Below are 72,089 nucleotides of genomic sequence, written 5' to 3' on the forward strand. Positions count from 1 at the left end.
GATATTTCCTCTCAGAGATCTCATTTTCTCATACCAATTTGTAATGTTCTCCTCCATGTTTGAGTCTTCTTTCTCTCCCTCTATGAATAATTCTCTCCTTCAAAAGTTTGATAGTTCTCTTCCCTCCCCCCTGTTCTCTCTAAATTTCTCTCCTTGTGATCGAGTGTCCTCCTTTTTGAATGCCTCCTTATTTTTATTGGTCAACATTCCTACCCCCTTCCTTTACTGTTGTGTCCTTGTTGTTGCATCCCTTCATAAATTTTGTCCTCTTTTGCTTGTTGTCTTTTCTCAAGAAAGCATGGGCTTGAGTACTTTTCCTCAACCTATTTAATGTCAGGAACCAATCCCTTTACTGCATGCACCAACCATAATTTAATGGTTGTCATGAAGTTCAGGTTTCTCCTTTTCAAAAGAAACCATAACATCTCAAGCAGTCATTCTCCATCCCTAGCTCTGGAATCTATGTCCCATGGCTCAGTCCCCTTTTTTTTCTGTTATTTCAAACATTTCAAAATATTTACATCCTTTTTAGAATGTGTCTCATACCATAACCTTGGGTGGGGATGTCACATGTGCCTTCAACCATTATAAGTCAACTTTGTGTTGAATACGAGAAGACAAGAAATCCACTCAATGATGAAACTGCAACACAATTGGCATTCCACTTTCTTGATGTCACTTATCACCAAATAAAACAACTATTTAACTGATGGGTGAAGCAATCGAAGAAATCATTGGTTGCTCGATCAATTATAAGTATGTCATAATTTTAAATGGTATATAATTATTATTTAACTTTACAGTGTCAGGGCTCATGTTGATGTGTTTAACTATTAATATCTCTTTAAATATAAGTAATCATATTGTAAGATCAAGGCTGATAACCAAATATGAGGAGGACGCTTATCGTGAATCACATCTCTTTGGAAAGCACAAGGGAAAAAATAAGGTTCAAACAAAAATAAATAAAACAACTTTCCCTCGAGTGGTGAGTGTGACTTTAACAAAATCAATAAATCTTTAGATTTGTAAAATACTAAATTAATGGAGTGTAAATCTACAACATAGCGTGTAAATCAGTGACTCTGTAAATTTCTAGAATATTAAAAAAAAACGGAGTATAAATTTGTAAAAAGAGAGTGCAAATCTATGATCTTTCTGAATTTGCAATTTTGATGTTTTTTATGTTACACATCATTGTACTTTTAGTAAAGTACATATTTCACATGCACTTTGGCATGGTAAATGTTGTTTATTTCAGGCACTGTGCCAGGTTAGTGTGATTAGACTGATGATACACATCAAATGAGCAGGGCAACTAATGTTGCAGTTGCAAAACACCATGAAACACAAGAAATGTGTGGAGCATAAAATAACATATTACAATAGAACTAGATCTTCGCAGAGCTTTTAAGACAAAAATACAGATAATGGCATTCAATTGTGAATAAGTACAGAAAACACACAAGTATATAAAATTGACACAAAAGTTCTTCAAATATTCTCTATTACTTCAGATCTTCCGTATATAAACTTCCAAGATTCCGCGCACACAGCTGCAGGAGCCCATGCACTCAATTGCAGACTGACCAAGGTCTTCGCACACTTAGCTACAGGAGCCTTCCCCTTCGCCAAAAAATACAAAAAATATCGTACCTTTACAAACTTAAAACATATCAAATCTTACTTATCTCTCCCTTAGGCTTGCTAAGCAACCCTTTTATATACTTTATCCCATTACAATACCATGGTCCACAAACCATGGGTGGATCTCAAAACAATACAAAAACTAAGGGGCTTTGACCTTCCTAAAGCCCCTTGACTCCTAGTGACCTACACTACTCGTGCTTCGCTCCTTAAAATGTGGAGACTTTACAATATCTTAGTCAAAAATTGACCCAGGGGACCCTGTCCCAATAGGCCCCCAACAAAAATATGTGACTCGTCCTCGAGTCACTCTGTTGCTACGCTCTGGATATTTTCTTTCAAGCTGGTGAACGAAGAATTCACTGGGTAAAGTGCCTCCGTGCATTGTATTGTTTCCTGTCAAACTTCTTCGACCAACTTTTCCGTAGTCGGTCCTTCTGTCACTAGGCCGATGCTTTGCTGCATCGGATGCATACTCTTGAGTGTGCATTCCACAGCCGGTGAGAGCTTCCATGCTTCTTCTGCCCACGGCTGCATCCATATAGTGATAATCTACATCTTCTTCTGCAACTCCTTGATCTATCCTTGCAGAGATGTCACCTCTTTCAACCGGGCAAACCGTTGCATAGGATCTAAGGTGTGCATCGTTGCCTTTATCTAGTCATACTGCAGCTTCTTATCCCAGATGGATACTTCAATATTTTTCACATGTGGGTCCTCCTGCAGTGAGGCCCATAGTTCCAACGTTTCTTCGAATAGTTGACTACAGTCCTTGATTGCAACGTCGAGCTTTTCCTTATCTGTTTGGATAGATGCCACACGCTGCTCTTGGATATCCGGTGGCATGGTGGGATACAACTTCAATTGAAGCTCAGTGATTTGCATCTACAGATCGAAGAAAACTTTATCCACATGTGCCTTTGATTATCTAAATGCATCTGCCAGTTGCTGCACTTTTTCTTCAGAAGCAGCCTTAGACTGAATTTGGAGCTCGGGAAGTTCACTGCATACTCGGGAAATGACATGCTCGAGTTATGCCCTTCTCGTAGCTACCTCATCATGATCCTATAGAGATTTTTTATTTTCATCGCACATCTGTTGATTGGTGATCTGCACATCCTTGATCACCATGAGAGCTCATTTCTCTCGCACCTTAAGCTCATCTGCTACACCCTAGTGTAGCTCATGCAATGTGTATAGGGGGAGCATTGCGAGGTTAATACTCACATTCTTAGGCATTTGGGTGCTCTCCCACTCTACGACATCATTCAGGTGTAAGGATCCATTAGGTAGGGGTACAACCTAGAGCTCTGAAGTGAGTACCAACTGCACACTACCCGATGTCAAGGTTTCTCACTCGCTTGAGACTGGCTTGCTTGAACCACACTCGCTTGAACTTGGATCGCCTGACATTGCAATTCTTTGAGGTCCTCCTGGATCTTCATCAAAATAGACTAGTAATTTTCTTCAATGTGGCCCCAGATATCTTCCGTCGCAGACTTGACAGTATCTCCAATTTCATCAAGGTCCCCCTCAGTGAAGACCATGGCCCCTGCACCGATGGACTTACTGGATTTGTGCTTCTTGCATTCACCTCCCGCACTTGGCTTTTGACTCTGTTTGACAATAAAGGGAGAATCAACGTCCTTTGGGTCTACATAGGGGTCTTCACTATCCTGATCAAGTTCTTATATATGTTTCTCTTGTTCTTGCTCACACTCTGGTTCCTGTGCGCATTCTTTTCTAGGTCGATGGTCACCATTTTATTTTCCTTCCGCGGAATCATTTTTTGGCTTGAGGGGGCTTGGACCTAGGTTTAGAGTTAGTTGTGCTAACCAACAAAACCCTACACTACCGGCACTTTTGGCAGCAACCCGCTTAGCGCAGGCTGTAGTCTCACTCGAGGTAGTATTGGGGGATGCTATAACCAGGTTTCTGCATCCATAAGGCTATGTGATGTGGGGTTAGGGCATTTCTTCAATTTCAGGCCTGATATGACCTTCGCAAACCCTTATCCATGAAATCCCCAAACTTAAAGTGATTTTCAGTTAAAAAGAGTTATGAACTTTGTGTAAACGTCTAATCTTGCATAAAATAATGTATTACAGTACAACTAGATCTTCACGGAGCATTTAAGACAAAAATTTGGATAATGACATTCAAATGCGCATAAGTACAGAAAACACACAAGTATATAAATTGGACACATAATTTATTCAAATATTATATGAGGGGCCTGCGCACTCAGTTGTGGACCTACTAAGGTCTCTACACACTCAGCTGGAGGATTCTTGCCCTTAGCCAAAAATACAGAAAAAACCATACCTTTACAGACTCAAAACATATCAAATCTTACTTATCTATCCCTTAGACTTGCTAAGGCACCCTGTTGACCACTACATGTCAACGACCCGTAGTAGTACACCCCATTTTTTTTGCAAAAAGGGATAATGCCTGATCGATGTTTTCGTGTCGTCCAACTATCATCATCAACTTAAGTATCATTTTATAATGTAAACCCATTTTGCATGTATATGATGTAAAGAATCTCAGCAGATCCATGTCGTGTATGTAATTACCTAAGTAAACCTACTTTTCTGGTGACGATTGGTGAGCTCCAGTATTGCAGCAATAATGCTGCAACTCCTAGGGCTTCCTTCTTTACTTTTATAAAGCTAGTAGTTCATAACAAACTTGGAAGCGACGGTGCTGTATGCACAAGTACTAGCTCTTACTGCAGGCTGTCACTTGATTAGTTGGCGCAAGTTTGCTAGGAGCTTAAGCCAACTTCTATGAGTTCTCAAAAGAATCTTTACTGTGATGGAATAAGGCTAACTCTACAGGGGCTATTCTACTTGTAGAAAGAGAAGGGAAACTGAAATGAAACGTAAACCCTAGCAAACCCTAACAAACCCTAGTTTACCCACTAGCCCTACTTTTGCAAGAAAAGAGATGGAAACCACTGAAATGGGTGCCATTGACTACTGAAAAGATAAATTTCATTTATTCAAGCTACTTCTAAAGAGAAATGAGAAGAAATCATCTTTTTGTAATTTTGAGTATTTTTATGTGGAATTATTATGCTTGTGATTTGACTGGTTGTGACTGTGCAGAGGGTTGGTAGCAAAGGAAGATGGAGTTGGCTCTTGCAGAAGATGAGAAAGGTGTGGAGAGGTCCTAAGAAGTCCCTAGTACCCTTCTGAAGACTTCCATTGCGATAAAACTTCGAGAAATCACTCACAGGAAATTCTACAAGAGGCTGCAAGGGATCTACAGGAGGTTCTACAAGAGGAACTACAGGAGGAGGCTGAAAGTGGTTTTTGGGGGTTTGAAGGTGGAAAAAGGATGGGAAAAGGGAAATGAAGGCTGGATGAAGGTGTTGAGGGGTCTAGAACTTGTTAAGGAAGATCAAGAATGAATGAGATGGTTGGATTTTTTTAAAGGGCAAGAAAGAAACTTTGTGAAAAAACGCAGAAATTAGGGCAGATTGGTGAAATGTGGCGAATGAGTGGGGAAATCTAGGAGAAGTGAGTTTGTGCTACCTGTTTAATGGAGGGATGGTGAGCTGAGATGTCCTACAATAGATATGCACATTCACTTAGTAAAACTGACCATAGAAAGAACTAAAGACAGAGTTTTGTCTAACTTAACCTAATTTCTGACCTAAAACCGGAGAAATGTTGAACAATATCTTATGAACAGAAAAGCATGCATGAAAACCATGGTAAATTAATAAGAAACGATCTAAGCATGTGAATCCAAACTAATATCAACTTCTCCAACTCAAAATATCACACTAGCAGTTGCATTGGAAGAGCAAAAACTGTGTTTTTGGGGGCAACAGTAGTGCCCTGATCTCAAATCATGGTCCAAAGGAGGGAGAGAGGAGATCAAGACCTGCTATTGGCCTTTTTGGATCTTATTTTTTCACTGCAGCAACCTACTTGCACAACTGATACAAAAAAAACTATGCTAACCTTCAAAAGCAACCTAATTTAACAAAGCAAAATGAACCTAAACAATAGAAATTATCTCATGAATAAAAGTAAAAGCATATAAGTACACAAAGGAGGTGTTGGGCAGCTTGGGTTGGGCCCTAAACCAAGAGCTTCAGCCCTCTAAAAAAGATCATTGCTGGCTCAAAACTTGGTTCATCTTCATTATCAAAAATAGCAGTTACATCACATAAACTGTTCTCAAAAAGAGCTCGAAAATGAGCTAAGTACAAGGCTGCACAAAAGTGCGAAAATATACTAAGAACTGGCTAACCTACTGAGGCTCGAAGCCTTATTATTTATACAAGTGGGGACTCCCAACAATCCTCCTAAAATTAAGGAACTCGACTTCTTAGAACTGAAGATAACAGCAGTCCTACTTGACTTGCTTGGCTGCCCCTTGGAATCATCAATGTGGGCCTTTGTACTCCGAGCTGTTGATGGAGGATTCGAGGAAAGGGATTATTAATGAAGGGGACACCCCTCCTACAAGTCCTCATCCCTCCTCGAGTTTGGCTACCATTTATCTCATAGATTCCTGGTCCTTGTCCAAAATTGTCCAAAAAACCTGCAATAAACACTCATTAGACTACATGGCAAAGTGACCAACCCAATCCACTCTATTGACATAAATATATTCAAAAACATGCACAAAACTACTGAGAATGGTGGATTAAATTGAAATAAGAGGCAGAATGAGCCCATATAGTTACCCATTTCTGGGGCTCATCATCACCCCCCTGCTGAATGGGTTGCTCATCCTCTGAGCAACTAATCTAGTTCTTCATCTTTAATAGCTCTAACAGATTCCCTGACATCCCAAGCCTCTGATGTGATGTCTTCCTCTCTGTCATGGAAACCTGCTTTCCTATCCACTTCCTCCCATTGTTTCTGTTCTTCCTCCTCCTTAACTCCTTCCAACAGTCCTAGCAGCAGTGGAGGACTGAGTTTAAGACCAATCCAGTTGGATTTCAAATTTTTCATTGACTGCTTATATAGGGGCACCCTCCTAATGGCTTCCCTCATTCTGGTTGGGGAGTGATACTCCCTAATCCTTAGGCTATGTGACAATATATTCCACCTTCTCATGCAGGCATGAAGGCAGTCATCACCAAATAATCTCTTCATATCTTCAAAATGAGCAATAGCCTGTGCTTTCTTGTCAACATAGTCAAGAAAAACTTGAGGATTGGCTGCCAGGTGTTGGTGGGAATAAATGAGAGCCAAGGGTTCTGCCCTTATCATCAGGGGCTCACTTAGCTCCTTTGCCATGATTTTCTGAATTTCCACTGTTCTCTTTTCTTCATGGCTCAACCAAGAAGCCATAGCCATGAGCTGTAAATATCCCAATGCAACATTTGGATCCCATAAATTCATGTCAGAAAGTGCCATGGTGTGTAGGTAAAATTCAGCTAGCTTTGCTTTATCCTTGGTTGAACTATTATCACATAAATGCATAAATTGGCCATAATCTTGAAATGGCATTGTGCCCCTCTGGGCCAGTGTGTTAATCTGGAATTGGAGCCACTGATATTTGAGATACAGTGCATATGATCTAGCTAGCTATCTGCATTGCAAGGCCTCCATTGCCCAACTGGCCATGCAGGGCATCTAGGCTTCCTTTTCCTGCAACTGCCTTCTCAAAATCAGCACTTCAGTTTCTGCCTGAGATTCTTTTTCTTGTTGTTGTTCCATCAGTGTCTCACTATCTGTCTGTGGGTCTTCTTGTTGTTGTTGTTTCTCTGCTGCCTCAATATCTGCCCGGGTTCCCTCTTTTTGTTATTGTCCTTCCAAAATTGGTAGCTTATTTTCTCCTTGAGGTCCCCTTTCTTGTAGCTGCTTTTTCAACAATTCATTTTCTTCTGTAGTTGAGCTCTTCTGATGCTCTCCATGTGCCTTACCATGCCCAATTCTCTGCTCATCTCTCTCAAGTTGTTTTCCATGTGCCCTATATCTTCGACCCCTTTAGATTTGGCAATCTGCATCTAGGTGTGGGTCCTGACTCTTTCCTTTTCTAGTTCGAAGAAAAGAGGCACTACAAATTTTTGTGGGATGATCTTCCCACCTTCTAGAAGATTATAGTAGGAGCCTAAATTAGGCTGAGGGCTTGGCTCAGGTATTTCTTTTGCCTTACCTGCCTCTTGGGACTGTTTCTCTGCCCTCCTTTCCAGTTTTTCAGTTTCTTTGAGCTTGGCCAGTGTCTCCTGTAGAGAGGTTTGTGCCTCCTATAGGACTGCTTTAGAGTCCATCAATTTGATCCTTTCCTTCTAGGTGGAGGTCTTCGGACTCCCTCTCTCATAGGTGATAGAGATTTTGGAGGGATATTCCTCCCTTGTTATAGTAGGTGCATCCTCAATGATAGTGGGTTCTTTTGATGGTGGCTGGGGCTTGCTCACCTTAATCCTAGTTCTCCTCCGGGCTTTGAAATACATAGATGTCTGTATTTTTCTTTTCCCCTTTTGCTTAGCTGGAGTGCTCAATGCAGCAAGAACATATGCTACTTCCCTTGCTAGTGTCTCAACGGACACTTCTTCTTCTTGTTGTTCTTCTTCACCCTCTGCAGTTTTGCCGGTGTCTGCTGCTTCTACTTTTGTTTCCATTGTCTCTAGTGGTGTTTTCTCCTTTTCTTGCTAAGTCTCTGCCTTTCCTGTGGCAGTCTTTTTCTGAGCTTTCTTGGGCTTCTTCTTCTCAGCTTTTGTCCTCTTCCTCTTCTCTACTTTTGATGCTGTTTTCTTTTCTGCCTTAGGTTCAACTGTGGTTTTGTCCGGTTTCTCCTCTTCTTTCTGTTTTTCCTCTTTTTCTTCTTCTATTTGAATATTTTGTGCTTCCTCATGAATTTCCTTCTCAAGTTCCTCTTTCTGCTCCTCCTCTTCACTGCTAGATGGGCTAAGGTCATCAGTAAGAGTTTTGATGTCATCTTCTCTAGACATGTTCCTAAAAATTTCCCAAGCTATAAGGATGGTGTATGTGTGTAGGGCATCCTCTACCAATAATTTGATGAGCCCATGGTGGGCCAGTTGGTCTGTAACCCCTGCATTCAACTTGATGCCACATTCTATCAAATATTGGAGGAGGAAATATGGGAGACTGGGTTTCCTAGCTGCAGGTAGGTCCATCCCATATCTCAATTCATGCAATAAACTGAAGTGATAACCATAGACTATACTGTATCTCCCTTCATAGGAGATATATTTCATGATTTGGTAGCTGACCTCACCCCATGGAGGAGGTATATTTGTCCTTTTGACCCCATTCTTATCCTCTACAAGATGTTCATCAGGCTAAAAAATGTCTTTTTAGCAACTTGTCCTAATGGTTTCTCTTCTTTGCTCTAAGGGAGCCCAAGTGGAAGACTTGTGATTCTGCTAATAAATTCTGGTGTAAGCTCTATGGTCAAACCCTTGAAACTGACTGTAGCATGGGTTTCTGAATGTGGCCTTAAGGACATTAAAAATTCCTCTATCATCTCCTCATCATATCCATGAATTCTCTCAAAGAAAGGCATCCAGTTTGCCCTGGTGAAGAGGGCTACCACTTCTGGGTGTTCATGCAATTTGTTGGAGTTCAAAGGCTCCTTTCTCATAAAACCTCTGGTCATGGTGTTTAGTGACTACTGGAAATGTTCAGGTGAGGAGGAAGGCAACAAACTTTAAAAACCGGAAACAGAGGAATAGCTGAGGTTTGTTTTTCTGAAACCAGAGAGGGAATTTCTCGGGTTCTTCTTCCAATTTGCAATTTTTCCTCCCTTTAATCCCTGTTCTCAACTTGGATGTACTTCTCGAGCTTTTTGGAGGAACTCAATATTTTGACAGAACAAAGAATATATAAAACAAATTTTTTTCTTCACAGAGTAGACAAACTTGCAAATTCGGTTTTTTCACAGGGTTGATTTCTATGGTTGAATCCCTTTTTTTTTTACAGGAGAATACAGGAAAGGAAAAAAAAGACAGATTTTTGAGTGCAGAGAAGAAAATGGAGAAACTGTATGGAATTCAGGAAAACATAGGAAGACTTTTGAGATCTCTTTCCTTTCCTTTTTCAACCCAATACTTTGCTTCTAATCCCACCACCTTGTATAGATATATCACATGCAGAGTGGGTTTCTGAGCCTACCTATTTTCAAGCTCGAATTTGGCAAAAATTCCGAGTTTTTCCTCTGTAGAGCTACTCTCTGGCCTTCCTGTAGAAAGGCTCCTGTAGACGGTGTTCCTGCTTCTGTAGAATGTAATAGTGCTCCTGTAGAGCCCGATAAGTGGGAGGGTTTTGAAAAACTGGCAAAAAATGACTGGTTCGATGTTCTGAAGGTGGTAGGTGAGTTGCTGCAGTCGAGAACTCATCGATGCAAATGAAAACAAAAGGTGGTGGAGGCTTAGACCGCACTGTACTTAAGCTGATGGTGTAATCTGCGATGACGAGGTGAGGTGGCAGGATGGGTACGTTATCCCCATCCGAACCATTGGCCCTACTCCAGTGTCATTATGGTTTTTCATGTCGCCTGCCCATCATCACTTCCATCATTCCCGTTACACCGCCACCACTACTGGTTCTGAGTTTCTTCTTCCCGAGTTGACGGGCCACACGTGCTGACTGCCTCTGCTGATATGCTGTTTGAATTGGACGAGGCCCATTTGAACTGAACGAGGGTGGCCAGTTAGCTGGCCACTGATTCCGTTTAATCATGACCATCCCAACAGTTCATGCAGTTCCTAAATAATATTCATTCAATAGAGAACGGGTTTAGCCACTTACCTGTTAGTCGCTGTTGTGCTCTGTGTTAGACTCAGTCTTGTCAGTCTTCTGTCAGAGTGGAATTCAACAAGGTTCATTTCTCATCATTTGCAATCATCAAATACCAGTTTGGTGAAAAAGGGTCATTTTAATCCTTGAATCCAGGGTTTTGTTTCCAGAAGTGTGAAATAACGCTTGCAGGCCAAAGGGAGTTTCAATAAGGTTTCACTTCAAAATTCACATTATTAATAATGCTGAAGGACATTTCTTCTTTAAAACTATGTTTTAAAGAAGAAATTATTAAGTTCATTTAATGCATGATTGATAAGGTTTTACAGTTCTTCAGGCAGCCCTGCCCATCTTACTAGGTTCAACAGCTCCAACACCTGCAGGAAATCAATCAAGAAAAAGTCATCATTTCCAAGCCAAAAGTCAGAGGAAATGAGAAATTAGAGTTTTTGTCCAAGTTGTCAAAGTGCCAAGACTCTACAACTTTACAAAGTGAATTTTCCAAAATCAAAGTCATCAAGATATTTTCATTGATTAAAAGGCCATTTGCACCCAAAGACCTCATTGAAGGGTTAAAGGACATTTTTTTTTTGTTTGGAGGCCGAATTGTACTGACAGTCAACGCACGGCGCACATGGGCCATGTGACGCACTGGGCGCTTTTGCACAGTGCAAATATACACTGGCGCGACGCACTCACCAGGCGCGGCGCACTGGCTATGCCGCGCGACGCACAGGCTAGACAATCAAAATTTCTATTGTTTCTCTGCAAATGGAGGAAGACGCCGTTGTTATCTTGCACCAGAGCGCTTTTAAGAACCAGGAAGTGAGGCTCAGATTGCTGCAGCTGCTTCTCATTTTCTAATAAGGCCAAAAAAGTTCCATTTGGTCCATCTCAAGTTCTGGGGTCACAAACTCCTGGGTATCAATAGAATAGTAACGACAATCCAGAACGTGCAGCAAACAAGTCCTCTTTTGTCAACAAACCTTCTTCTTCTCTGAATGAAGATAAATCGGAAGAATCTGAAGGCAGTGAAGAATGGGAGGAGGTCGAGACCTATGACATGGTTAGTGTAGCATCAGAATCTATGAAGAGTTTGGATGTTAATGAATCAAGTTTAGGAAATGCTGGAGGCAATTTTGAGTCGATAGCAGAGAAGTTAGAGTGGGATGCCAGTTGCTGCTTCATATGTGATTTCAGGCCAGATGGGACCATTGAGAGTTGTGTAGAGCATATGCACAAGATGCATGGATTTTTGTTCCTGATGCTGAATATTTGAAAGATCATCGTGGATTACTAAGCTATCTTGGCCTCAAGGTGACTGATGATTTTATGTGTTGGTATTGAAATGAGAAATGAAAATCATTTCCAAGTCTAGAAGCTGTTAGGAAGCATATGATTTCTAAAAACCACTGCAAATTACACTATGGAGATGGAGATGAAATCTGTGAGATGTCTTGGATGTGATATGCCTTTGCCTAACTCTGAATGGAGGAATACATTGGAAGGCATGTCTGATTTGGTTAGAGTGAAAATTTCTAACGAGAAACCAAAGAAAAAGGATGGCCTCTTCAAATCTGCACAGTCAATTTCTATTAGTGAAGACAATGATGAAATGTCGTCCACTCCAACATCTAGCCTAGCATATGAGAATGATACATCTGACATTTTTAGTCTGAGAACTGAGATTGATGGTTTCAATGAGATCTACAGGAAAAATGGTTTCCACCTTCAATCTGCACAACAAAGTCTTATTTGTGAAGGAAATGATTTGATCTTGTCTAAACCATTATGTAAACCTTCATTTTGGAATAAAGACATTGAAAGATCAACCAATTTTGTCAATATAGAAAGATTAAATGATAATATGAGAGTTAAATATTTCCATTATATGCTTTTGCCTATATCTGACTTGAGGAAAAGCCTGGAAGGCACAATTGATATAGTTAGAGTGAAAAACCTCAGTGAGAAATCAAAGAAAAGGGACAGTCTCCAATCTGTGCAGTCAGTTTCTATTAGCAAAGCAAATAATGACATGCTGACTTCAACATCATCTAAACTTGTATATGAGAATGATATCTCTGATGTGGTCGGTCTGAAAAGTGAGAGTGATGGGTTCAATGAGAGCTCAAGGAACAGTGATTGCCACCCTCAATCTGCACAACATGTTCTTATTTATGAAGGAGATGATTTCATTGTGTCTACACCATCATGTAAACCTTCATTTCAGAATGAAGACATTGAAAGATTGCCCGATTTGGTCGATACAGAAAGATCAAATGACAATTTGAGAGAAAATTATTGCCACCTTCACTCTGTGAAGCAAATTTTTGGCAGTGAAAGAGATGGCAGTTTGTTGATCTACAGAATTTGTCGTTCAGAAGTTCTAGAAGCCAAAAGGTGCTTGGAGAACAAAAACGAGTCTATGCTCACTAAAATGGACAGATGCACAATGGTTTCAGAAGAGAATATCCGTCTTCAGAAAACAATAGGGGAATTGGAAATGTCGGTGGAATCTCTAAAGATGAAGAATATTGAAACCAAAGACAATCGTATGCAGAAGTCGATGTCAGAACGTCAACCTCCGTCGAGAATACCACTTGTTCCTGCAGCGAATGGAAAGCCAAAACGAAATGTCTCAGTGAATGAATCTCCCAAATCAAATGGTGTTGCTGTTGTTCATGAAAACTAAAAATGAAGAATCAGCTGTTACATCTGAAAAGCGAACACTACGAAAACCAGCTGTTCCAAAACGAAATGGTGCGCCGAATGTAAATCCAAAAACAAATCCACCTCCAAATGGTGTTGGGGTTCATGAAAACGAAAAACCAATGGCTACACCTGAAAAACGAACAAACATTACAGAAGAGGGAGGGTGCACAGCCAAAGCCAGCTCCAAAAGCGGTAGCAGAAAGGCGACCACAAAATGTGGCTCGGGCTCCTCAAAACCCTAAATCAACACGATGAGCACTTTGGTTATGGGATCTACGCTACAGGTGTTGCTTCTTGAAATTTCAAGCCTTTTATTGTTTCTTATTTGGTAATCATCTGGAAAGGAGAATCCCCTCGAGCCTTGGGAAAGGTAATAATCTCATATATATAGACCTGTCGATGAATAATTTAATGGGCAGTATACCAAGGAATTTGGGCAGTTATCAAATGCTGGAGGCGGTGATGGGGCAACTACAGCTGGCTTACTATACAGGAGACAATCAAAGAGTGTCGGTTCATATTTCAGGGCCTAGAAATGTGGTATTTTAAGATCCTTCAAAGTTATGCTGTTCGGAATACTGTTGGTATAAAGATGAGACCAAAATATAGTGCGTGGATCACATGCAGTATTTGTCACATTTATGTCAGTCAACAATTCGAGCGTGAATTCCTCACATAATAAGAAAGATGATACAATATCATTGAAGGAGCAACTTGTTGTATATTATATTCAAAGAGCTTTAGAGGCATATCCATGCCTGACTCCTTTTGAAGGCCTAAGTTCGGGAGTGCAGGTCTTAGTACGGTACCTTCCTGCAGAAAGTCCAGCTATAATTTTTTACATAAGTAGCTTAGTGCAAAAGAGTCACGGTCTATATAATGCCAATTCCACATCTAATATTGGCCATGATGCTGAAGTTGAGGGAGAAATAGAGCGTGCCAAAAATTTGCAAGGGCTTCTTCTTCATCTTATTTTTTGGGTCGATATACAGGTTCGGATGATGCTGTAAGGAAGCCCATTTTGGTTCCATGGTTGCAATATTTATCACTAATATGTTCTCAGCTCAATTCAGGTACTAGTAAGAGTAAAGAAACTAAAGAAAGGTCAACTACCATCAAAGATATAGATGTGCAATTAAAATCTGACAAGGATAAATGTGGTGGTTTGAGTTTGAACCCAACCCGTTAGAAGCGTTTGGTGCAGCTTTCCAGACTATAGGATTCAGACCTTACAGATGCCTATAGATTTATATTCACACATCATCTTTTCATGAAGAATTTGATCTTGATGGAAGATTGACATTGGCTTTGGTGCCTATTCAGCGATGCAAAGAGTGATGCAAGTATATTTGTTGTTCTTGTGAAATTGACCTGGTCACATGGCATTTGGCATTTTAATATGTAGCTTCAAACTTGGTAATAAGAGGAGCAGCTGTACATGTGATTACCAAAAGACTGATTTTTGGCAGCTCTGTAGGTTTTCACAGGAAATTTAATAATGAGCAATTTCATCTCGGTGCTTCATATATTTATTCAAATACTAATAATTACTGAGTGAGAAGAACATATGGCAAGGTAGTTTTCTTGTATTTGGTTTGCTGAATTTTTCCACAAATTTGACATTTATCTGAGAAAAGAGGAATTACTGTGGTTTTTTAAAGGATATTTTTATAGTATGTCAAACTAATTGTAAGTACAGTGTTCATTCTAATAGCTGTTCAAAGGAGGATGAATCACAGTCGAAGGAAGTGTCAAATGATAATTCTTTGATGACACAGGTCAACAACCTAAGACAGGAGCTAAAAATGTTAGCATCGTCAAGGTCAATTACAGTTGTCACAGGGAATTCTCAGTCAGGTGCAACAACATATGTTGTGCCTTTTATTTTGATTGGAGTTGCAGGTTATGGATACATTTGGTGGAAGGGGTGGAAGCTTTCCGATATGATGTTTGCTACAAGACGTAGCCTATCAGAGGCATGTACAAGTGTTGGCAAACAACTTGAACAAGTTTCGACATTTATCACGGCAGTAAAACGACACCTATCTTCAAGAATTGATCGTGTTGATAATGGTTTGGATCAATGTGCAGAGTTGAATGTTGTCACTAAAAATGAGGTTTATGAGATTCGTGGAGACTTAAAACATATTGGCTTTGATGTCGAATCTGTTCAACGTGCTGTCCAAGGCTTGGAGTTCCAAATTGGTCGGATAGAAGGGAAGCAGAATCTTACAAACCAAGGTGTATATCACTTATGTCAATTTGTGCATAAGTTGGAGGAAAGGAAACATACAGAGCCTCTTCAGGTATCCTCCAGCTCTAAGCCAGCTTTAGAGAATTCAAGGGCAGTGTCTAACGCTTTTTCAGGTCATCAGGCATCATCCTCTAGCTCTACTCTAGCCATTGAGCCAGCGCCATCTGCATTGGGTTCTGGTTCATCTATGAAGGGGTCTTCCTCCAGTCCTAGATCTTCAGAACAGAGAGTGCCGACAACACGCTCTGGTTCTGGTCTGAAGGAGGTACAGGGTATATCTGAGGCAGCTGAAGCTTGTAGTCCAGGCATTTATGAGAAAACAGAATGCCAGGATAAATTGAAAGGGAACACCTCTAATTCAAATATTTCTGGATGGAAATTTCCAGGGTTAAATGCAACATTTTTGCAGAGATCCCGTAGTGCAACATGTTCTTTTAACAAGGGATTATCACCTCAGCCTCGACAGGCCTAGCCTTCTGCATATTACTTTCCTGTGCATCCAATTTTGTAGATTGGTACTTGAAGTTTTAGCTTATGTAAAGAATCATCATGAGTTGATGGGCCTGTCAGCTTCACATATAACTTCTGAAAATAGGACACTTCGCCTAGCTTTTTATTTCAGAGAGGATCCGAATACTTGAGCAATGGAAATTCAATGTGTAATAAGTTACTTTCTCTAAGAGCAGGAAGTAAGCATGAGAGAAAGCAGCACACAGAATAGGAGCTGAAGGTGAAGAGCCAGAAACCGTAAAGCCAAATCAAAGCGAAATATCTACCACAGCAGAAAGATAGGAAATGATGGTCTATTTTTAACTTCAGTTACAACTCAGGATGGTCTATGCCATAGATGTCATTGGTTATCAACAGATTTGAAACAAAAATTGTAACACTGCTTTGTCCCCAGCATAGATGGATAGCTCGTTCCTATCTTCGTCGATTTTTTTTCTAGCTCCCTACTTTTCATCGATTTGTTTTCCCTCAGATTAAATCTATTTATTGTATGAAAACTATGCGTAAGGGGTTCTAAGTTCTGAGAAAAAGGTGTGGGAAGAAAAAATCCAACACTATCACTGTACAATTTTGACAGAGAAATAATTAAATGGTGTAGCTCTGATTTATAATATCCTTGTGGTATGAGTTTTGGCAATGTGTTTTTCTCTCTGTTTCATATGTATCATGTGTTGTTTTGCAGTCCATTCACGATCGTTTCCAGCTGAATACTTTAAAGTGAGAAAGGTAGAATCCAGTCATTTCTCTGCCTTGAGGAAGTGTTCAGTCTTTATGTGTTTTCTTCTCCCTGGAAAGGATTTATACATTAAATTCCCTTTTCAACTCTCTTAAACAGTCTTTTCACCCCATTTAATTTCAATTCGATTGCTAAAACCTCATGCTTATCTCGCCTTATGAAATACCCTGTGCCTTTGGTTAAATCTCTGTTCATGCTGTCCTTGTCCCATACAGCCCAGCAACTTAGTCCTTAAATCAAATATCCCTCATTCAAATTCATTTACTAGCCTAAAATCAGTTATCATTTAAGTCATCTCGGACTCTATTGATCATTTTATCGAGATAGACCCAGAGAGAGCCCTCTCCTGTCCTCGTAGGGCTAGCTACGAGGCTGAGCTTGGTTTGATGTTGCCTCGAGTTTTGCCTTTTTCAGCCTGAGGCAGATTCGAGCGCTAACATAGTGGCGACCATACTGGGGAACGAAATGGTTTACTTGTAGATTGTTTTGCCCCAGTACATATCTCAAGTTCAGAGCTGATTGTTGATGGTGAACAACGATCAGACATAAGAAGACGGCTGAAATCATTCACCTGGCGACTCCATTCACTGAAGAATCCATGCAATCAGTCCTTCATGGTGACTCCACTGCAGAGGGATCAGTAACTTTGAGATTTCTTAAGATGGATCAGATTGCAAGAAGATACACTCCCATGAGCCGAGATCACATCCCAGGTTTTCCAAATAAAATGCCCAAGGTAGATCGGCCAAAGAATTTTCCTGTGTTCAGAAATGTGGAAGGTAATGACGCTGCTCTTCGTCTGGTGAAATTTCACATTCATGTGCATAAATTAAAGATCAATTTTCCTGAGGACTGTTTGATGAAAATGTTTATGGCTACTCTGGAGGATGAAGCTCGGTCTTGGTATGAAAGCTTGCCACCTGCTTCCATTTATTGTCTAAAGGATTTTCATTCAATATTCTTTGAGAAGTATAAAGAATTTTATCCATCATTAAATTTAGTTTAGGATTATTGCAAGCATGCTTATGGTTTTATTAAGAGCCTTGAAAAATACTATGAGGATGATAATTTTATGGACAAAGAAATCATGGAAGCATTGTATGAAAATCCGTTCCAGCAGCCTACAGAACTCTTAGAGGAAAATTTGTAGCAGGATCAAAATCAACAAGTTAAAGATTTCCATATGACTGAAAATGATGGAAAAAGAAGTCCTATTCCAGTTCTGGTTGAAATAAATGAGGGTACGCAGGAACATGATGTTCCAATCTCCGAAAATGATGATGATAAACCAGATCGAGAGACGGATGGTGATGAGGAAAAATATGTTGTTCCGGATCTCATAGAAGAGAATTGCATTCTTGAGGCTGCCTCAAATGAAGAAGGCAGAGTTACAAGCCTAACTGCCCTCATCTCATCAGAACACAGCCTTCCTACCAAGGTAATCCAGTCAATTCATGAACAGCAAGAGGATACCTTCGTTCAAGTAAGTGAAAAGGTTCCTTTGGATGAATCTTTAGTAGATGGTAGAAATGTCATTTGTGCGCTTCAAGAATCATATGAAGTTTCTCTTCTTATGATTAATGGAAGTAATAAGGAACATGAAAACTTGGCTGTCATATCATATGAAAATGACCTACATTACATTCACGCCCCAGAAGATCAAAACATTCAGGATTTCCATTCAGATTCTTCTTCATATGTTTCATGTGTTGAAATGTTTTTCCGAGAAGATATCTGCTCATCTACCTGTTCAGAGTTTTTTAAAGCCTAGGAGCATACTCTCACTGAAGTACATGATGAAGGAAGATCAGAATTTGAAACAAAGGACACCTTGTTTTTTCAGCAGGAGATGGCAATAACAAAAATTCATGGTTTTCATGATCCAATGGCAAATCTTCATGTTTTTCAAGATCCTTTGGCAAGTTTGTTGAAGCCAGCAATGACAGTGATTATTGGAGTGTTCAGTGATGAAGGGGATCGGGGTCAATTAGCTTTTTGGATGCCTAGTGATCAGTTTGTATTGTTGACCAACAGATCTGATAGGAAGAATCAGTCAAGAAGCCATCTTCTTGATTGGTTGCATTGGCATTTTGATATAGTTTGATCACATATTATCTTGTAAGAAACACGGGTGGCCAGGTAATGCCACCCAACTTTAAGTTTTAAGTTCAGGTCTTAGAGTTTTTGAGTACAGTTTGTCGAGTTAGTTTTTCAGTCATTTCAGATTTACAATCGAGTCGGTTTGAGTCCAGTTTCAGTCAATAAACGTGTCAAAGTCTGTGTTGGTTGTCAAAATAATGATTCCATAGCCCACTAGACGAAGGCATTGTCTGCTCACCCAAATATCTGCAGTTCTTGGCACCTCCACAGATCGACAGCTGCCATCCCAATTGGAGCCAATGTTAGACTCAGTCTTGTCAGTCTTCTGTCAGAGTCGAATTCACCAAGGTTCATTTCTCGTCATTTGCAGTCATCAAATACCAGTTTGGTCAAAAAGGGTCATTTTAATCCTTGAATCTAGGGTTTTGTTTCCAGAAGTCTGAAATAATGCTTGCAGGCCAAAGGGAGTTTCAATAGGTTTCACTTCAAAATTCACATTATTAATAATGCTGAAGGACATTTCTTCTTTAAAACTCTTTTTTAAAGAAGAAATTATTAAGTTCGTTTAATGCATGATTGATAAGGTTTTATAGTTCTTCATGCAGCCCTGCCCATCTTGCTAGGTTCAGCAGCTCCAACACCTGCAGGAAATCAATCAAGAAAAAGTCATCATTTCAAAGCCAAAAGTCAGAGGAAACGAGAAATCAGAGTTTGTGTCCAAGTTGTCAAAGTGCCAAGACTCTACAACTTTACAAAGTGAATTTGCCAAAATCAAAGTCATTGAGATATTTTCATTGATTAAAAGGCCATTTGCACCCAAAGACCTCATTGAAGGGTTAAAGGACATTTTTTTTTTGTTTGGAGGCCGAATTGTGCTGACAGTCAACGCGCGGCGCACATGGGCCGCGCGGCGCACATGGGCCGCGCGGCGCACATGGGCTGCGCGGCCCACATGGGCCGCGCGGCGCACTGGGCGCTTTTGCACAGTGCAAATATACACTGGCGCGACGCACTCACCAGGCGTGGCGCACTGGCTATGCCGTGCGACGCATAGGCTAGACAATCAAAATTTCTATTGTTTCTCTGCAAATGGAGGAAGATGCCATTGTTATCTTGCACCAGAGCGCTTTTAAGAACCAGAAGTGAGGCTCAGATTGCTGTAGCTGCTTCTCGTTTTCTAATAAGGCCAACAAAGTTCCATTTGGTCCATCTCAAGTTCCGGGGTCACAAACTCCTGGGTATCAAAAGAATAGTAACGACAATCTAGAACGTGCAGCAAACAAGTCCTCTTTTGTCAGCAAACCTTCTTCTTGTCTAAATGAAGATAAATCAGAAGAATTTGAAGGTGGTAAAGAATGGGAGGAGGTCGAGACCTATGGCATGGTTAGTGTAGCATCAGAATCTATGAAGAGTTTGGATGTTAATGAATCAAGTTCAGGAAATGCTGGAGGCAGTTTTGAGTCGATAACAGAGAAGTTAGAGTGGGATGCCAGTTGCTGCTTCATATGTGATTTCAGGCCAGATGGGACCATTGAGAGTTGTGTAGAGCATATGCACAAGATGCATGGATTTTTGTTCCTGATGCTGAATATTTGAAAGATCTCTGTGGATTACTAAGCTATCTTGGCCTCAAGGTGACCGACGATTTTATGTGTTGGTATTGCAATGAGAAACGAAAACCATTTCCAAGTCTAGAAGCTGTTAGGAAGCATATGATTTCTAAAAACCACTGCAAATTACACTATGGAGATGGAGATGAAATCTGTGAGATGTATTAGATGTGATATGACTTTGCCTAACTCTGAATGGAGGAATACACTAGAAGACATATCTGATTTGGTTAGAGTGAAAATTTCTAACGAGAAACCAAAGAAAAAGGATGGCCTCTTCAAATCTGCACAGTCATTTCTATTAGTGAAGACAATGATGAAATGTCGACTTCTCCAACATCTAGCCTAGCATATGAGAATGATACATCTGACATTTTTAGTCTGAGAACTGAGATTGATGGTTTCAATGAGATCTGCAAGAAAAATGGTTTCCACCTTCAATCTGCACAACAGAGTCTTATTTGTGAAGGAAATGATTTGATCTTGTCTAAACCATCATGTAAACCTTCATTTTGGAATGAAGACATTGAAAGATCAACCAATTTTGTCAATATAGAAAGATCAAATGATAATCTGAGAGTTAAATATTGCCATGATATGCTTTTGCCTATATCTGACTTGAGGAAAAGCCTGGAAGGCACAGTTGATATAGTTAGAGTGAAAAACCTCAGTGAGAAATCAAAGAAAAAGGATGGTCTCCAATCTGTGCAGTCAGTTTCTATTAGCAAAGTAAATGATGACATGCTGACTTCTCCATCATCTAAAATTGTATATGAGAATGATATCTCTGATGTGGTCGGTCTGAAAAGTGAGAGTGATGGGTTCAATGAGAGCTTAAGGAACAGTGATTGCCACCCTCAATCTGCACAACATATTCTTATTTATGAAGGAGATGATTTCATCGTGTCTACACCATCATGTAAACCTTCATTTCAGAATGAAGAAATTGAAAGATTGCCCGATTTGGTCGATACAGAAAGATCAAATGACAATCTGAGAGAAAATTATTGCCACCTTCACTCTGTGAAGCAAAGTTTTGGCAGTGAAAGAGATGGCAGTTTGTTGATCTACAGAATTTTTCGTTCAGAAGTTCTAGAGGCCAAAAGGTGCCTGGAGAACAAAAATGAGTCTATGCTCACTGAAATGGACAGATGTGTTAGCGTTCGAATATGCCTCAGGCTGAGGAAGGAAAAACTCGAGGCCACATCAAACCACGCTCAGCCTCGTAGCTAGCCCTACGAGGACAGGAGAGGGCTCTCTCCGGGTCTATCTCGGCAGACAAGTTTTCAAAGGGGCTGAGATGACCGATAAAGAATACTGATTTTAGGCTAGTAAAGAGATATGAAAAGGGGTTTTAATGAATGATTGGGTTTTCTGGGCTGCATGGGGCAAAGAACAGCTTGAACAGGGAAATGTAATCAAAAACACAGATTATCTCTTGAGGCAAGGTAGGCAAGAAATTTAACAATTAAATTGAGATAAATGGAATGGCGAGACTTATGAGAAGTCGACAAGGGCATAGAAGATGGATCCTTGTCAAACAGAAGAAAACATTAAATATGAACACTTCCTCAAGATAGAGCAAATAAATTGAATTCTGCCTTTCTCACTTAAAAGTATTCAACAGAAATGATTATGAAATGAAACAGTAAACATAACAAGGAACGTATGAGACAGAGAAGCAACATATGTCAAATGTCATACCACAGGAATCTCAGAAGTCAGAGCTGTATTTTTTTTTTATTGAATCCCTGTCAAAACTGTACAATGAAACTCTGTTTTTCTCCACGCACCACTCTCAGAACTCTTCTTACTCTGATAATCCGCCGGCATATCATGCAAATCTTGAGGAAGAGCGAGAGGAGCAAACCGAGCAGCCATTGCTCTAGGCGGATTTGGTCTGGGAGTAGTTGGTGGAGTAGATGTAACCAAAGTATGAGGAGTATGAGGAGGTGTATGTGGAGGAGAAGCGACGTGAGATGAGGAAGGAGAATTCACTGCGGACTGTTGATATGTGATTATAGGTTGCAGGGGAATAGTGGGAATGAAAGGCGGTTCGGTGGGATTTTTTGAAGCGGAAGCCGTGACAGCAGATCCAATATTCTCAGATGCAGCTTCTAGGAAATCAACAAGATTTGCAGCTTGAATGTCACTCTGAAGGTGCCTCAAGATAAAATTTTCAATTAATTTATTATGTTTTTCAACTTTAAGAGCTGCAGCAAAGTCAGGATTTGGAACGAGAGAATCAAGTGCACTTTCGGATTGAGTTTTAAACAGTGACAATTCAAATTTTTCGTCAAAGTCAAGTTCTTCAAGATACTCAAAAATTGCAGGACATGAATGAGATTTAACCAAGGGAGTCACTGAGCTTTCTTGACGGAGGATTTTTCGAATCAAGTTTGGATTTTCGTAAATAGGAGGTGGATCTGGATCAGGATTTAATCTCGTGTATCTTCTAGAAGCCAGTGTGGAATTGTTCGGAACAATCAAAGGGACACAATAAATTTCAGCCTATCAATTTGCTAGACTCAACCATCCAAGGTCTAGAACAAATAAGTGTACTGGGGTAAATACAAATGAAGTGCTACATTCACAAGCTCACCGGAGATTGACTGAAACAACGTTTATCTACTTTCGCTTATGCATAGCAAAAGCGTTTCAAAGGCTACTTGTCATAACTTCAGACTCCGTCTAAGACTCATGAAACAAACACATCAACCAGCGAACTATTTATCCCTAGTATGGTTGCCACTATGTTAGCATTCGAATTTGCCTCAGGCTGAGGAAGGCAAAACTCGAGGCCACATCAAACCACGCTCAGCCTTGTAGCTAGCCCTACGAGGACAGGAGAGGGCTCTCTCTGGTCAATCTCGGCAAAAGATAATCAAAGAGGCTCGAGATGATTGAATTGATGACTAATTTTAGGCTAGGTATGAAGTACAAGGATTATGGAATTTATTTTTTGAAATTTTGTTGAATTCAAGGGAAAGGCAATTTTGGGTGCGGGGATGAGGCACAACTTTTGCAGAGGTCTACTTGGGGCAAGATAAGTGATTGTTTTGATGCCTTTAAAGTGATTGAACAAATAGACCTGACAGGTGGGGAGCTAAGGAGAACAAGGAAGTCTCAAGGATTCTCCTTAAACTAAAGAAAACATGGAAAATTAAACAAACTTAAAGGCAGAGCACAACAAATTTATGGATTCTACCTTAACACTTCATTTGTTCAATTGTAGAAGATTAAATAAGGAAAGTGGTACACATACACAACTTACAAGTACTGAGAGAAAAACACCATCAACACATAAGGCCACATGAATCCCAAATAGTGCTGCAAAACCCTGGTCTATCCTTTGCCAAAATTGCAGATAAAATATGTACAATAGTGTATCAAGCTATTCCCAAGAGTCCAACCCTGAAAATGACTAAGAAAATACATAATATAGGCAAGCTAACACATTCCCTTGCCTCTAGGGGTCGAGCTCATCATCCTAGGAGCTGTTTCAACCAATTCTAAACAAAGCACTACAATCTAGGCAGTCAAAACAACTTGCCTCTATAAGCTAGGAAACCAATTCATTCATTAAATTTTTGCTATTTTATGAATGAATCATCTAGAATAGGTAAATAAGTGTCAAGTCAACATAAATTTCCATTAATTACATCAAGGAGGGTGAAAAATCCCATCACAAGTCAAAACTGGTCAAACTGGCTTCGTTTCCTGAGCTGAAGATGAAAATTTTGCAAAAAATCCTGATGCGTAGCGCGCCTTTCCACCTGCTTTTGGGGCACTTCCCGGCATCCAAATTGAGCTCAGGTTGGCTTGTTGGAAATCCCTAGATGTATAATTTCCAACCCAAGTGGAATTTTCCAATTTGATGTCCATTTGCCCCTCCAAAAGTGCATTCTCCCAAGGCTGCTACCTGTGTGTCCAAAAAGGGGCAGTGAGGTCATTTTTGCATGTTTTTTGACCTTTTAGGGACCCAAACCTTGATGAAATGCCTTGGTAGTAGCTGAGTAGGTGTATTGCATCATGAAAAATCCAAAAATGAAAACCTTTCGTGATTTGGACCTCCCAATCTTATGGGTAGCGCGCGGCGCGCTACGCGTTGAGCCCAAAAACCTGTTTTTTTACACAAAAATTTCAAAATTGACAAAATTTTCCCCAAACTTGTTGAAATTTGGGCTGGGGGTCCCCAATCAAGTACTATGCTCAGTCAAAGAGGCTTCGACCAAAATCTGAAGACGATCAAGCTCCTTTTGTCTTTTTTTCTTCTTGACGATTTTCCTCAATTTTGCCTTAAGGCTCCTAATTCGTGCCTTGCAAACTAGGTTCTGGACCTTGTAGTGGAAAGCCATGTGTCTCAGCAATGCTTTGTCCCTATCGGCCCTATTTAGCAGTCTCTTTGACCTCATATTACTCATCTCACTTTGTAGAGTGCCTAGCAAACTTTTCTGCCCCCTTCGATTCAAGGGGCTTGACTGAGATATCACTTTGATTTGAAGGTTGATAATTAATCTGTTTTGGAATACCTGGCCTAAAGGCTGTCCTTGAAAGATGAGTGTGCCTGTTGTGTGAATTGAGAAAGAAATTGGTTATTACTTTGTGACTGCCCCTGACTAGCTAACTCTACATGTGAACCAGATGGAGATTGCATTTGATTGCCTGATTGTGTTTGCATTAAGCTTTGCTTTCGTGCCTCAAACTGATTTCTTAGCTGTACATGCAACTGATTCGTAGCTGAAGGTGCCTTTGTCAACAATGGACCATTGCTTTGAAGAACATAGGATGGTGTTTGATTAAAATTGATTTCCTTGCTTCATTGGCAAAGACAGCCTTGATGTCATTTTTGGATATGGGGAATAAGGGGTTTAAGGAATAGGATTTAGATTTTGGGATAATGATTAGGGTTTAGGAATGTGTAGCTAGGGTTTGAGAATTCAAGAGAAAAATGGAATAAGGGAGTGGTGAGGGAATAAAGGATGGACTTGGTAACAAAACAACAGTTTGAAACCCTAGGCAGCAATTTGCTTTGAGAAATTTCAAAGGTAGGGTTTGCTTTCTTTTGAATACTCACCATACACAAACACCATCAAACCACCATCAGATTTGGATGAAAAGCAATAATCAGAGGGTTAACCTACTTGAACAAGTGATGATCCACAGGTTTCGGGTGATTTGGAGCAAGTTTGTGAAGTTGTTGATGGTTCGGCGCATTGAACTAGGCGCGCGGCGCATCAGACAGCAAAACACAGTGCAAAAATACACTGGCGCGACGCATCAGGAAGGCGCGGTGCATATAGCCCTGTGCATAGCGCCTTTTTACAGGAGACTTTTGGAGGCCTTCCCGGTGTTGAAATTGGGCGCAGGATAGCTCTTTGGAAAGGTATTTGAGTCTAATTTCCAACCCAACTAGAATTGTTTAATTTGAAGTTCATTTTCCCTGTAAAATATCAAATCTCCCAAGACTGGCCAAAATGTGCCAAATGAGGATGCCTCAAGGCAGAGTGCTGTTGCAGTCAACTTTTGAATATCTTCCCCAACTCCAAATTGAGCTCATGATAGCTCATTGGAAAGAGATTTGTGTCTAGTTGTCATTTGACTCATCAAGAAAGTAATTTGGCCAACCGAGATAGGAGAAAACTTGATTTTCCCAAGGTCACTTCAGAGGTGCATTCGATTCTCCTGAGGCAACGATATTTTTGACATTTCTCTAAAACCATGACACCTGTGTAAAAAGTGAAGGAGGTTTTTCTTCTTTGGCATGTTTTGGACAAAAACCACTCTCAATTTTCCAAAATTCATCTTTTATTGCTCTGAAACATCTTTTGAGTGAAACTTATCCCGATGTGTGAAACAAGGAATTTTTGTGGAAATGAAGCGAAATGAAGGGGATGAGGGGCTTGTAAATTATTGGGGAAAATATAGGTGAATATAGGGGGTGGGAAACACAATAAATTGGAAAACCTTGGCAACATTTATGTTTGAAAACCCTACAACAATCTTGGCATTTAAATCCTTTCAGCAAACTAATGGAAAAGGAGGGTTTTTACACTTGGTTTTACATGGCAAATATAGCATGATTTCTTTACATAAATCTTTCAAAACCAAGAACGAGCCGTGGATAAAAGCCTACCTATGATTTGATACGTGAGAAGAGGTGTTTGAGTGTGTTTCAGGCAAAGTTCTGGGCATAAACTTCAATGCGTAGCACGCCTCACCCAACGCGCTGCGCACTCCTGATGTGCCTCACCCGTGTAAAATTGCACTGAGAATTGTTGCTTGATGCGTAGCACGCCACTGGTGTGTAGCGCGCCCAACATGATGCGTAGCGCGCCCTGGAAACGGCCCGATTAGCCCACAAACTCACAAAATCGCCTTAGAACAATGCTCTTTGCTCTTGGAATGTGGAATGGGTTGCAAATGAGGAGAAATATCTTCATATAGAGTCCTTGTTGATTTTTTCTTACCCAAAACCCATTTTCTTATGTTGGTTGTTGACACTTTTTGAAAATTAATAGGCTTTGACCTTTTTGGTTTCCCCTTTAAAATTGGTTGAAATAATGATTTTCACTGATAATTTTTTGCAGGGATAGCTCTGATATGCTCTGGCAAAGGAGACCAAGGCTGCGCTTGAACGATTGAAGACCTGAAATTTTTGACAATTTTTTCAAAAATGAGATGGCGACTTATCTTCAAAACAGAGTTTTGAAGAGAAGTCCTAATTCAGCTATACAATGATGAAAATTATTGAAGTGATGATCTATCAAAGACATCCCTCTGGCCTGCTGGTCTTTCTAAGACTTTTCAAGACAAAATTGACTCAACCCTAGACTTAAGACCTAAAAATTTAAAACATGATTGTAAATGACCTTTGAAGACTTATTTTAATAAACAGGCCTAAACCAGCAGTGCCAAGCGCGAGGGAAATGAGTGACACAACCCACTCCATCAGAGTTATGGCATGCCTAACGAAATGCAACTGATCAAAACCGATGGGACACCTAATCATGAAATGCAAAAGAGCTTTGATCTCTGATGGAGGGATAACTAGACCGACTCTAACAAGATGCACAATGGTTTCAGAAGAGAATATCCGTCTTCAGAAAACAATAGGGGAATTGGAAATGTCGGTGGAATCTCTGAAGATGAAGAATATTGAAACCAAAGACAATCGTCTGCAGAAGTTGATGTCAGAACGTCAACCTCCGTCGAGAATACCACTTGTTCCTGCAGCGAATGGAAAGCCAAAACGAAATGTTTCAGTGAATGAATCTCCCAAATCAAATGGTGTTGGTGTTGTTCATGAAAACTAAAAATGAAGAATCAGCTGTTACATCTGAAAAGCGAACACTACGAAAACCAGCTGTTCCAAAACGAAATGGTGCACCGAATGTAAATCCACAAACAAATCCACCTCCAAATGGTGTTGGGGTTCATGAAAACGAACAAACATTACAGAAGAGGGAGGGTGCATAGCCAAAGCCAACTCCAAAAGCGGTAGCAGAAAGGCGACCACAAAATGTGGCTCGGGCTCCTCAAAACCCTAAATCAACACGATGAGCACTTTGGTTATGGGATCTACGCTACAAGTGTTGCTTCTTGAAATTTCAGGCCTTTTATTGTTTCTTATTTGGCAATCATCTGGAAAGGAGAATCCACTCGAGCCTTGGGAAAGGTAATAATCTCAGATATATAGACCTGTCGATGAATAATTTAATGGGCAGTATACCAAGGAATTTGGGCAGTTATCAAATGCTGGAGGCGGTGATGGGGTAACTACAACTGGCTTACTATACAAGAGACAATCAAAGAGTGTCGGTTCATATTTCAGGGCCTAGAAATGTGGTATTTTAAGTTCCTTCAAAGTTATGTTGTTCGGAATACTGTTGGTATAAAGATGAGACCAAAATATAGTGCATGGATCACATGCAGTATTTGTCACATTTACGTCAGTCAACAATTCGAGCATGAATTCCTCGCATAATAAGAAAGATGATACAATATCATTGAAGGAGCAACTTGTTGTATATTATATTCAAAGAGCTTTAGAGGCATATCCATGCCTGACTCCTTTTGAAGGCCTAAGTTCAGGAGTGTAGGCCTTGGTACGGTACCCTCCTGCAGAAAGTCCAGCTATAATTTTTTGCATAAGTAGATTAGTGCAAAAGAGTCACGGTCTATATAATGCCAATTCCACATCTAATATTGGCCATGATGCTGAAGTTGAGGGAGAAATAGAGCCTGCCAAAAATTTGCAAGGGCTTCTTCTTCATCTTATTTTTTGGGTTGATATACAGGTTCAGATGATGCTATAAGGAAGCCCATTTTGGTTCCATGGTTGCAATCTTTATCACTAATATGTTCTCAGCTCAATTCAGGTACTAGTAAGAGTAAAGAAACTAAAGAAAGGTCAACTACCATCAAAGATATAGATGTGCAATTAAAATCTGACAAGGATAAATCTGGTGGTTTGAGTTTGAACCCAACCCGTCAGAAGCGTTTGGTGCAACTTTCCAGACTATAGGATTCAGACCTTACAGATGCCTATAGATTTATATTCACACATCATCTTTTCATGAAGACTTTGATCTTGATGGAAGATTGACATTGGCTTTGGTGCCTATTCCGCGATGCAAAGAGTGCTGCAAGTATATTTGTTGTTCTTGTGAAATTGACCTGGTCACATGGCATTTGGAATTTTAATATGTAGCTTCAAACTTGGTAACAAGAGGAGCAGATGTACATATGATTACCAAAAGACTGATTTCTGGCAGCTCTGTAGGTTTTCAAAGGAAATTCAATAATGAGCAATTTCATCTCGGTGCTTCATATATTTATTCAAATACTAATCATTACTGAGTGAGAAGAACATTTGGCACGACAGTTTTCTTGTATTTGGTTTGCTGAATTTTCCCACAAATTTGACATATATCTGAGAAAAGAGGAATTACTGTGGTTTTTAAAGGATATTTCTATAGTATGTCAGACTAATTGTAAGTACAATGTTCATTCTAATAGTTGTTCAAAGGAGGATGAATCACAGTCGAAGGAAGTGTCAAATGATAATTCTTTGATGGCACAGGTCAACAGCCTAAGACAGGAGCTAAAAATGTTAGCATTGTCAAGGTCAATCACAGTTGTCACAGAGAATTCTCAGTCAGGTGCAACAACATATGCTGTGCCTGTTATTGTGATTGGAGTTGCAGGTTATGGATACATTTGGTGGAAGGGGTGGAAGCTTTCCGATATGATGTTTGCTACAAGACGTAGCCTATCAGAGGCATGTACAAGTGTTGGCAAACAACTTGAACAAGTTTCGACATCTATCATGGCAGCAAAACGACACCTATCTTCAAGAATTGATCGTGTTGATAATGGTTTGGATCAATGTGCAGAGTTGAATGCTGTCACTAAAAATGAGGTTTATGAGATTCGTGGAGACTTAAAACATATTGGCTTTGATGTCGAATCTGTTCAACATGTTGTCTAAGGCTTGGAGTTGCAAATTGGTCGGATAGAAGGGAAGCATAATCTTATAAACCAAGGTGTATATTTCTTATGTCAATTTGTGCATAAGTTGGAGGGAAGGAAACATACAGAGCCTCTGCAGGTATCCTCCAGCTCTAAGCCAGCTTTAGGAAATTCAAGGGTAGTGTCTAACGCTTTTTCAGGTCATCAGGCATCATCCTCTAGCTCTACTCTAGCCATTGAGCGAGCGCCATCTGCATTGGGTTTTGGTTCATCTATGAAGGGGTCTTCCTCCAGTCTTAGATATTCATAACAGAGAGTGCCGGCAACACGCTCTGGTTATGGTCTGAAGGAGGTACAGGGTATATCTGAGGCAACTGAAGCTTGTAGTCCAGGCATTTATGAGAAAACAAAATGCAGGGATAAATTGAAAGCGAACACCTCTAATTCAAATATTTATGGATGGAAATTTCCAGGGTTAAATGCAACATTTTTGCAGAGATCCCGTAGTGCAACATGTTATTTTAACAAGGGATTATCACCTCAGCCTCGACAGGCCTAGCCTTCTGCATATTACTTTCCCGTGCATCCAATTTTGTAGATTGGTACTTGAAGTTTTAGCTTATGTAAAGAATCATCATGAGTTGATGGGCCTGTCGGCTTCACATATAACTTATGAAAATAGGACACTTCGCCTAGCTTTTTATTTCAGAGAGGATTCGAATACTTGAGCAGTGGAAATTCAATGTGTAATAAGTTACTTTCTCTAAGAGCAGGAAGTAAGCATGAGAGAAAGCAACACACAGAATAGGAGCTGAAGGTGAAGAGTCAGAAACTGTAAAGCCAAATCAAAGCGAAACATCTACAACAGTAGAAAGATAGGAAACGAGGGTCTATTTTTAACTTCAGTTACAACTCAGGATGGTCTACGCCATAGATGTCATTGGTTATCAACAGATTTGAAACAAAAAGTGTAACGCTGCTCTGTTCCCAACACAAATGGACAGCTCATTCCTATCTTCGTCGATTGGTTTTCCAGCTCCCTACTTTTCATCGATTTGTTTTCCCTTAGATGAAATCTATTTATTGTATGAAAACTATGCATAAGGGGTTCTGAGTTCTGAGAAAAAGGTGTGGGAAGAAAAAATCCAACACTATCACTGTACAATTTTAACAGAGAAATAATTAAATGGTGCAGCTCTGATTTATAAGATCCTTGTGGTATGAGTTTTGGCAATGTGTTTTTCTCTCTGTTTCATATGTATCATGTGTTGTTTTGCAGTCCATTCACGATCGTTTCCAGTTGAATACTTTCAAGTGAGAAAGGTAGAATCCAGTCATTGCTCTGCCTTGAGGAAGTGTTCAGTCTTTATGTGTTTTATTCTCCCTGGAAAGGATTCATATATTAAATGCCCTTTTCAGCTCTCTTAAACAGTCTTTTCACCCCATTTAATTTCAATTCGATTGCTGAAACCTCATGCTTATCTCGCCTTATGAAATACCCTGTGCCTTTGGTTAAATCTCTGTTCATGCTGTCGTCGTCCCATACAGCCCAGTAGCTTAGTCCTTAAATCAAATATCCCTCATTCAAATTCATTTACTAGCCTAAAATCAGTTATCATTTAAGTCATCTCGGACTCTATTGATTATTTTATCGAGATAGACCCGGAGAGAGCCCTCTCCTGTCCTCGTAGGGCTAGCTACGAGGCTGAGCTTGGTTTGTTGTTGCCTCAAGTTTTGCCTTTTTAAGCTTGAGGCAGATTTGAACGCTAACACTCTGCATGCTTGGACTTTGGCACTTCATTTTCTCATTGCTGCTGCTGCTGGTGCTCATGGCCTCTGAACTGGTGACTTATGCTGGTGATTTTTTGATCAGGCTCTGCTCCTTGCATGTTTCATACATCTTGGTTGCGCTGACCCTACCTCTGGAGCTTGTTTTTTAAAGGGATCAGCTGTTACAGGAATCCTGCAGGATTTCCTGTAGCTGCTTCTCCCTATAAAATTTCAAGTTGATGCTTGAGCAGGGGCTGAGGAGACCACTGAAGAAGGTTCTAAATGAAAGGAATAACAGTTGGAAGGCATCAGGTAAGAACAAGTGAAGAATGTTGTTGTTTTATTCATTATTTTTTTTTCTTTAAAAACAAAACAAAAGAAACAGAATTCTGTGTTTTTTTTTTGTGTGCGGGGAAGAAAAAGCGAGTGGAAATGTGGGTGTGAAGGGATGGAATGGAGAATTAGGAGGGTGAATGGTGGCAGGGAGGTCCACAGGCCTTCTAGACAAATTTCTAGCCCTCGGATTCTTTTCTAAACTCGATTTTGAGCTCTTTGTGATTTCTACAGGATCCTCCTGTAGAATGCACAGAGTTTCCTATAGGATGAGAAATTTTTAGAAAAAATGTGACCAAGGCCTAGGAAAAAATAATGGCAATGGAGGAATGGGCTAGCAAGGGTGTTTGAAACTTGGTCATGTCCTTTTCCCTTGTGTGACCCTCCTGCAATCTGCAATGCATTCGAAAGAAGTTAGTTTTTTTCTGTTTTTTTCTTTTTTCTTTTTTCTCCTTTTTCCTTTTCTTCCCTGTTTTTTCTTTTTTTATGAGACAACTGGGTCGCCTCTAGGAGGTTTTCACCCTCACTGCCTTCCCTAGGCGCCTCTAATAGGTTTTCACCCAGGGATCTTTTATTTCTTTTTTTTGTTTTTTTTCTCTCTTTTTTCTTTTTCTTTTTCTTTTTTTTTTTTTTTTTTTTTTTTTGCAGGGAGTGGGTGGAGTGGAGACAGAGACCTGCTCCATTACCAACACTGTTTTACCCAGATTCTCAATGAACTCCTGCTTGGAAAATGGCTTCCTGTATATCTTCAACGTATGCCCATTGACGAGCATGGGGATGGCTTCTTCATCAATGGTCCGGATCAGGATTGAACCATTGTCATTGCATTTTTCTACTGTGTATGGTCCCAGCCATCTTGTCCTCAGTTTTCCCTTGCAATCTTTATATCTTGAATCATATAGCAGCGCCCAATCTCCTCACAAGAATTGTTTTTCTTTGAGGTGTCTATCATGCCATATTTTTCTTTGAAGTTGGACTACCTCTGAATGGAGAAGGGCCTGCAATCTCTGTTCATCCAATCCATTTAGCTGAAGTAACCTTCCATTTTGTGCATGGATGAGATCTAGGTCTAGCTGAGCTGCCATCCTTAATGTGTTATATTCAAATTCTATTGACAGTAGAGTTGTCTTCGCCTAGACCAGCTCATAGGATGTGAACCCTATGGTGGTTTTCTAGGTGGTGTTATAGGCCCAGGTGGCCTCAACCAATTGATCTACCCAATCTTTTCTTCTGCTGCTCACTACCTTAGTCAAAATCCCTTCCAAAGCTCTATTAGTGGCTTCCATCTGTCCATTTGCTTGCAAATGATAAGGGGTGGAAGTTCTATGCTTAATCTTGTGATGTGTGAGCAGGTCTTCAACCAGATTGGAGGTAAACTGACTCCCTTGTTCTGTGACTAACTCTCTTGGATATCCAAACTTGTAGAATATATTTTCCCTCAAAAACTCAATTACTTTTTCTTCTGTTGCTGCCTTGATCGCCTTGGTTTCTGCCCATTTTGTCAGACAATCAGTACACACAATGATGTAATATTTCTGTTTTGAAGGAGGGTTGAGAGGACCCACAAAGTCCATGCCCCACTTTTCAAATGGCTTGAAAGTCACTTGAGGTTGTAGGGGCATCTCATCCCTTGGAGTAGGTTTCCCCATCCTTTGACATCTGTCACATTGGCTGATATATCTCTTGACATCTTAATGAAGAGTGGGCTAATAGTATCCTACTTGCAGAATTTTGAAAGCACTCCTCTTTGTTGCAAAATGGCCCCCACAGGGCTCATCATGAAAAGTTAGGAGGATGTCAAAAACTTCCTCCTCCCTAACACATCGCCTCAAAATCTTATTTGGGACAAGTTTAAAAAGATTGCCCCTAATCCAGGTGAATGGGGCACTTTTCCTCACGATCTTGCTCTTCTCTTTTGAGGATAGGTGTGGCGGAAAATGTGCTGAAACCAAGTAATTTTCTATATCAGCAAACCATGGAGAGAGTACTAAAATAGAAAATAGGTTTTCATCTAGCATTTGATCATCCACCATTCCTTCTTCACCTGCAGGCAGATCTAGTCTAGACAGAAAATCAACAACAACATTTTCCTTACCCGGTTTATCAACAATGGTCAAATCAAATTGCTGCAATAAAAGTAACCATCTAATGATACGAGCATTTACATCCGGTTTATTCATAAAATACCTAATTGCAGCATGATCAGTGTGTACGAATGTTTGATAGCCGATGATGTAGTGTCTGAACTTATTTAGGGAATGGACTACAGCTAGGAGCTCCTTTTCGGTTACAATTTAGTTTAATTATGCCTTGAACAAGTTTTTACTTACAAAATATATGGCATCAGGCAGCTTCTCATCAACTTGCCCTAAGGCTACTCCTATTGCTTTGTTCAAGGCATCTGTGTGAATGTGGAAAGGTAGGGCCCAGTTTGGACCTCTCAAAATTGGGGCAGTTACCAGTTTACCTTTCAAGGCATCCAGAGCCTCTTGACAGTTGTCAGTCCATATGAACTCAACATCTTTTCCCAAAAGACCAAACAATGGAGAGGCTAGCTTACTAAAATCCTTAATGAATCTTCTATAATACCTTGCTAAGCCTAGAAAACTCCGAACATCTCTTACCTTTTGAGGAGGTGGGACCCTTTGGATGATAGCAATCTTGTTGGGATCCACCTGTAATCCTTGCTGAGAAATTGTATGACCTAGCACAGTCCCTTCAGTCATCAAGAATTCACATTTTTTAGGACTGAGGGATAGGTTCATTTCAATACACTTGGCTAAAACTTTTCCCAGGTTAGTCAAAGCTTCCTGGAAGTTAGAACCATAAGGGGTAAAGTCATCCATATAGATTTCCACTGAGTCATGAACCAGTTCAGCAAATATGCTCAATACTACTCTCTGGAAAGTGGTAGGAGCATTGCATAACCCAAAAGGAAGGACCCGGTATGCAAAAGTACCCCAAGGAAAAGTGAAAGTGGTCTTATCTTGGTCTTTCGGGCTAATTTGGATCTGGTTGTACCTGCTAAACTCGTCTAGGAAGGAGAAGAACTTCTTCCCTGCCAGGCCATCTAACACTTGATCTATGAAAGGCAAAGGGAAATGGTCCTTCTTGGTGGCCTTGTTTAGTTCCCGATAATCTACACAGATTCTCCACTTCCTGTTTTTCTTTGGCACTAGCACCAAAGGAGAGACCCATTCGCTGTTAGAGATGGGGTAGATGAATCCTGCATCCAGAAATTTTTGCAGTTCTTCTTTGAGAATGTCCTTAAGGGCTGGATTCATCCTCCTTTGAGGCTGCCTAACTGGTTTACAATCTTCTTTAATGTAAATGTGATAAGTACATACGGAAGGGTGGACTCCTTTCATCTCCTTATAGCTCCAAGTAAAAGCATCCAGGTGATTTTTCAATAAGCTACATAGTTCTTTCTCCTGAGAGGTGGATAGGGATGAGTTGATCTTCAAGGTTCTTTCTAGGCCGAATTCCACATTCTTAACTCAGATAGAGGTCGGATCAGCCACACAAAGATCAACTAAAGGATTGGCTTGGGTTTCTTCCACCAGCTCTTCTAATGGCAACACATTGGGGGGAGGATTCTGAATCAAGTTCTCAATGAGATCATCCTTGGTTTGTGGACCCCCCATGGAAGCTTGCACTGTTCACAATGGTGCGGAATAGACTTCATCCTTATCTTCCTCCTCCAACCAGAGAGGTAAATCATGTTCTAGCAGAGGTTGGGCAGGAGGATATAGGACTATCTGTTTAGACATATGCACGTTCTTGATTGTCATGTTCCTAGCTCGAAAACTAATGTAGGCATCTGCAGTAGCCAACCAAGGTCTTCCCAGGATGAGAGGATACCCAGTGAGCTTTGCCTTTGGTTGGAGAACTATGAAATCAGTAGGGTACTCCCAGGAATCAATAGAGACCATTACATCTTCCACAATCCCCTCAAGGGTCACAGTGGAGTGGTCTACTAACTGCAGTATTGTTAAGGTCTTCCTCAGGGAACCCTGAAGGTTGAGCTTGAGCATAGTGTCATTGGTCATCACATTAATGGTAGCCCCTAGATCAATCAAGGTATGGGGGATTACAGTGCCATTGATGTGGACATTGACTACAAGACTCTTAGGGTCTAGATATTTCGGACAGATTACCTGCCCCAACATCAGGTCGGACAGTTGTCCTATGACATTGATAGTTGGGGCATCTCTCTTGCGCCTGCCTGGGTGCCTGAAGCACTTCTCCTTGATCATATTGTTGTATATAGGCACATCCTTTATGGCTTGGAGAAGTGGTATCTTTACACATAACTGTTTCAATTCTCCCAGAAGTTCAGTTTCTTCTGGGGTCAATTGTGTGGTTCCAGTTAGTCTCTCAGGAAAGGGTGGAATGGCTTTTGGTTCACTTTCCTATTTCTCTTCCTCATCCTCCTTAGGAGGAGGTTGGCTATCTGGGAGACCCTTCCTAGATCATAGGTTAATTTCCTGAATCTCCAAAACATAGGTCAGGCATGATGTTTCTCCACTATATACCTACTAGGCCTATCTGTTATTGGGGTTCGGGTTCGATTGAGCAGGTATTTGGGGTTGTCTTGGAGGAGAAGGAGGTAATGGTTGTGGTTGAGCAGGTGGTGGAGGCAAAAGAGCAGGAGGAGATTTGTACTGGGGCCTCCACCCCTGATGAGGTGCATTCCACTGAGGTTGTGGCTGAGCATAAGAGTGAAACAAATGAGCAACTGGCAGAGCCTGGTATTGAGGAGGATACGACCAAGGAGGGGGTGTGGACCAGGAAGGATGAGTAGGGGGACCCCAAGAAGGCATGGAAGTGGCTTGATTGGGGTTGTAATAGTTCTAGGATGTCCCTTGCATTCCCTACTGGTAAGGTCTGGGTCCATGTGGCCTCCTTTGGTTCATGAAATAGAGTGGTTCAGTGGCTCCTTCAGCCCCCTGATATGCAGCTTTAATTCCAGGCAAGGAAGGGCACTGATTCGTAGGATGGTCTTCTTCACAGACTAAACACACTTCTATAGAGTGCAATGGACATTTGTTCCTAGGATGCTTTCTAGTGCACCTGGGACAAAAGATGGCCAAAGCCCTCTCGGCTTCCTCTTGTTTCCTTTTGATATGCAAGGTATCCATTTGCATGGAAAGAGTCTGCCTCACCTCGCTCTTGAAATCTTCCAACCAATTTTTAAGTTTGTTTCTAAGGGATGAACTGGATGAGGATGTACTGGCTAAAGGTTGACTTCCCCTACCTCTCTTTCTAGCTAACCTGGAATGGTTTCTAAACACAGTCTTTATGTCATCATAAGGTAGTTGGTAGATGTCTCCCCCAGCCAGCAAATGGAGGGTATCTAGAAGGTCTTCAGGGACTCCTTTGAGCATAACCAACTTCAGAGATTCAGGGTCAAGTGTGCACCTAACCCTTTTATAGCTGATTTGAAACCTCTCTTCATGGTCTTCTAAAGATTCATCACTTCCCATGGTCATTCGGAAGATTTCATCCTTGGTATCCTTTGACCTACAGTAGTCCCGGTATTTGTTGTTAAAGGCTTGCTGTATCTAAGCCCGAGTTGTGATACTGTTTCCAGGTAACCCCATGAACCAATGCAATGCTGCATCCTTGAGGGTAGAAGGAAACAATTTCAACTTCTTCTCGTCTTCTGCATAGTCATAGGTTCGACAAAGAATAGAAAATTCAAACAAGAAGGTATCAAGGTCTTCGGTAGTCAATCCATGGAAGTGAGGTAAGGCTGAAGGGCTTATGTTTTTCATTTTTGTGTCCCCATTGGTCTCTCGGATAGGAAAGGCACCTTCTATTCTTTTCCCATTTCCTCTAACATTTCTGTTTTCAGCCATGGTCTCAGGAGGAATGGTTTCATGCTCTTCTTCTGTTATAGGATCTTCGTATATCTCTGGAGGTTCACCTATAGGTTCTTCTGGATCACTGCCACCAAAAAAGAGAGAAGGGTGACTCAGTGATGTGGTGGGGTTGTTGGGTAGGAATTTTCCTGAGTTGTCTCTGTTCCTACGAGGCATGAAAGGAAATATCTTTTTTGGGTGATTTATTTATTTATTTATTTTTTCTTGTACCTACAAAACTGAAATGGATTGAATAACAAATTGCAACTAACTGAAATGAATCTTGCTGAAATGGAAATTGCAGAATTGAAATGAAAGTAGGACATGACTAATCTACTTTGCTAAAATGAAATTGCAGAATTGAAATGAAAGCAAGAAATGTCTAATTTACGCTTGTTGAAATGAAATTGCAGAATTGAAATGAAAGCAGGAAATTCCTAATCTACGCTTGCTGAAATGAAATTGCAGAATTGAAATGAAAGTAGGAAATGTCTAATCTACTTTTGCAGAATTGAAATTGCAGAATTGAAATGAAACAACTACTCTAATTTTGCTGAAATAAACTACTTAGCAGAATGTTGCAGTAGAAAATAGAAGCAAAGCAGTAATAAAAAAATACTCTAACGCTTCCACGGCAACAGCGCCAAAAAGAGTGGTGAGCTCTAGTATTACAACAATAATGCTGCAACTCCTGGGGCTTCCTTCTTTACTTTTATCAACCCGGTACTTCGTAACAAACTTGGAAGCGACGGTGCTGTATGCACAAGTACTAGCTCTTACTGCAGGCTGTCACTTGATCAGCTAGCGCAAGTTCGCTAGGAGCTTACGCCAAATTCTATGAGTTCTCAGAAGAAGCTTTACTGTGGTGGAAGAAATCTAACTCTACAAGGGTTATTCTACTTGCAGAAAGAGAAGGGAAACTGAATTGAAACACAAACCCTAGCAAACCCTAGTTTACCCACTAACCCTACTTTTGCAAGAAAAGAGATGGAAACTACTGAAATGGGTGCCATTGACTACCGAAAAGGTAAATTGCATTTATTCAAGCTACTTCTGAAGAGAAATGAGAAGAAATCATCTTTTTGTAATTTTGAGTACTTTTATGTGGAATTATTATGCTTGTGATTTGACTAGTTGTGACTGTGTAGAGGGTTGGTGGCAAAGGAAGATGGAGTTGGCTCTTGCAGAAGGTGAGGAAGGTGTGGAGAGGTCCTAAGAAGCCCCTAGTACCCTTCTGAAGACTTCCATTGTGATCATACTTCGAAAAATCACTCATAGGAAATTCTACAGGAGGCTGCAGGGGATCTACAGGAGGTTCTCCAGGAGGATTTACAAGAGGAGGCTGAAAGTGGTTTTTGGAGGTTTGAAGGTGGAAAAAGGATAAAAAAAGGGAAATGAAGGTTGGATGAAGGTGTTGAGGGGTCTAAAACTTGTCAAGGAAGATCAGGAACGAATGAGATGGTTGGATTTGTTCAAAGGGCAAGAAAGAAACTTTGTGAAAAAACGCAGAAATTAGGGCAGATTGGCGAAATGTGGCGAATGAGTGGGGAAATATAGGAGAAGTGAGTTGGTGCTACTTGTTTGATGGAGGGATGGTGAGCTGAGATGTTCTACAATAGATCTGCACATTCACTTAGCAAAACTGACCATAGAAAGAACTAAAGATAGAGTTTTGTCTAACTTAACCTAATTTATGACCTAAAACCAGAGAAATGTTGAAAAGTATCTTATGAATAGAAAAGAATGCAAGAAAACCATGGTAAATGAACAGGAAATGATCTAAGCATGTGAATCCAAACTAATATCAACTTCTCCAACTCGAAATATCACACTAGCAGTTGCATTGGAAGAGCAAAAACTGTATTTTTGGGGGCAGCAGTAGTGCCCTGACCTCAAATCATGGTCCCAAGGAGAGAGAGAGGGGATCAAGACCTGCTGTTGGCCTTTTTGGATCTTATTTTATCACTGCAGCAACCTACTTGCACAACTGATACAAAAACAACTATGTTAAGCATCAAAAGCAACCTAATTTAACAAAGCAAGATGAACCTAAACAACAGAAATTATCTCATGAATGAAAGTAAAAACATATAAGTACAAAAAGGAGGTATTGGGTAGCTTGGGTTGGGCCCTAACCCAAGAGCTTCAGCCCTCTAAAAAATATCAGTGCTGGCTCAAAACTTGGTTCATCTTCATTATCAAAAATAACAGTTACATCACATAAACTGTTCTCAAAAAGAGCTCGAAAATGAGCTGAGTACAAGGCTGCACAAAAGTGCGAAAATATACTAAGAACTGGCTAACCTACTGAGGCTCGAAGCCTTCTTATTTATACAAGTGGGGACTCCCAACAGTCCTCCTAAAATTAAGGAACTCGGCTTCCTAGAACTGAAGATAACAACAGTCCTACTTGACTTGCTCGGCTGCCCCTTGGAATCATCAATGTGGGCCTTTGTACTCCGAGCTGCTGATGGAGGATTTGAGGAAAGGGGTCATTAATGAAGGAGAAACCCCTCCTACAAGTCCTCATCCCTGTTTCCTCGAGTTTGGCTACCATTTTGCTCATAAATTCCTGGTCCTTGTCCAAAATTGTCCAAAAAATCTACAATAAACACTCATTAGACTACATGGCAAAGTGACCAACCCAATCCACTCTATTGACATAAATATATTCAAAAACATGCACAAAACTACTGAGAATGGTGGATTAAATCGAAATAAGAGGCAAAATGAGCCCATATAGTTACCCATTTCTGGGGCTCATCAACAATCTACATTCCAGGAGGTTTTTTGTCTCACCGATCTATTCTCGGATGGTCGGCAGAGTTTTCCTTCAACCTTACCCCAAAGCCAGAATGGATTTTGTCACCGGGATATTAGGGGAGACCTAGTGTTCTAGATCAAGTCTATGTAAAAGTGATTTGTGAATAATCCTAACTATTTGGTTAGGTTATTTTATTACAAATTACTTGATCTGCTGGATTATATTTGTGTCGCAGAAATGGGTAGTCTACGAGGGTCTATCACAAATGGGTTTTCCCCCTTGAAATGTAAAAATCATGATGTAAAGTGTCTTGAGGGTTGGAAAAGTAATTTATCCCCTCATAGGTTAATTAACTAATTTTTTTGGCCAAAATTAATTAAAATCCGGAGCCATAAATTTAATTAATTCTAGGTCCTAGGTAAATTTAAATTCTCCGAAGGCAAAATTCGTCGGCCCTTAAAAATTAATTTTTAAGAGGTCCCGGGGCTAAGGTAAATTGATTATTTTGCTAAGTTTTAAGCCTTTGGTCCCTGGGGTTAAGTCAAAGTCAAAATTTGGAGGAAATCAATTCAAAAATTTAATTTTTGAATTAATTAAAATGCATTAAATTGAAAAAATTGAATTTCCTCAAGAATTTAAAATTTCGACGGATGAGATTAAAAGAAATTTTGATCCTCATCAACGGTCGATATTGCTTTGACGAGGATCAATCGAACTAGCTGTTAGAGGATTTATATTTAAATAGGAAGTCATTTGTCAGTCACTTCATCCAATCTCTGGATCGTGTACTAAGCGAAAAGCTCTCTTGTAATCTTTTTATGAACAATAAATAAAGACTTTGGGGTTAATTTCTGCTAGTGTTACTCTTCGTGGAAATACTGTAAGATGTGTCATTTTCATGCATAGATTTATTTTTAGTCATTGATGATAGCTTTCTGAAGAGTGATTTGAGTACAAGTATCTTGCTCAGTCGCTAGGGTTTGAATGATAATTTAGGTTTTGAATATAATAGCAGGTATCTCTATTTATCTGAATTTTATTATCATTTAGTCGCTCTATATTGATGGTTGAATTGAGTTGTTTAGGAAAGTCTTGATTTTTAGATCATCGAGCGTTCGAGGAAGTTTTCAGTTAAAACCATCCAAATCCCGATCCGTGTTTTCGGAAGAGCCCAACTAGATTTGATCCTAGGCTTATCATAAGATATTTTTTATGGGTGATGCACGAAGGGTTTTGAGCTCAATACCTCCTTTCAAATTTAAAAAATTTAAATTTTTCTGTGCTAAATCGGTATATCTGGCTGTTAAGAGCCTCAGATTGTCAAATCTAGGAGTGGAGTTGGACTCACACTCCCGAGATCTCATAGATTTGCCATTCATGTATGTAGATCTGTAATTATTTTCAGTTTTCTGACTTGGGTTTTAGCTTTTTTATGGGTCACTGTATATATCATTTGGGTGTTTCTTGTTGTCCTACAGCTGCAGATCTGAAGGAGAAAACTGTGTAGAGTCCATATCTAGACCCTGGAGGGTAAGATCTAGATCTCTGGGGTTCATAAACATCATTTTTTGCAAGGATCATATCCAGATTTTGTAGTCCAAGGGTTTACATTTATTTATTTTTAGATTTGGAAACTTTGTGGTGGTTTCATTAACAAATCTAAAGCAATTAATGAAAGTTTTTTGGGAAATTTTTTAAAGGTTTTCTCAACCACCTGTCTGCTGCCTGGGTTTTTAGTTTCTCTGCTGCCTGAGGTCGATTTTTCTAGCATAAACTTTTGAGGTTGTTCACGCTGTCTACATCCTGGGGTCTTCTAGAAATTTCAGATATCTCAAACCATGTTCTCTGTTGCTCAATTTTATAGCCTCCTCCTGAGATTTTCACCCCACGTCCTTTTCCAGCTCCTTCCATACTTCTGTTGCCTCATACACTGCCCTCTACCCGCATTTTCAACTTGCAACCACTGCCTAAACCCTGCAACAGATCTGTATTCCTATCTACGACCCTTAACGTCACTGTTGTGCATCCCCTACATGTAGGTTTTAACCCTGTACAGAAATTACCTGCATACGAACTCTTAAACAAAGAAAATAAACAATGCGAGAGCATAACCCATAAAACACATATGCACAGAGATTTTCCCTGGATCCCAAAACCGGGACTACCAGCTTGATTTTTCATTATGTTCCTTTCAATGTTACAATACATATTTATACATGCCGAAGCATCCAATACCATGGACCGAAAACCATTGCGTCCAAAAAACATGTGCGAAAATCATGCAAAAAACCATAGGTGGGTCTGCCCAACCTAACATATGGTCCAAAACCAAAATTTTCCGAGGCGCTGCCCCGGACCCCATAAAGTGGGGTTACGGGTGCCCTTCAAACCCCCTATTAACTACATGGAAAGAATATAACACAACCCAACAATCTCCCACTTGTTTTCTTTCCACAGGGGGCCACAGGAGAGCTTAGTCATTTTTTCAGCCCTGAGATTCCCATTGCTTCTCTACACCAAGAGAACTTCTCAGAGCTCATAGATTTTGTCAATGCATATGCAGTATTCTTCAAAGTGTCCACCTTTACCAGCAACACCTTTCTATCTTCTATCATATCCCTCACAAAGTGATACTGAACATCAATGTGCTTTGTCTTTGAATGATAAGCAGGGTTCTTTGCCAAGAAAATTGCACTTTGGCTGTCATAGCCTATTCTTATAGCTCCCTGTACTAACCCCATACTTGAACACAATCTCTGCAACCAAACTGCTTCCTTGCTTGCATGAGTGGCTGCCATGTATTCTGCCTCTGTAGTTGATAGTGCCACTACATATTGTTTCTTACTCATCCAACTGACTGCACCTCCAAATAGGTTAAACACATACCCACTTGTAGATCTTCTCTGATCTAGATCTCCAGCCCAGTCTGCATCAACAAAGCCATGAATATCCAACACTCTGTCCAATCCTAGTCTTCCTTGGTAGCACAAACAATAATCACTAGTGCCACGCAAATACCTGAAAACCCGCTTCACTGCTGTCTAGTGCTCCTTCCCAGGTTTTGACATAAACCTGCTCAATACTCCCACTGCATGTGCAATGTCTGGTCTAGTACAGACCATTGCATACATCAGGCTACCCACTACACTTGCATATGGAACACAGGACATGTCCTCTTCCTCTTCTTGTGTCTTGGGACACTGTTCAGTAGATAACTTCACACCTACAGGAATAGGAACCTTCACCGGTTTACTATCCTGCATATTAAACCTCTGCAGTATTGTCTCGACATACTTCCTCTGGTTTAACCAGAGCTTCCTCTTTGACCGATCTCTTTTAATTTCCATGCCCAAAATATAGTTTGCAGCACCAAGATCTTTCATGTCGAATTTGGAGGACAATTGGGTCTTCAAATCCTGGATAATTTCTTTGTCATTTCCAACCAACAACATATCATCCATATATAAGACCAGATAAATAATACGGTCACCAATTAATTTAAAATACACACAATGATCTGCTTTGCTTCTGGTGAAGCCAAGTCCCCCTATAAATGTATCAAATTTCTGATACCACATCCTTGGTGATTGTTTTAACCCATACAAAGACTTCTTTAACTTGCATACCAGTTCTTTCTTACCCTTCACCACAAAGCCTTCAGGTTTCTTCATGTAGATTTCCTCTTCCAAATCCCCGTGAAGAAATGCTGTCTTCACATCCATCTGTTCTACCTCAAAATCAAAAGCAGCAACAACAAATAAAAGTAATCTAATAGAAGTTACCTTGGCAACAGGAGAAAAAATATCACCAAAATCAATTCCTGGCACCTGGGAATAACCTTTTGCTACCAACCGAGCTTTGTATTTCTCCACCTTTCCTTCTGCATTTGTCTTCTTCTTGAACACCCATTTGCTGCCAATGGGTTTCCTTCCAGCCGGCAACTCCACCAGATCCCAAGCCTCATTTTTGTGCAAAGATGCCATTTCATCGACCATGGCCTCTTTCCAGAGTTTTCCATCCTCTGAATCCACTTCTTCCTTCACAGTTCTAGGATCGTTATCAGTAACATACAAAGCAAAATTTGAACTGAAAGCAGATGGACTATACCTTTCTGGCTGCCTTCTTTCTCGAACTGATCTTCTCACAGCCGGAGTTTGTGGCTCTTCATCTTCTGATTCCTCCTCTGCTGCAGAGTCTGATTCTTCCTCCTTTTGCTCAAACTCTATCTTCTCAGGTTCCTTTGGTTGGACTTCATGTTGAATAACATCTTTTACCTCTCTGAACCACACATCTCAGCTGTACACAACCTTCCGTGTGACTGGGTTCCAAAGATTATAACCCTTTAAACCATCCTTCTACCCAATAAAGATGCACTTTTCAGATTTACTATCCAACTTGGTTCGTTTCTCCTTTGGAACATGTACATATGCATCACATCCAAATACCCTTAGATGTGAAAGAGAGGGTTTCTTACCAGTCCATACTTCTTGTGGAGTCGTATCCTCCAATGCTGATGAAGGTGATCTGTTGATCAGGTAACATGCAGTATCCACCGCCTCTGCCCAAAATTCCTGTCCTAACCCGACACCACTGAGCATGCTTCTTTCCCTTTCCATCAACGTCTTGTTCATTCTTTCTGCGACTCCATTTTGCTGAGGTGTATATGGAGTAGTCTTCTGCCATGCTATACCACACTTCTTACAAAATTCTTCAAATTCCTTGCTGCAAAATTCTCCACCATTATCTGTCCTCAGCACCTTTATCTTCTTCTCTGTCTGATTTTCCACCAGAGCCTTAAATTCTTTAAACCTGTCCAAGACTTCAGATTTCTTCTTAAGAAAATATATCCATGTATTCCTTGAGAAGTCATCTATGAATGATACATAGTACACAGACTTACCCAGTGATGGAACCTTCACAGGTCCAAACACATCACTGTGCACAAGCTCTAATATCTGTTTCGTCCTCTTACCACCAGAGGGGAAACTCACCCGATTCTGCTTCCCATATACACAATTTTCACAGAAATCAAAATCCAGAGAGCTATTATTCATACCTTCTACCATACCTTTACCATGAGTATTCGAAGGCCCTTCTCTCCAATATGTCCAAGCCTTTGATGCCACAACATGGTCTTCTCTCCAGAGACCACTAGATTCTCTACTCCATTTTTAGGAACCATATAACTATTGCACCCATCAACAACAGTGCTACCTTGCAGCTTGTACAGAGTTCCAATCCAAACTCCCCGCATTAATATCAGTGTTCCTCGAACCATCTTGCAGGTATCTTTCTCGAACACCGTCTTTACACCTGCATCATCCAACTTTCTTATAGAAATCAGATTTCTGGCCAATGCAGGAATATGTAGAACACCCGGAAGTGTTCTAACCCTTCCACCTTGCAACTTCAACTTTACTTTTCCCCGACCAATGATTCTAGCCTTCCTATCATCTCCTAAGAAGACATCACCACCATCGTATTTCTCATACTCGCAGAACCACTCTCTATGGGGAGTGAAGTGAAAGGATGCACCTGAGTCAATCAACCATGCCTCATGATCTACATGTGTACTTGAAGAAGCCAAGTACACATCCCCACCTTCATCTGAGGTGGTTTTCGCCTCTGCAGAAGGAGCATCATCAGATCCCTTTCCTTTATCAGGAGATTTAGATTTACAATCCCTTCTGAAGTGCCCTTCCTTTCTGCATTTCCAGCACACCACCTTTGTAGGTTTTCCTGGAGATTTAGATCTCCCTCTAGATTTAGATCTCCCACTCGATGACTTATTTTTGTGTCTGTTCTGGGACCGTCCTCGTATAGACAAGGCATCACCATTCTGGTTGTCCATATTTTTCCGTCTCATCTCCTCCGTCAGCAAGGCTGAGACTATTTCATCAAACTGCAAAGCAGTAGCATTGCTACCTATTGCAATAACCAGACTATCCCACGAATCTGGTAGAGAACACAACAGACTGATGCACTTATCTTCATCTGAAATTTTAATATCAACAGATAATAACTGACTTACCACAGTATTAAACGCATTCAGATGCTCTGTCACCGAGTCTCCATCTTTCATCCTCAGGTTATATAGATTTTTCCGCAGGAACAGTTTATTCACCAGAGACTTAGATTGGTACAAAGTCCCTAACTTGACCCACAAAGCCTTTGCCGTAGCTTCCCCTGATACATTCAGCAATACTGAATCCGAGACATGCAATCGTATTGTGCTCTTTGCCTTTCAATCCAACTTCTTCCATTCTTCATCGGTCACTCCCGATGGTTTAGTACCCGGATCTACCGCGATCAACTGATCTTTATCCACCAACAGATCCTCCATCTTGAGTTTCCACAACTCAAAATTCTGACCATTGAACTTCTCAATATCTATCTTTCCACTGCTCGCCATCTTCTTTCACCACCAGAATCGATCTCGCAGATCTCCCACTGAACAGGGTCTACCACAGGCCCGAGTGAAACCCCTCAGCAACAAAGGCGTCCCCTTGAAGCCAAAACTGCTCTGATACCAAATGTAGGTTTTAACCCTGTACAAAAATTATCTGCATACGAACTCTTAAACAAAGAAAATAAACAATGCGAGAGCATAACCCATAAAACACATATGCACAGAGATTTTCCCTCGATCCCAAAACCGGGACTACCAGCTTGATTTTTAATTATGTTCCTTTCAATGTTACAATACATATTTATACATGCCGAAGCATCCAATACCATGGACCGAAAACCATCGCGTCCAATACCATGGACCAAAAACCATCACGTCCAAAAAACATGTGCGAAAATCATGCACAAAACCATAGGTGGGTCCGCCCAACCTAACATATGGTCCAAAACCAAAATTTTCCGGGGCGCTGCCCCGGACCCCATAAAGTGGGGTTACAGGTGCCCTTCAAACCCCCTATTAACTACGTGGAAAGAATATAACACAACCCAACACTGCCCTCACTACCATTTCTCTACAGCATCTCACAGCCTCATGCCCATCTCACCACTGTCAAAATCCTTACCCACATTGCAGTTTCCCATCCTCATCCGTTAGCTCTTCCTCCCTTACGTTCTTCCCTTCCATCCCTTGTGTTTTTCTGTCTATCCCAACCTCATCTCCGCTGTTGTTCATGTCTATTGTCTGTGTTTTCTTTTGTGTTCGTCGCTGCCAAACCTACATATTACTCCTCTCCATCACAGACTCGCATAGCCCTCATCCCTGTCCGTGTGTACCCCTGTCCATGTGAGCTCCCTCTGTCCAACAAACCTCTCCTCTCTACTTTCCCACAATAGCTATTCCCTTTCTCACTCAATCTGTTGTGTGCTCTCCCCTCTTTGCCATCTCCAGCTCGCATTCCCTTTCGCTGCCTGCCTTCGAGCTCTCACCTACACATATGCACAACAACAAAACATTTAGACTTTTTTTTTATGTATGGATTTAGTTAGGGTTAGTGTATTCACATTTTTTTAAAATTTCATTTGATCTCATCTTACCTTTTTTTTTATTCGATTTTCATTTCATTTACATTGTATATATGTTAGGTTTAGTTTAACATATTTTTTGAAATTCTATTTGATTTCCTTTTTTTTTTTTCATTTGGATTTTCAATTTGTTGTTTTGACTTTTAACTTTTTGATTTGATATCAATTTTATTATTACTTTTTATTTTTTATTTTATTTTGATTTTTTGTTTTATTATGGTTAAAATTTTAAAAAATTAAAAAAATCTAAAACATTTAAAAAAAATATAAAATATCTAAAAATCTTAAAAATTAAAACATTAAAAAACCTAAAAAATCTTAAAAACATTAAAACATTAAAAAAATCTAAAAATTTTAAATTTTTTGACTAAGGAGTTAAAATAAATTAAAGGAATTGCACTTTAACGTTAAAAAAATTTAATGTGGCCTACGACCCATTAAAATTTGATTTATTAACCCGTTGATTTGTTTTACTTCTTTATATTTTGCCTAAGGAATAATTGAAGCGCTAATCTAAAGTTCCTAGTTATTATCTTGTGATTAAATGCATTTTCATGATTTTTCTATGGTCAAAGTGTGACAAGAGTTTTAAATTTTATATTGGCTATAGGAGAAAGTTGATTAAATCTAGATCTAAGCAGTTAACGAAAATCATTTTAAAGCTTGGATCTCTTGCATTTTAAAGTTTTGGGCATTTTACATTAATTGTTCATGATCGTCGCTTTGCCACATCTATAAGTCTTCTTTGGGTAACTTGTTTTACTTAATCTATGGTTAATTCAAATTAAAGGCACTGGTCTATAATTATTTATATCTTGTGGTTGTGTCTTGGTTTCATTAGCATTTAATGAGTAAGGATCAAGAGTGACATCCCTTAATCTGATCATTGTCGCAGTGCCTAGACACTTTGTGCGAAAATTTTTTGGCGTTGCTGCCTAGGATAGAGTTTTGTGTCCTTGGTCCTCACGACATTCTTCTAATCATATAATCTTTTTAGCCATTCATTAGCCCATCAAGCGGCACAACATTTTTTGGCGCCGTTGCCAAGGACATTTTATTCTCGGTGTTTCAACGACATTTCCTCATCATTCTTTTCATTTGAGCCAACAACGAAAACATTTTTTGGCATCGTTGTCGGGGATAGAGTTTTTTCTATCCTTGGTTCTTTTCTGCCATTCATTATTCTGTCAAGCGGCACAAAATTTCCCGACATCATTTGTTATTTTCATCACTTTATCTTTTGTCATCTCATTAATCATTTCATCTGCACTTTTAGCACCTGGACATTTCGATTCGTTTCTTGTTTGGGTGGCAAATCCACTTATTTCATCCATTATTTCTCAAACAAGAAATGCTCCCTTGTATCCAGTTGTTTTCCTTTTGGATCTTAGAGCTAGATTCATGTTCAAGTGGCAACTCCACTTCTTTCATTTCTTACAAAAATTTCTACTAGAGGCTTGCTTCTTGTGGATCTCTTGATTTTCTTAAGTAGGGGTCTCTCTCGAGCATCCATTTGGTCCCTCATTATTCCTTTAGGCAAGTCATCATGGATGATTTGTTTACCCCATGTCATTTTACTGATTTTCTCCATGATATTCCAGAAGTGGCCATTCATAAATTGACTTTGTTCTTGGGTGGTGATTCAGTCGCTGTTAGAAAGCATCTATGCAGATTTACTCATACAATACTCAGATATTGTAGTTCTCCCCAATATAAACATGAAGATGTCAAAATGCATTTATTTTCCTTTTCTTTAGAGGGTGATGCTTTGAATTTGTTTAATAATTGTCCTTAAAATTATTTCGCTTCTTTACAAGACATCGTCAATGCTTTTACAGATAGATATGGTTATCAAGGTAGCCCACCTTATGCCCCTAACATTATGCAACATAATGAGAGTGATATTGTAAAGGATCCAGCTATTAGTGAAATATTTCAAGACAATTCTCCATATCAGAACGTGCCATCCACTTGTACCATTGAAAGTCAAATCCATGACAGTGGGAAAGCGGGAACAAGTTATCAAATCAGTGTCGACAATGAAAGGGAGAATGATAAGCATCTTATAGAATAAATAAAGCAATTGGTTAAAGACATGTAGTTCAGTCAAACACAGCTGGTAAAAAATATGGAGCTTAATCAAGAAAAAATTGTAACTGATTACGTCAAGGATATGAGAACTTTGTACACCCACCTGGAAAAACGTGATGAGGAGATGGAAATCATGAAAATTAAACACTTTGATCACGTAACTGACATGCAGATCCAGCATGCTAAGGAAATGGAAACCATGAAAGCTAATCATGACAAGGAAATTAATTCTATGAAAAGCAAGTTATTAGTCCTAGAGGAAAAGATGATGATCATGGAATTGAATCATTCAAATCAAGTGAGTGCCATGGAAGTAAGTTATCAGGAAGAAATAAGTTTGATTCAGAACAAATTGTCAATTATGGATGAAGAAATGACCATATGAGATTCGATTATAATAATCAGTTAGCTACCATGCAAGCAAATCATAAGAAAGAGAAACTATATGCAAAATTGTTTCATGGGCATGAAAGCAAAGAATGATAAAATTATAAAGGACATGGAATTTGGTCAAATATCTCTTCAAAAGAGATTATTGGCCATAGAAGAAAAGAAAGTACCATGTGTCATAAATATATATGGAATATATATCATCGAAAATAGATTAAAAAAATGGGAGTTAATCATTCTAATCAGATGTCCATTATTCATAATCAAATAAATTCTATGCAAGCTAATCATGTCACTCTACAAGAAAGATTCGTGAAAACTGAACTCAATCAAGCGAAGTTAATAGTAATACATGCCAGAGAAATGGGTTCATTACATAAGAAGATGGAAGAAAGGAAATCACATGTCCCATCTTGTTGTGAATATCTTGAGAAAGAGGCTAACTCCATTAACGAAGATTTAACTAAGAATGACATGATCAAAGAAGAAATTAAAAAAGGTCAAGTTATAGCTCATGACACCTGTGCAACTAATCCATGATTCTTGATAGAGTAGATGAAAAATGAAGAAATACATGTCACGCATATCTTACATACTTCATCTAAGATTTTTGAAGCAGAATGTTCCACATCATCAGTGATACAACCTGCCACAAAGAAAAAGTGCAAGAGAAAGAGAATGAGAAAGCGATTTGATGCATCAGATGGCCGCGAACAGCTTGATTTATGGATAGGAATAGGTCCTACCTTATGCAGAATTGGACATGGAACATCCGAGAAATAGCCAAGAGATTTGCCTGAAAGTAGGGAAATGCTCATTATGCACTATATTGAACGCATCTGATGCCATGGGGCATCTTCGTATTGTATTTCTAACCTTATGCCTCGTTATTTCAGTATTTCATTTTGTAGTTAGATTTGTGTTTTTCATGTTGTTAGACTAGTTAATAAATGAAGAGATTATATTTTTTCCTGTGCTTAACGCTATATGATGATTTTTGGATGGACGCTACTTATGTTATGTTGTGTGTTGCATGGATGCAGATTCTGGATTCTAACATTCCTCGAGTGCAACAACGTGTCCCCAAGTAGAGCCAGATGTTGACCACTATGTGTCAACGACCCATAGCAGTACACCCCCTTTTTTCGCAAAAGGGATAACACCTAATCGATGTTTTCGTGCTGTCCAACTATCATCATCAACTTAAGGATCATGTTATAATGTAAACCCATTATGCATGTATATGATGTAAATAATCTCAACAGATCCATGTTGTGTATGTAATTACCTAGGTAAACCTACGATTTTGGTGACGATCTACATTTCGGGAGGTTTTTTGTCTCATCAATCCATTCTTGTATGGTCGGCAGAGTTTTTCTTCAGCCTTACCCCAAAGCCGAAATAGATTTTGTCACCAGGATCTTAGGGAGTCCTAGTTTTCTAGATCGAGTCTATGTAAAAGTGATTTGTGAATAATCCTAACTATTTGGTTAGGTTATTTTATTAGAAATTGTTTGATCTGTTGGATTATATTGGTGTCATAGAAATGGGTAGTCTGTGAGGGTCTATCACATGTGAGTTTTCCCCCTTGAAATGTAAAAAATGTAAAAATCATGATGTAAAGTGTCTTGAGGGTTGGAAAAATAATTTATCCCCTCATAGATTAATTAATTAGATTTTTTGGCCAAAATTAATTAAAATCCTAAGCCAGAAATTTAATTAATTCTAGGTCCTAGGTAAATTTAAATTCTTCGAAGGAAAAATTCGTCAGTCCTTAAAAATTAAATTTTAAGAGGTCTCGGGGCTAAGGTAAATTGATTATTTTGCTAATAAGTCTTTGGTCCCTTGGGTTAAGTCAAAGTCAAAATTTTGAGGAAATTCATTAAAAAAATTAATTTTTGAATTAATTAAAATGCATTAAATTGAAAAAATCGAATTTCCTCAAGAATTTGAAATTTCTAAATTTTCAACGGATGAGATTAAAAGAAATTTTGATCCTCATCAACGGTCGATATTGCTTTGACGAGGATCACTCGAACTAGCCATTAGAGGATTTATCTTTAAATAGGAGGTCATTTGTCAGTCAGTTCATCCAATCTCTGGATCGTGTACTAAGCGAAAAGCTCTCTTGTAATATTTTTATGAGCAATAAAGAAAGACTTTGGGCTTAATTTCCACTGGTGTTACTCTTCGTGGAAATATTGTAAGATGTGCCATTTTCATGCATAGATTTCTTTTCATCCATTGATGATAGCTTTCTGAAGAGTGATTTGAGTACAGGTATCTTGCTCAATCGTTGGGGTTTGAATGATAATTTAAGTTTTGAATATAATAGCAGGTATCTATATTTATCTGAATTTTGTTATCGTTTTCTCACTCTTTGTTTATGGTTGAATTGAGTTGTGTAGGAAATTCTTGATTTTTAGATCATCGGGCATTTGGGGGAGTTTTCGGTTGAACTATCCAACTCCCAATCCTTGTTTTCTGAAGAGCCCAACGTGATTTGATCTCAGGATTATCATAAGATATATTTTATGTGTGATGCACTAAGGCTTTTGAGCTCAGTACCTCCTTTAAAATTCAAAAAAAATAATTTTTTATGTGCTAAATCGATAGATTTGGTTTTTAAGAGCCTCTGATTATCATATCTAGGAGTGGAGTTGGACTCACACTCCCTAGATCTGATAGATCTTCCATTCATGTACGTAGATCTGTAATTATTTTCAGTTTTCTGACTTTGGTTTTCTGGGTTTTAGCTTTTTTTGGGTCACTGTATATATCGTTTGGGTGTTTCTTGTTGTCTTGTAGCTACAGATCTGAAGGAGAAAATTGTGTAGAGTCCAGATCTAGACCCTGGAGGGTAAGATCTAGATCTCTAGTGTTCATCAACATCATTTTTTGTAGGGATCATATCCAGATTTTGCAGTCCAAGGATTTAAATTTATTTATTTTCAGATCTAGAAATTTTGTAAGGGTTTCATTAACAAATCTGAAGCAATTAATAAAAGTGTTTTTCGGAAAAATTTTAGAGGTTTTCTCGGCCACCTGTCTATTATGTGGGTTTTCAGTTTCTCTCCTACCTAAGGTCGATTTTTCTAGCAGAAAATTTTGAGGTTGTTCATGTTGTCTACATCCTGGGGTCTTCTGGAAATTTTAGATACTCAAACCCTCCTCTCTGTTGCTCGATTTTGTAGCCTCCTCCTGTGATTTTCACCCCACATCATTTTCCATCTCCTTCCATACATCTGCTGCCGCATACACTGCTCTCTACCCGCATTTTCGACTTGCATCCACTGCCTAAACCCTACAAGAGATCTATATTCCTGTCCACGATCCTTAACCTCGTTGTTGTGCATCCCCTACCCTCGCTGCCATTTCTCTACAGTAACCTGCAACCTCACACCCATCTCACTGCTGTCAAAACCCATACCCACATTGCAGTTTCCCTTCCTCATCCATCCGCTCTTCCTCCCTTGCGTTCTACCCTTCCATCCCTTGCGGTTTTCTATCCATCCAAACCTCATCTCCGTTGTTGTCCGCGTCTTCATTGAGCCCTATTTCCTGCGTGTTCTTCACTGCCAAACCTACATATTACTCCTCTCCATCACAGACTCACATAGCCCTCATCCATGTCTGCATGTACCCCTGTCCACATGAGTTCCCTCCCTCCAACAAACCTCTCCTCTCTGCTTTGCCACAACAGTTATTCCCTTTCTCACTCAATCTGCTACGTTTTCTCCTCTCTTTGCCATCTCTGGCCCACATTCCCTTTTGTTGCCTGCCTTTGAGCTCTCACCTGCACATACGCACAGCAACAAAACATTTAAACTTTTTATTTATGTATGGGTTTAGTTAGGGTTAGTGTATTCACATTTTTTTTTTAATTTCATTTGATTTGCGAATTAGGATTGGTTTCTTTTTTTAATCTGATTTCATCTTACCTTTTTTTTTAATTCAATTTTCATTTCATTTACATTGTATATATGTTAGGGTTAGTTTAACATATTTTTTGAAATTCTATTTGATTTCCTTTTTTTTTTTTCATTTGGATTTTCGATTTACTGTTTTGACTTTTAAGTTTTTGATTTGATTTCAATTTTCTTATTACTATTTTATTTTTTATTTTATTATGATTAAAAATTAAAAAAATTTAAAAAATCTAAAACATTTAAAAAAAAAATCTAAAATATCTAAAAATCCTAAAAAATAAAACATTAAAAAATCCTAAAAACATTAAAACATTAAAAAATTCTAAAAATTTTAAATTTTCTGACTAAGGAGTTAAAATAAATTAAAGGAATTACACTTTAACATTAAAAAATTTAACGTGGCCTATGGCCCATTAAAAATTCGATTTATTAAACTGTTGATTTTTTTACTTATTTATATTTTGCCTAAGGGATAATTGAAGTGCTAATCTAAAGTTCCTTGGTGTTATCTGGTGATTAAATGCATTTTCATGATTTTTCTATGGTCAAAGTGTGACTAGTGTTTTAAATTTTATATTGGCTATAGGAGAAAGTTGATTAAATCTAGATCTGGGTAGTTAACGAGAATCATTTTAAATCTTGAATCTCTTGCATGTTAAAGTTTTGAGCATTTTACATTAATTGTTCATGATCGTCACTTTGCCACATCTATAAGTCTTCTCTAGGTAACTTGTTTTACTTAATCTATGGTTAATTCAAATTAAGGGCACTGGTCTATAACTATTTATATCTTGTGGTTGTGTCTTGGTTACATTAGCATTTAATCTATTCATCTGAGTTAATCAAGATTTATTTACATTTGTCAAGTTGTTCATCATTAAAATCTCCTGGAGCCCGTGTTTCAAAGGCTTTCTCATCCATTTACCTTAGGGACTACCCCCCTTGACTTGCCTAGGACAGAGTCTAAATGGAGTGAGTAAGGATCAAGAGTGACAACCCTTACTCTGAGCCTTTTCGTGGTGCCTAGACACTTTGTGCGAAAACACACCCTTTTATATACTTTATCCCTTTACAATACCATGGTCCGCAAACCATGGGCAGATCTCAAAACAATACAAAAACTAAGGGGCTTTGAACTTCCTCAATCCCCTTGACTCCTAGTGACCTGGGCTACTTGTGCTCTGCTCCTAAAAATGTAGAGACTTTATAATATATTAGTCAAAACTTGACCCAGGGGATCTCGTCCCAACACTGAGTAAAAATGGTTTAAAAACAGAGAAACTGTCATTTTTTCAAATCAACTGCAAGAAAATGACACATAACTTGATGAATATGCAAGAGGTTTTGTTTTTTGTTTTTTATATTTTTTATAGAAATGCATTTGTCTTTAGCCCCATAAGATTATTTCTAATTAATGACAAGTGTCCAGTCTTCGGTGAACATTTTTTTAACCCTGATTTTGTACATTTGCAGTCTGTTCTTATCAAAATAATTCAGTAACTTAAGTCACTAGTTTATAAGTTTTACCAAGAGACTTACAAATTTTTCAGAAGTGTTAATAAATCATTCATTCAAATATGATCGTGAAATATTTGTGTGCATATGTATGTTTATGACTTGCATTTTACACCAAATGTCCATCATAGTAAAACTTGATAAAAATGCATTTTTCATGCATCCATTGTGTCATGATGAGGGGAGGTTATAAAAAATAAATGGAGGAACGTTACTTCCAAATATGTGTACTTATCTCATTCTCTAATCCAGTTACTATAATCATTTCATAGTAGGGGTTGGCTTGCATTTTTATTAAACTAAGGGGACATCTCATGAATACAAGACAACCTTGAGGTGTTTTTACTCAATAGGTACCATTTTAGCCCAAATTGGAAAATAAGGTGTATAATTAGATGGAAAATAGTATAGAACACGATTTCCAATTGAAATCACTCAAAAAGAAGAAAAAATGAGGGTATGGAGGGCATTTTTTTGAGCTAGGTGAAACTAGTTTTAAAACTGAGAAATTGTCATTTTGTCAAATCAATTGCAAGAAACAGACACAGAATTTGAGGAATGTCAAAGAGGTTTTTCTAAAAAATACATATTTATTCAACCCCACGGGCTTATTTCCTATTAATGACATTTGTATAGTCTTCGAAGGACATTATTCTAAGCCCAATTTTGTACAATTGCACTCTATTCTTGACAGAACAATTCAATAACTTAGGTCACTAGTTTAGAATTTTGACGGTAAGAGTTACACATTTTTCACAATTGTTAATAATTGGTTTATTAAAATATGATAGTACAATCACTGTGTGCATATGTATGTTTATGGCTTGCATTTTACACCAAATTTCCATCATAGTAAAAATTGTTAAAAGTGCACTTTTCATATATCAATTGTGTCATGATGAGGGAAGGTTATAAAAAATCAAGAGAGGAATGTTATTTCCCAATATGCGTACCTATCCGATTCCCAAATCCATTTACTATAATTATTTCAAAGCAGGCATTAGCTTGCATTTTTATTAAACTAAGGGGACATATCATGAATACAAGACAACCTTGGGGTGTTTTTGTTCAACATGAACCTTTTTAGTCCAAATTGGAAAACTGGGCGTATAGTGAGGTGGAAAATAGTAGAAAACACAATTCCCAACTAAAATCACGCAATAAGAAGCAAGAATGAGGTATGACAGACATTTTCTGAGTTGGGTGAAATTGGTTTAAAAACTAAGAAATTGTCATTTTGTCAAATCAATTGCAAGAAACTGACAAAAAATTTGAGGAATGCGAAAGAAGTGTTTGTAAAAAATACATATGTCTTTAACCCCATAGGCTTATTTCCAATTAATGACATTTCTACAGTCTTCGACGGACATTTTTCTAAGCCCAATTTTGTACAAATACACTTTGTTCTTGACATAACAATTCAATAACTTAGGTCACTAGATCAGAATTTTGACGGTAAGAGTTACAAATTTTGCACAAGTGTTAATAATTAATTTATTAAAATATTATAGTACAATCATTGTGTGCATATGTATGTTTATGGCTTGCATTTTACACCAAATTTCCATCATAGTAAAAAAATTTATACATCTACTGCGTCATGATGAGGGTGTAGAAATTTTGAATAATTTAACACATATTCAACAGAGATTATCCTGATCATGTACTATTGCGGAATACATACACAATACATAAGCTCATCTACGTTGATCATCAATATAGCAGCATCAATAACAATAAAACATCAAGAGCATTCACACATTAACACATTAACACAGTATGTAACCCGGGGAAAGCATCTCGCTAAAAACCCCACACTATCTGTATATTAATGATTGAGACCATGTAACATTACAAAGTACAATGCTTATCACAAGAAATCCAGTACCAGCTCCACCTGTTACACACAATATTTCTAAGATCTGATCTCCAAATCTATTCCACTGCTTGCCTGCCTCCACTGCTCAATACCTGCTCAAGAAAATGAATGAGAATGGTCTACCAAACTCGTATTTCACCTCCAAAGAATCACTCACAATGTGTAAGATGTGAGCAGAAGCTACAAACTGGGAAAATACATGAGCAAACTCATTGGCATACTCAATCCCTTGATTGTGCAAGATCTGATGCACAACTATAGTCACAACTGATAGCAATATGATTCTCTAACACCTGTCCCTGCTGAACTGAACATGCACTGACATGCAACTGAGTTAACTGATGTATTCTATAGTTGTATTATGAGTTAATAATTAGTTTAACAACTCATCATTAGTCTATTTGCAGTTAGACTAACTACAACTAGTTTAACCAAGTCAAACTGAACACAACTCCATCAACTCCACAATCAGCTCCACCAAAGTCAACTGATTGAGTTCTAACTGAAGTCATGCATGCAACAACTCAACTGACTCATAAGAAAAGCGTACTTCCTTCTGACAGCTGCATGAGCCACATTTGTAGCTCAAACTGAAGTGCTCCAAGAGAATAAGATCAAGTTTATAGTCCAAATATTATTATGAGACAATAATATTTGACTTTCCTATTTTTGACAGCCAGTCTAAAAATAGACTTTGATCACCCACACTGTGGTCACCCACACTTTTGGTCACCCACATTGTGATCACTCACACTGTGATCACTCACACTGTGATAAAAAATAGAACTTGCGCCATAATTTGCCTGCGGGCCCACTTAGTGAAGGCGACTCTTTTCACTAAGCTCCATCATCTTGTTGCAATCTCAACACTCCCTCTCGACAAGATATGGATTATCAGCAACCGCTATCCTGCCTCGGTGGTACTCGAATTTGCTCCTGGCGAGAGCCTTCGTCAGAATATCAGCATCCTGATCCTCCGTTGGAATGTATGAAAGCAACTTGATCCTCCGCTGCACACAATCTCTGATATGATGGTACCTGATGTCAATATGCTTAGATGTATCATGAAATACAGGATTAGCTGAGAGTTTAATGCAACTCTGGTTATCACAGTAAATCACAGTAGGATCCAAATGAGAACCGAACAAACCAACCAGGATCTTCCTCATCCATATAGCCTCGCATGCAGCCAAACTTGCTGCCATATACTCGGCCTCCGCTAAACTGAGTGCCACGGATCTCTGCTTCCTGCTGTACCAAGAAACTTCTGTCGATCCAATACTGAAGACCCCTCTTGATGTGCTCTTTCTGTTCGTTGGGCTCCCTGCCCAATCTGCATCCGTGAAGCCACATAGCTTCACCTCATCCTCCTGTCTCTACCACAAACCATATCCCGATGTGCCTCTCAGGTAGCGCAATACATGCTTGCCCGCCTTCCAGAAGAGCTTGGTAGGCTTAAAACATAGCTTGCGAAAGCTGGTTAACTGCATAGCATATATCAGGTCGTGTATTGACCAAATACATCAGCGACCCCACCAACTGTCGATAAACAGTGGCATCCACTTCTTCTCTTGAAGTGGCATCCTCCTTCCTCCAACCTCCAGGAAGAGGAGTGTCAACAGGCTTACAGCCATGCATGTTGAACTTCTCCAGTATCTCCCGAGCATACTTGCCCTGAGAAACAAATAGTCCACCACTGCGCTGCCATATTTCCAATCCTAGGAAATAGTGAAGGAGGCCCAAGTCCTTCATCTCAAACTCTGTAGCAAGATCCTTCTTGCATGACAGTATCAACAACTCATCACCCGTTAGAATCAAATCATCAACATACAATACAATGATAAGAAACTTACCCTCCACCACAATCTGGTATAGGTTAGGATCTGCCTCGCTCTTGGAGAGTCCAAGTCCTGTGAAATAGCTGTCTATCCATGTGTACCAAGCATGTGGTGCTTGCTTCAACCCATACAACGCTCTCTTGAGCCTGCACACATGCGACTCGCTGCTGAAGACCTCAAAGCCTTCGGGCTACTCAATGTACACCTCCTCCTTAATGACTCCACTGAGGAACGTAGTCTTCACATCCATCTGATGAATGTGCCATCCCATCTACGCTGAGAGAGCAAGAATCGTCCGTATGGAAGAATACCTTGCGACAGGTGCAAAGGTCTCCTCATAATCGATCCCCTCTATCTGTGAAAAGCCTCGGGCAACAAATATTGCCTTATACTTCTCCACACTCCCGTCAGCTGCCTGCTTGACCTTGTAGATCCATCTCGAACCCACCACTGATTTCCCTTCCGGTCTAGGAACAATCTCCCATGCACTGTTTCTGACAATAGAATCATACTCTTCCACCATGGCGTCTACCCATGCGGGATCATCCACAGCTTCCTCGAAAGTGGATGGCTCAGTCACAACACACTTGCTCATCAGAGCCATGTATCCAGTGTACCGATCAGGTGACTGTCTCTGCCTGCGTTGGGCTGTAGGTGGTCCTACAACTTTCTCTGCATCTTGAGCCAGTTGCTCAGCTTCTGTCAAGCGCTTTCGCCCTCTGATGGTTGGCGCTGCATGAGTGGTCTCTTCCACTCCATGAACCTCGTCCTGTGGCTGATCCACGTCCTGAGCTCATCCTTAGGAACTAATAGCTCCTCATCTGCATGCAAGTGTAGCTCCCTCTCAAGTGAACACTTCATGGCTTTCTCCTCCTGAAATTTTATATCCCGTCACACAACAGTTTTACCACTGTCTGGCAAATACACACGATAGTTGTGGGGCGTATCAGTGTACCCCACAAATATCCCAACCTCTGCGATTGGCTCCAACTTCTTCCTGGCATCCTTCGTCACATGCATGTAAACGTTAGCACCAAAAATCCTCAAATGAGAAAGATCAGGCTTCTTACCAGACTAAGTCTCCTCAGGTGTACTCATGCCAAGTATCCTATGAGGACAACGGTTCTGCACATAAACTGCTGTATTGCATGCTTCCGCCCACAAGTGAAGGGGTAGGTCCTGATCATGCAACATTGCCTGTGCAACACCCACAATCATTCTGTTCTTCTGCTCAGCTACCCCGTTCTGCTGTGGGTTATGGGGAGCTATGAGCTCTCTACGAATCCCTTCTGCCTTGTAGAAATCCTTGAACTCGTCCGAGATGTATTCACCACCATTATCGCTCCTAAGAGCCTTCACCTTCTTCCCCAACTCCTTCTCGACCAGTGCTTTCAATTCACAGAACTTTGAATATGTCTCGCTCTTCTTCTGCATGAAGAAGATCCAGCACTTACGAGAGAAATCATCAACAAAAATCACATAATACTTGTGTTTTGCTGTCGAAGCAACTGAGAAAGGTCCACACACGTCTGTGTGAATTCTCTCAAGGATCGTCGTGGCGCGACTATCCTTCTCGTGAAAGGTGGCTTTCACAAACTTCCCCAAAGTACACCCCTTGCACTGATCTGACTGTGCAAGTGTGCCTTTAGGAAGCCCTGTAGTGATTTTTTGCAATATCTTCAAGGCTCCATGGTGAAGGTGACCCAATCTCCTGTGCCACAACTCGCCATCATCCCGGCTCACCAATCCTTCTGCCTTGTCCGCCATTGTTGCGCATCCATCTACATGAAACTGATAAAGGTTCCTCACTCGAACCCCTATCTTTCGGGTCTCACCAGTTGTCTTGCTGCGCAGGAAAGCCTTTCCCTCGCTGAAAACAACATCATACCCTTTGTCTTCTAACATCGCCACTGAGATGAGATTCTTCGTCAATCCTGGAACATGCATGACTTCCTTCAATACGAAGGGTTTACCAGACTCCCTCTCAAAGGAAATGGTACCGATACCGGTCGCACTGTATCTACCATCATCGCCCATCTCGATGTGCACTCCAAGATCTTTGTCCTCCAGATCAGAGAACAAATCTCTATCTCCCGTCATGTGAAAAGACGCACCACTGTCCAAGTACCACACTGATCCCATCACACTTGAAACCAAGCATGCGATCAATGAAAAATCAAGCTCAAACTGTGAGGCTAGAGCCTCTCTTGCTGAAGATCCAGCAGCTTGCTTGTTCTTCTTCTTCTGCGGACAATTAGTGGAATAGTGTCCATGCTGGTGATAGTGAAAACACTTCACCTTGGACATATCCTGCTTCTTGCCTTTCGCACCAGACTGAGAAGCTTTCCTGCTCTTCCCTTTCTTTACTTTGGCAGCCAAAGCACAATTCTCTTCATCAGCTCCCTTTGACGAAGAACTGTCCCTGGTACTCCGCCTGATCTCCCCCTGCACAAGATCTGACCATAGTCTTTCCCATCTTGGCAATTTCTCTCGACCATTGACAGAGTCCTGATAGGAATGCCAACTCTTCGGAAGACCAAGGAGAGCCAAGCTCACAAAGTCCTCATCATCGACAGTAACCCCCACACTTCCTAGCTCATCTCGACACTGAGTGAACTTCGTGAGATACTTGGGAATACTGTCACCCTTTTCGCATTTGATGTTTCTGAGTTTATCTTTGAGCGCCAGCTTCCTCTGATCGCTCTTGCTTTGGAATAATTCTGTTAATGATTTCCACATCAAATATGGAGTAGCCTTTCCATGGAGGCTGGACACAATGTGATCCTTCACGCCCTCCAACAGAATCCTTCGACATTTTGCGGTCTTCTTTTGCCAAACTTCCGCCTCAGCAGCATCAGTAGGCTTTGGGATATCCGTATCTATGAACTCCTTCAGCCCGTTATCATCCAATATTGCCTCCATCCTGTCCTTCCATGCAATATAGTTTGAGCTGCCCTCAAGAGAATACTCCAATCGCAATCCGTTGAAAGACATTGCTGTGTTGTCACCAAGAAAACACTGCTGCAAATTCGAATTCCACTAGCAACCAACTCAACCGCCTCGGATCTAAGATTCGTGAGAACACAATATTTCTCGTACAGAGATTGACTATATGGGCATTCACCGGATATCTCACCTTCCAAAGGAAGGATGAATCCAGAGGCTACCTGGCCCGATTACAGACTCTGCCTGAAGAAATAGAATGTAAACACTTCCTGAATAGTAGATCTGATGATCAACAGCTCTGATACCATGTAGAAATTTTGAATAATTTAACACATATTCAACAGAGATTATCCTAATCATGTACTATTGCGGAATACATACACAATACATAATCTCCTCTACGTTGATCATCAATATAGCAACATCAATAACAATAAAACATCAAGAGCATTCACACATTAACACATTAACACAGTATGTAACCCGAGGAAAGCATCTCGCTAAAAACCCCACACTATCTGTATATTAATGATTGAGACCATGTAACATTACAAAGTACAATGCTTATCACAAGAAATCCAGTACCAGCTCCACCTGTTACACACAATACAGCTAAGATCTGATCTCCAAATCTATTCCACTGCTTGCCTGCCTCCACTGCTCAATACCTGCTCAAGAAAATGAATGAGAATGGTCTACCAAACTCGTATTTCACCTCCAAAGAATCACTCACAATGTGTAAGACATGAGCATAAGCTACAAACTAGGCAAATACATGAGCAAACTCATTGGCATACTCAATCCCTTGATTGTGCAAGATTTGATGCACAACTATAGTCACAAATGATAGCAATATGATTCTCTAACACCTGTCCCTGCTGAACTGAACATGCACTGACATGCAACTGAGTTAACTGATGTATTCTATAGTTGTATTATGAGTTAATAATTAGTTTAACAACTCATCATTAGTCTATTTGTAGTTAGACTAACTACAACTAGTTTAACCAAGTCAAACTGAACACAACTCCATCAACTCCACAATCAACTCCACCAAACTCAACTGATTGAGTTCTAACTGAAGTCATGCATGCAACAACTCAACTGACTCATAAGAAAAGCGTACTTCCTTCTGACAGCTTCATGAGCCACATCTGTAGCTCAAACTGAAGTGCTCCAAGAGAATAAGATCAAGTTTATAGTCCAAATATTATTATGAGACAATAATATTTGACTTTTCTATTTTTGACAGCCAGTCTAAAAATAGACTTTGAGCACCCACACTGTGGTCACCCACACTTTTGGTCACCCACATTGTGATCACTCACACTGTGATAAAAAATAGAACTTGCGCCATAATTTGCCTACGGGCCCACTTAGTGAAGGCGACTCTTTTCACTAAGCTCCATCATCTTGTTGCAATCTCAACAGAGGGAAGGTTATAAAAAATCAAGAGAGGAATGTTATTTCCCAATATGATTACCTATCCCATTCCCAAATCCATTTACTATAATTATTTCAAAGCAGGCGTTGGCTTTCATTTTTATTAAACTAAGGGGACATATCATGAATACAAGACAACCCTGGGGTGTTTTTCTTCAACATGAACCTTTTTAGCCCAAATTGGAAAACTGAGTGTATAGTGAGGTGGAAAATAGTAGAACACACAATTCCCAATTGAAATCACTCAATAAGAAGCAAGGATGAGGTATGGCAGAAATTTTTCTGAGTTGTGTAAAATTGGTTTAAAAACTGAGAAATTGTCATTTTGTCAAATCAATTGCAAGAAATCGACACAGAATTTGAGGAATGTGAAATATTTTTTTGTCACAAATGAATATGTCTTCATCCCCATAGGATAATTTCCAATTAATGACATATGTACAGTCAGTCTTTGACGGACATTTTTCTAAGCCCAATTTTATACATTTGCAATATGTTCTTGACAAAAGAATTAAAGAACTTAAATCATTAATTTTGAATTTTGATGAGATACTTACAAATTGTGCACACATGTTAAAAAATCATTTATTCAAATATTATCATGCAATATTTGTGTGCATTTGTATGTTTATGGCTTGCATTCTACACCAAATGTCATGCATAGTAAAAATTATAAAAAGTGCACTCTTCATAGATTGAATGTTGATTATAAAAATTTATTATATAAAAATCTAAAAAATAAATTTTATTATATATAAAGTTTATACTATTAATTTTATTATTCATATAAATAAAAAAAAACTCAGTTTCTTGGCATCATCGATCAGCCTCCGCGTGCATCCTTAATGTGCATCCTCAACCTGCACCCTCAACTTGAATCCTCAACATCCATTCTCAACTTCCATTCTCAGCGTGCATTCAACTCTAATTCAAAGACATCATCAGGCATGGAAACAAGGGCATGCTCTGCCATGTCAGCAACTGAAAAACATAGTTTCGAAGTTGAGATTTTCTCAATGAAAAAGTTCCAAGAGAGCGTAGATGAATGGAATAAATATAAGTGGCTAGAAGGTCTGCTTGATATACTCTTAAGATAATGAGTGCACATTTTTTTTTTTGTAGAATTCAATTTTAGAACTGAAGAGATAGATGCAACTATTTTTAATTATGATCATGAGTCAAAGGAATTGGTAAATTTTGGACATAAGGTTTATCTAGACCCTGATTTGGTTTCCAGAGAAACTAAAATAACATGCACAGGGGATGTAATGTTGTCCACTTGAAAATCCCTAGGGTATAAAAGACTGAGATGACCAACAAAATCTGTGGAAAAAAATAGTTTTTCCCATAAATGGTTTAAAAATGGAATATCTTCCCCCAAGATTATATAGAACCCTGATTCAGATTGTCATTAGGACCATTATGAATCACCAAAATAAAGACATTTCTGGTGAATGGATGAAGTTGGTCATACACTTGATTAAATAATTGGCCATAGATGTACCTTTTCTATTGGCTAAGAAATTTCACCATACATTGCAAAAAAGTAAACTTAAGAGGGTCAAGTTTCTCTACCTAAGCACACTACAAAAAAATTATTGAACTGTATCGGCCCAATGCAGTGTAATCAAGTAGTCCTAAAAAAAGATACAATAGGATGTGTAAAGTGTAGGAAGAAAAAGACAAAATACTTCAGCATTCTCCAGAGAAGAATGTGGAAGGGGTTTCTCCTACTACCACTTCACAATTACATGAAGATTTTTTGGAGGAAAATACAAAAAATGTGGGAAGTGACATCAATCTTGTCAACCTTGATGAAATTGTTGTCTTGCAGCCTTGGTGGGCTTAAATAAATGGCAAGATGCACATATTGTTGGCTTAGGGGGTCCTGACCCAGGTTTAGAGTTAGTTGTGCCAAACAAATCCCTACACTACTAGCGCTTTTGGCATCAATCTGCGGTGCGCGGACTGAAGTCTCACCCAAAGTAGTATGGGGGGATGCTAGAACCAAGTTTCCACACCCAGAGATCAGTGTGATGTCCTTTTGCGACCTATATCTGCCTTCGCGTAGATCTCTAGGCCCTTACAGCCTATTAATATAACTTCCCTTAGTCAACCTCTAGACCTCCACGAAGGTCTATGACCCGCTTTTGCGGACCTTGAATAGGTCGATTGGCTACTTACATGCGCCTTAGTTTACCCTTAGATTAGTAATTACTCAGAATTTCCTAAGTGTTCAATAACTTTAGCAGAAAGTTTTATGATCTTTGCGTAACCACTTAACATTAATTGCGTTCAGATAACAATACATATCAAGTAAAGTCGCACATCAATACATCATTATTTCATAAAACCATCATTCATCACAACATATAGCGCATTCATACATAACAAAAGTAAAGAGACTAAACACAAGAATTTATGTAACAATCTTCTTTATTGATATTCAACAAAGGTTTACATACTCAAAACTTCCCTGCGCACTCAGCTGTAGGGGTCCACGCGCTCAGTTGCAGACACTACTCTAGGCCTCTGCGCACTCAGCTACATAGCCTCTCCTCTTTCTCTCTTGTACTAACTCTCTAGACTCCTTCTGTTGTACCTATAGACAAACTTCAATTACTTGCCTTAGACTCTCTATGACATACCTATTCATACAATCCCATGGTCCGCTGACCATGGGTAGATCTTCAAAAAGTCGACTCAATTTTACATAAAGGAGGGCAAAAACCCTTTTTGACTCTTAACTAGCTACATGCTCCACAACCATAATTTGCAGATACTTTACATCATTTTACGTCAAAACTTGGGCTGTTGCCCCAAAATTGACCTAGGGTTCCCCATCCCAACAGGCCCCCAACACAAAGATCATGACTCGCCCTCAAGTCACTTGGCTGGCGTGGTGATCTTGCTGCGAAGAACCCCCAGTTCTACCTGCACAACTACAGCTTCAGCCGCACTCTACGTGGATGCCTGCTTGACTTGTTCTACCAGCTGCTTTGTGGTTGGTCCTTCATCGATTCGCTTGATCTTCTACTGTGTAGTCTACAATTTCACTCAATTTTACTTTATGTTGGCTGAGACGAGGTAGGCTTCGCCCAACCAAGGCCCCAACCTGGCCTTCAGGACTGCCTCTTTATTTTGTGTTGCTTCCACCTGTGTAAGGAGCTGCTTAGCCTCCTGCAGCTTGGCGAGGCATTGTGTTGTAGCAATGGAGCATGTTGTCACCCTTACTTCGTCATACTACTGTTGCAGCTCGCGGATCTCTATTTTTAATCTCTGCAAGTTGGTATCTTCCTGCAGGGTTGTCACCACTTCCATGGCTTGCTCAAACAAAGTATTGTTGTCCACAACTGCAACATCCATAGTAGCTATCCTTTCCCTGACAACAGCTTCACATTGTTCCCTAACTTCCGGTGGAGTGGAAGGTTATGACTTGAGTTCCAACTCCGTGATTTTCATGTTTAGTTCAAACTGAACTTTGGCCACCTCTACCTTAGCATCTCGAACGCCCGCAGCAAGTTTCCTGATATTGGCCTCAAGTGGTGCCTCCTCAGGTATGTGCAACTCCGGCACTATCCTGCATGCCTCTGCCACCGCGACCGCCAGCTGGGTGCTCTGTGCCTAGATCGTTTCCTTTTCCTTCAGGGCCTCTATCTTCTTGGTGAAAATTTGCTCATTGTTCACCCGATATTCACTGATTAGGCTGAGAGCACGCTGCTCCTACGCTCTTAACTCTGATGTCACACTTGTCTGCAGTGTGTGAAGATATTCGTTGGGGGGTGATGCAAGGTTGAGGTCGATGTTCTTTAAATTACTCATGATGACCTTGTCATCAGCCAATTCCATGCTCAAAGACCCTTTTGGTAGCGTGACTGCCCAGAGATCCAATCACCTGACCATCTCTACAGCCTGACTGGTCCCTGGTTTCAGGCTCGTCTGTGCGGTGCTCACCTATCTTGCACCCACCTGTATCTTGTTGGTCTGGATCTACAGTTTGCTCAGATCCTTCTGAATAGTGACTAGCGACTGCAGGTGCTATTGTTTGAAATGTTGCAATAGTTCTGCAGTGGTGTCGCGCACTTTATCCCTAATCTCATTAAGATCGCCCTTTGTTAGTGTAATGGGATCTAGCAGTGGCTTCGTCGCTTTTGAATTCTTCCAAGGCCCCTCCTTCTATTTTTCCCTGTACCTCTTCACTCAGAATTTAGTGCTTTGTCCTTCATCACCGCCACCGCCCTACTCTCACTGCTATTCTTTATCATTATGAGGCAGAGGGGATTTAGCACTTTGCTCAGAGTCACGTTGTTCCTATTTAGCCTGCTGCTTTGTAGTGTGCTCCTTTTCCAGCTGGGCCTTCTCCTTGACCTCTTTCCTTCGCTACACGGCCAACTTCTAGACTACCTACTTTGCTGCCTCCTTCTTCTTCTCTGTAGAACTCCCCGCACCTTTGTTGGTACCCGCGGACAGATCGAATGGAGAGTGCCAATCTGCCATCCAACGCTTGATAACTTCCTAAATGGTATCATCCACAACAAGATAGAGTAGATCAAACTGTTTTTGTTGTGGATCCTTCCGTGCCATGATATACATGCGGTAGAAGTCTACCTTGAACTCCATGTACTATGATAATTGCTCATAAATAATCGTGGATGATCGTGGCAGCTAGTTGATGGCCATGTGAAAGCTCACCTCCATCAAAACCCAGAAATTTTTTGTCTCAATGGCCCATGTGAGGTCCTTTATGGCCTAAAGGGAGGAAAACTGTGCAGCCTCTGGCAATCCTTTCTCCAAGGGAGGAAACTGACTGTCCTCTGGCCACTCCCAATAAACTAGTATAATGGAGAGCAACAACCATGTGTAGTGGAAGGTCTTGCTCTCGTCCTGAGCCTCGGAACAATTCACAAGGAACTCACTGCACAGATAGCATGACTAGTTAGATTGCACCCCCTCCATGCATTATGCAGCTGACGAGATCACGGGTGTCGGAACCTCGTCCGTGAGGCATTTCCTCATGACTTTACCAGCTAATATCTACATGGAAATTTGTACCACGGGATTGTTGATGGGCGTTATGGAGTACCCGCATGGCTTCTTGACTAGGTCAAATTTATTCTTCATCTTTTCTTCCAAGTCGCACTCACTTGTTTTTCCACCAAACTCCTTGGCTGAATTCAAGCCTGAATGTGGTAGGAGTGTGATTTGATGGATAAGCATGTCTGTGATGGCGATAGGCACGCTCATCCATAAACACCCATCATGCACCAGAGTCAGCAATTGATTTATACAAATGATATTGATTTTGGAGCGGTGGTAGTGGGGAACCCACACCAGGTTCAACAACCCTGATTGATTTACTCCACGAATCCACTCAACTGGATCCAACGCAATGACACCAGATTCTTTATTGTATACCCGCTTCATGTAATTCTTCGTCGCAAGGTGGGGGAACCTCTCATGGTCAGCAAAATCCCATTCTTCCATTTTTAAATGGGGGATCCGTGCCAGGCGCAGACTCTCAAAGGTAATGCTTTTGAGTAGCAGGGGCATACGAATGAGGAATTTCTCTATGTTTGGGTCCTTAGTGACCTTCACTTTTTCCTTACGTGGAGGGATATAATCCAACAACTTGGAGATGGGTTGCATGCCCTCAACATTTATATCCTCCGCTCCCTCTTCAGCCTCTAAACCTACAACCTTCTCCTTATCCTTTGCTAGTGGCTTATCTTTCTTCTAGGCCTAGGTAGCAAAGTGCTTTCTCGGTGACTCGCGCACTGGCATCAACCTCTTCTGCTTATCTTTCTTTGGTTTGGGGGTTTCACACACTGGTGTAGGCAGCGTAGGTGACCTTGGCACCATAGGCATAGGAGCTAGAGCCCCCATGCTTACAACTTCTGGAATCGCTCCTTCAGAGGCAACAGTTCCTCCAGTGCTTACAGTCTCACCTAGTCCTGAAATAGTACTGCAAATAAATTGTTGGGTGTCCTCAAGTAGAGTATCAAAAATAGATCTTGCGACTAAATCTACAAAAAACTGAGGATTCATAAGCGACAAACAGCACAGATAAAAAATTATAAGGGTGCAAAGTGTTCTCTGCTGGACCGACACGCGTAATTTATAGGGGAATTTGAATTCAAATCTGACTGTTCCCCCAAAAATCTGTCCATAAATGCTGATTCAGTGGCAGATCTTCAAATATTTCAGCCTTAAATGTTGCCCCCCACTCCTCTTAACTATCTCCTGGCTATCAAATCATGAACAATGACTGTAACGATCATTTTCTGGCTATACTGCGCGGTATCTCCCTCTATAGTGTAGCTCCCTTCCCGTCGCTTTTGGTAATATGACACCACCCCTTTTCCCGCAGCCCCCTTGTCACATAGTTCTACAAACCAGGGAGTGTAGTTTATAGTCCCGCACTCCCTTGTAGTTTCCTTAAGCACTAAGACTGTGTTGTCATCTTGTAGTCATTGAGCCGAATCCCCTGTGTATGGATTCAACCAGCTTCCATTTACCCTTCCCGAAAATGGTTCTCCATTCAGCTTCGCACGCTAAATTTCACCACCATCTGTAATTTATTTAACGACATATGGCCCTAGCCAGTGCATCTAAAACTTTCCTGGAAACTTAGCGAACTTACTATCATATAATAAAACCAAGTCATTTACCTTGAAGGTGCACAATTTGATGTGTCGATCATGCAAAACTTTTTCACGTTCTTTCTAAACCTGCTGATGGAATCTAGCCAAAAACCTATCTTCTTCGAGCTCCATAAGTTGCGCGAGCCATTCTTCTAAGGCTCCACAGTCCGCCATTCCTGTGAAAGTCGTTATCCATAGACTAGGCATGATATATTCTATAGGCATCACAACTTTTACGCCATAAACCAACCTAAAAGGTGTCTGACCTATTAGCTTTTTTAAAGTAGTCCTATATGCCCATAATACTGCAAGTACGTTCATGTCCCAATCATTCTGTTGCGCATTGCAAATCTTCATCAGCACATTCTCCAATATCTTATTGAAATCCTCAACTGTTCCATTGGCCTGAGGATGATATGGTGTACTTTTCTGATGGTAAACCTAGAACTCTTTTGTCAGTGTGCTGATCGTTTCATTGAGAAAATGTGTACTGCGATCACTCATCAATACCTTCGGGCAACCAAACCTGGTCAACACATATTCAAACAAAAACTTTGTTGTTGTTGCCCCTGTACAGTATTTCACATGCTGTGACTCTGCCCATCTAGTCAGATATTTGGTCGCGGTGATGATATAACGTGCACCTATTTTCTTGCATGGGGGTTGAATCGGTCCTACAAAATCAATTGCCCATTTCTCAAATGGTTGCAATGACACATGTGGATTCAAAGGAAGCTCATCCCTTTGCGATGGTCTACTTATTCTCTAACATCCATCACATGCCCTACAATATGATTTAGAATCTTTATGCAGCATCAGCCACCATAACCCAACGCGCAAAACCTTTTACATTTTCACTTTTCCCACATAATGCCCTCCCGCAGCTCCTCCATGAACTTCAGCGAGGATACTATTTCGTTCAAAATCAGGCACATATCGTCGAAGTATCTTTTCTGATCCAATCTTATACAAATTTCCAGCAATTACAGAGAAATCTGTCGTGCGCATTACCAACTCTCTTTTCTGTTGACTGGTGTATCCTTCTAGAGCCATCCCTGTAGTCAAGAAGTGGATAATATCCAAAAAGTGGTTAGCCGCTATTCACACCACGAAGAGATGTGCATCGGGCAACCCTTCCTTCAAATTAGTAGGCTCCTCTCCTGTCTCAATGCGTGATAGATGGTCAGGGCCTACGTTCAACCTTCCGGGCTTCACAATTACCTCAAAATCATATGTTTGAAATAACAACATCCATATGCATATTTCCCCCCAAAAATAGGCTTATTGACTATATACTTCAATGCAGAATGGTCTGTGTACATCTTGAAATGTCTGCCCAATGGGTAGTCTCTGAACTTTTGGAGTGCGTACACCATAGCTAAACCTTCACGCTCTGTTGTTGAATAATTCTTTTCTGCCT

At 40.0% G+C, this 72,089-nt stretch overlaps 2 protein-coding genes across 2 annotated transcripts; both read left to right on the forward strand.

The window, feature by feature from the left end:
• The first annotated feature begins 13,732 nt into the window (after window positions 1-13,732).
• Window positions 13,733-15,979, forward strand: LOC149212157 (uncharacterized). The gene is made up of 2 exons (XM_089388581.1): window positions 13,733-14,097; window positions 14,806-15,979. The coding sequence occupies exons 1-2, from the start codon at window positions 13,733-13,735 to the stop codon at window positions 15,815-15,817; spliced, it is 1,377 nt and encodes a 458-aa protein (XP_089244707.1). The 3' UTR covers window positions 15,818-15,979.
• Window positions 15,980-29,331: 13,352 nt separating this feature from the next.
• On the forward strand, window positions 29,332-29,825 carry LOC149212158 (uncharacterized). The gene has a single exon (XM_089390572.1). It carries the CDS (start codon window positions 29,378-29,380, stop codon window positions 29,792-29,794), a length of 417 nt encoding a protein of 138 aa, XP_089246698.1. The 5' UTR covers window positions 29,332-29,377; the 3' UTR covers window positions 29,795-29,825.
• The last annotated feature ends 42,264 nt before the right edge of the window (window positions 29,826-72,089 follow it).

Source organism: Pinus tabuliformis, chromosome 1_1, assembly GCF_031772625.1.
Source record: "Pinus tabuliformis cultivar Carrire ecotype Pingquan chromosome 1_1, CPIR1, whole genome shotgun sequence".
NCBI lineage: Eukaryota > Viridiplantae > Streptophyta > Pinopsida > Pinales > Pinaceae > Pinus > Pinus tabuliformis.

Excerpts from the sequence above, each read along its gene's own strand:
- LOC149212157 (XM_089388581.1), top strand. The coding sequence starts at position 13,733 with ATGTCAGTCAACAATTCGAGCGTGAATTCCTCACATAATAAGAAAGAT. Across the intron at positions 14,098-14,805 it reads ATACAGGTTCGGATGATGCT|CTGTTCAAAGGAGGATGAAT; the intron begins GTAAGGAAGCCC and ends TCATTCTAATAG.
- LOC149212158 (XM_089390572.1), top strand. The coding sequence starts at position 29,378 with ATGGCACAGGTCAACAGCCTAAGACAGGAGCTAAAAATGTTAGCATTG.